Raw genomic sequence first — 72,089 nt, forward strand, 5'->3', positions numbered from 1 at the left:
CAAATGTATGCATATTACCTTATAGATATGTGATTATAGCGCAAGAGTCTGAATTACATTATGCCCTTGGGTCATATGTGAACAGATTTAGCAGCGTGCCAAAACACGTACAATGCTCTTTTGAACTTTCATGTTTGTGTTTTAAATGCAAAATAAACACATGTTATAACAACTAAAATGAGTTGCTCTACTTTCTGTACCACTGTAATGAGGGTCAATTGAAATCCAGATAAATACATCATGAAGGTAAATCATGTTTGAGAGGAAATGGAGAGAATAAGGGAGAGTGTGTGTGTGCGTGTGTGTCCCTCATCTCATCAGAGATCTGATAGCTTTCTGATCCCCACATTTCCTCCTGCAACCATCTCCCCCCCCCCCCACACACACACTGCACAGGATGTAACAGCCATAACAATGCTAGACTGATTCATTCATCAGTTATAATCACATATTCATTCTCTACGGATATCTTTCTTAGAGAGAGAAAGAAGATAAGGGAAGGAGCAACATCGCAATGCTATGCCAAACATAAACTCCATCTGCTCGAATTGAAATAAAAAAACACGACAAATAACAAGACATGTAATCCCTTCTTAACACTTTTTATAATGCCATCTTAATTGCTTGTTATTTGCATCCCTCCCTCATTACCAATACACTTAAGACCCCCAACTGTTCCAATGGCACTATAAGCCAAAAGTGTATATATTGGTCATTCTAGGTTAGTCACTGTGTGGTCAATGAACTACCCATGAAAAAGAAATTGGATCTCCTGCCTCAAAAGTTTGATTAAGCGCAGTCAGGTATTTTCCTAGTTATTTTTTTATATAAAGATCAAAACACTCCACAATGGTTCAAGCAGACTGACCATGTAAAGGACATATAGCAGGGGTGTGCAAACTTTTTGGCTCGGGGGCCACTATGAGTTTTAAATTTGACAGACGGGCCGGGCCAGTAGCAGATCGGTAAAACAATATTTAGCTGTCCACTCCTCATTATACACTCGGCACTCAATGTTGACTTTTCTTTTTTGTGGTCCACTCATTGTTACAGATGCAGGTTCAAAGGTGAATTATTGCGTCATTGTTTGCGTCATGATGTAACCGTTTACGTGCCTTCTTATGACCCACACAACGTTTTACGTCGCTGATTTTCTCCGCAACACCGCTCACAACGGTTAGTTTTTAATTATACGAAGCCAGATTAAATTAAAGAACTACTTCTCCAACCTTGTACCTTTCTCCAGAGTGCCGTGGTGTATTGTGTATTAATGTGGTTCAGCTGCATTACTGCCTGCTGCAATGCTGCTCGTCTACCGGAGTTTATTCTCCCGTTAACTCGCGGCTGCGGCCGCTGTAAAGTTTTCATTGTCTGACTGTCACACAGCTGATAAATATTCCCCATCCCCATAAGTGAATGTGTTTTAGTCTGAAAGCTGTTTGGCATCACAACGCTGTTATGAAAGTTTCTCTGGCATTCTACAGGTGATGTTAGCTAATCAGACTATCTTGGCTACTTGTTGCTATCATATTGTGGCATAAGACATTTTCTACACGCATATTTTACCGGCGTAGTTTTCGTTATGATTTTACTTGTGATGGCCACATGTAGCCCATGTAGGCTATTGATTCCATCCGATAGTTGCAATAATACAAAACAAAAGGAAAACGTCTGCCTCTTCCCAATGGTCAATAACAGTGAACGGATGGTTATTAAAGTAAGGTAAAATAAACAGAATCAAACTAAGCCTGGATAGTGTTGCCTGACTTTATATAAGTGTTTTTTATAAGTGTGTGGTCGTGTTCTTGTCACTTTGCTCAGCGCTGCTTGTTACAACTTGTATTCGCCGACCTTGCCGGGCTGCCGATTGGGGCCAGCTGAGAGAATAGACCAGACTCCAGCAAAGTTAAATTGTGTCTAGAGTGCGCCATCTAGTGGGATCAACTGAAATGCCGGGTATTGCAGGAAAAAAGCTAAATGAATGCGGTCTTAACTATAATTTGGACAATGTTGTACCAATATTCGGCGGGCCGGATTCAAAAGCCCAACGGGCCGTATATGGCCCGCGGGCCTTAGTTTGCCCATGCGTGACATATAGGGACAAACATAGATCTGAGCAACAGTTCATTAAGAATGAAAGAAATCATCGGTCAAGGAAACTGGAAGCATCCAAAAGTTTGTCAATTAAAATTTGGAACATGTTCCATTGTCAAGTGCACAAGTGTGCCTATACAATGCTGGAAATATTAAAAGGTGCCCTACTGTGCTAATAGGAATAGGAAAGTGCATCAACTGGCAGCATATAATTGCCTCGAAGAGGACATTCATTTATTCACACAGTAGCCGCTGTGGAGATCTCCTTCCAATCATAGATATCACAAAAATGTAGGACAGCATGTCATGCTAATTTCCAGGTTCATATGAGTATATTGTGCTTCAGCTGTGACATGTCTCCATGCTTTAATGTTCAAAAAGCTCTTTTTTCTCTTACTGCCTGTGCTGCAGCACCTCTTTTCACCCTCTGTCTGAAACCAGAACCCAGTCTGTTCTGATTGGTTAGCTGGTCGGTTCTGTTGTGATTGGTCACCCGCTAAGAGATGTTCCGTCCCTTAGCAGATCACATACAATAGAGGTTTCTCAATACTCACATTTCCCCTCCTCGACTCCTCGGTCCTCCTGTAGTGACCCGGAAATGAATTTCAGCGCGCTATTTTGAAGGACATCTCATTTCTCTAAATGCACTTTGATGACCGAGCATCGAGCATCGAGGAGGCTCTCAGGAGGAGCTCTAACCGAGGAGACACTGATGCGTCCTCCACGGCTCCTCCACGGATGCATTTCCGGGAACGGTGGAGTACAAAAGAGGCGTGACACACCGCTGGAATCATTTAAAAACCATGGCGGGAGCAAAGCGCACATGTAAGTGTTGATAATGAAGAACTGCTTTCCTTATTGATATTTCACCTGATATTCGTTATGTTTGTATCCACATTTTAACAACACCCAATCCTGGTATAAGCATGCCATGATGTTTAAAAGTGCAAACGTTTATTTATTGTAAAGAGTATTAAATCAACACAAACTTTGTTTAGCATTCAGCACTATCATTTGGTTTGGGCTATGTTGTTATCCATCCATCCATCCATCTTCTCCCGCTTATCTGTGGTCGTGTCGCGGAGGTAGCAGTTGGGGTATCCCAAGGCGCTTCCAGGTCAGCGAAGAGATATGATCCCTCCACCTGGTCCTAGGTCCTAACCCTAACCCTAACCCTAACCCTAACCCACCCCTTGGTCTCTTCCCAGCTGGACATGCCTGGAACAACTCCGTAGGGAGGCGCCCAGGTGGCATCCTAACTAGGTGCCCGAACCACCTCCACTGGCTCCTTTCGACGCGAAGGAGGAGCGGTTCAACTCCGAGTCACTCCCGGATGACCGAACTTCTCACCTTATCCCTAAGGGAGACACCAGCCACCCACAAAAAAAAACCCATCTCGGCCGCTTGTACCCGCGATCTCATTCTTTGGGTCATGACCCATCCTTGATGACCATAGGTGAGGGTAGGAACGAAAATGGCGCGGTAGACAGAGAGCTTTGCCTTCTGGCTCAGCTACCTTTTCGTCACAACGGTGCGGTAAAGCGAGTGCAGTACCGCTCCCGCTGCTCCGATTCTCCGACCCATCTCACGCTCCATTGTTCCCTCACTCGAGAACAAGACCCCGAGATACTTGAACTCCTTCACTTGGGGTAAGGACTCATTCCCTACTTGGAGTGGACATCGGTTTCCTGCTGAGAACCATGGCCTCAGATTTGGAGGTGCTGATCCTCATCCCAACCGCTTCACTGCTGAAGGTCGCAGACCGATGAAGCCATCAGAACCACATCATCTGCAAAAAGCAGTGGTGCAATCCTTAGTCCACCGAACTGCAGACCCCCTCCCCCACGACTATGCCTCGAAATCCGATCCATGTATATTACAAACAGGATTGGTGACAAAGCGCAGCCTTGGCGGAGGCCAACCCTCACCTGAAATGGGTCCGACTTACTGCCGAGGACCCGGACAAAGCTCTCGCTTTGGGAGTACAGAGATTGGATGGCCCTGAGTAGCGACCCCCTCACCCCATACTCCCGCATCACCTCCCACAGTGACTCCCTGGGAACCCGGTCATACGCCTTCTCCAAGTCTACAAAACATATGTAGACTGGAAGAGCGTACTCCCAGGCCCCCTCCAGGATCCTTGCGAGAGTAAAAAGCTGATCCGTCATTCCACGACCAAGACAGAAACCGCATTGTTCCTCCTCAATCTGAGGTTCGACAATCGGCCTGACCCTCCTTTCGAGTACCTTAGAGTAAACTTTCCCGGGGAGGCTGAGTAGTGTGATGCCTCTGTAATTGGCACACACCCTCTGATACCCCTTTTTAAAAAGGGGAACCACCACCCCGGTCTGGCACTCCTTCGGTACTGTTTCCGACTTCCACGCAACGTTGATGAGACGTGTCAACCATGACAGTCCCTCAACACCCAGAGCCTTCAGCATTTCTGGGCGGATCTCATCCAACCCCGGGGCTTTGCCACTGCGAAGTTGTTTGACGACCTCAGTGACCTCCCCCCGGGAGATTGATGTCGATCCCCCGTCATACTCCAGCTCTGCCTCCAACATAGAGGGCGGAGTTGTCAGGTTTAGGAGTTCCTCAAAGTGCTCCTTCCAACGCCCTAACACTCAATCAGTTGAGGTCAACAACGTCCCATCCTTACTGTACACAGCTTGGATGGTTCCCTGCTTCCCCCTCCTGAGGTGTCGGACAGTTTTCCAGAACAACTTCGGTGCCGCCCGAAAGTCCTTTTCCATGTCTTCTCCGGACTTCTCCCACACCCGCTGCTTTGCCTCGGCCACGGCTGAGGCTGCTGCCCTTCGGGCCTGTCGGTGCCCTGCAACTGCCTCGGGAGTCCCCCGGGATAACAAATCCCTGAAGGCCTCCTTCTTCAGTCGGACGGCTTCCCTGACCACCGGTGTCCACCAGGAGGTTCGAGGGTTACCGCCCCTTGCGGCACCTAGGACCTTGAGACCACAGCTCCCCGCCGCGGCTTCGGCAATAGAGGCTTTGAACACCGACCACTCTGGTTCAATGTCCCCAACCTCCACAGGAATGCCCGAAAAGCTCCACCGGAGGTGTGAGTTGAAGGCCTCCTGAACTTGGGCCTCCTCCAGACGTTCCCAGTTCACCCGAACTACACGTTTGAGCTTACCAGGTCTATCAAGAGGCTTCCCCCGCCACTCGACCCAACTCACCACCAGATGGTGATCAGTTGACAACTCCGCCCCTCTCTTTACCCGAGTGTCCAAAACATACGGCCTCAGGTCCGATGATACGATAACGAAATCGATCATGGACCTTCTGCCTAGGGTGCTCTGGTACCATGTACACTTATGAGCATCCTTATATTCGAACATGGTGTTTGTTATGGCCAATCCATAACTAGCACAGAAGTCCAGTAACAAACCACCACTCCGGTTCAGATCAGGGGGGCCGTTCCTCCCAATCACTCCCCTCCAAGTGTCTCCATCATTGCCCACATGTGCATTGAAGTCTCCCAGCAAGATTAAAGAGTCCCCTTCAGGAGCCCCATACGGGACTCTTTCCAGGGTCTCCAAGAAGGCCGTATACTCTGAACTGCTGTTGGGTGCATAAGCACACACAACAGTCAGAGTTTTCCCCCCATAACCCGCAGGCGTAGGGAGGCGACCCTCTCGTCCACTGGGGTAAACTCCAACAACGAAGCACCCAACCAGGGACTTGTGAGTATCCCCACACCCGCCCGGCGCCTCGCACCTTGAGCAACTCCGGAGAAGAATAGAGTCCAACCCCTATCCAGAAGTAAGGTTCCAGAGCCGACGCTGTGCGTAGAGGTGAGCCCAACCAGATCAAACTGGTAACGCTCCACCTCCCGCACAAGCTCCGACTCCTTCCCCCCCAGAGAGGTGACGTTCCACATCCCCAAAGCCAGCTTCTGTCGCCCGGTTCTGGTCCGTCGAGACCCTCTGCCTTCACTGCCACCCTTCTGGCAGCGCACCCGACCCCATCGCTGTTTCCCGTAGGTGGTGGGCCCGCGGGACGGAGAAGCGGAGGTGTTGCCCACGTTGCCTTTTCGGGCTGTGCCCGGCCGGGCTCCGTGGCAAGCCCGGCCACCAAAAGGGGACCCCGGGCTTCCTCCGGGCCGGGTATCCTCACTTCTTTGTTGTTCTTTCATGAGGTCTTGTGTACCAATCTTGGTCTGGCCCCTTCCCTGAGACCAATTTGCCATGGGAAACCCTACCAGGAACACAAGGTTCCAGACAACACAGCCCCCAGATTCATCAGTGCACACAAAACTCTCTACCATGGTAAGGTGCTGGTTCTTCAGAGAGGTATGTTGTTATATACACTTGAATTGCTCATTACAGAGTCTGTAAATCTTCCAAAAATATTTAAGCTACACCTTTTATTTTTCACAGGGACAGATTAACACACTCTGACCCTCATTAAAGTCAGGTCAGAGAATGACCAGCTTTTTACAGGCCGAAGGCACACTGCAAAGAAAGCCTGGGAGTGAGCAACATTTTCCTGGTTGGGAACATATGATCCTTATCATTTACATATTGGTGGTTACCATTTGTAATTTAATATTGTCCGCTGAACCTGTGAGTTTAAATATCAATTGCTTTGTTAGATGACACCTGTTGCTGCAGCAGACCTTATTAATTGCTGACCAGCTTGAAACCTCTCTTGTATCACTCAGGGAAATTCTAAAAGCCCTTGGGCTGTGGGGTTTGGTAACCCCCACACAGATCGGGAAAAAGTGGGACAACTTAAAAAGAAAATACAAGGTAATAATTATGTTGTCATTTTTTCGTTTACTCTTATGTGTCTGTGAAACCATGGTTGTGTCTGCTCAGCATGCTGATGTATAACTTTACTTCTTGTTTGTGTTTTTGTAGGAGTTGAGATGCCCCCCAACTGGGACAGGGACTGACAGGGGAGAGGCCACAGCAGCCATGCATGGCCGTATTTTACGGCCATGCATGAGGCCATCGGTGGGAGGCCATCCATCGACCCTCCCACCCTGATGGACTCGGCCACTGGTGCCGTGGCTTCTGGCTGTGGCTCAACATCCACTGAGGCTGTCCAGAGCCAGGCCACAGTGGAGGATGAGGAGGCCGCCAAGTCTGGCTCGGACAAGCAGGAGGATGTTGAGCCATCCACCTCTGCCGCTCCCCCTTCCCGGAAAAAAAAATGCAAACCACAGCCAGGGCTCGACATTAAGGACTGCCCGATGGCCCGGGTCCATCTAGTATTTAGCTCGGGCCATGAAGCCTCACCTTCTGGTTGCCCGATCGGGCAATCTATTATACCAGTATCATGCAGCTCGCGGATCCAGTAATGAGTGACCCGACAGTAAAACTAAACATATCTATAACTAGTTTAGGTAGTTTGAGAGGTAATTAAAATAGCTACGTGTGATATTCTAACCTGAAGTGTGTGTTTTGTCCGCTCACCGCAGCATGTGATCATGCAGAGCTGCGTGTCGACTCGTCAGCAGCAGCTGATCTCTCTCTCCCGTCAGATTAGACTTCACTCGCGTCTATGTCCATATCGATCAGATCCAGCTAGTTTTAGCTAATGATATGACTACCTGCTTATTAAAAGACACCGTGACCTAAACAATAAGTGTCACTATGCAACTGGGTGAGGCCACAAAGTATAGCGCAGCATTATGCATTTGTTTACATGCCCACCGGAACCCCGAGGCATTAGCAACAGATCAACGCACAATCAACCCATACAGCACATCTCTTTCTCCACATTAAGGTTTACACATTAGAATTGACTACTCTTGTCTGTCACATACTCTTCTTGTCTGTCACATAAGTGGCGCAACTGAAGCGGTATTGCGCTAAAGGGAAATTATTTTGACCGGACATTTTGACCAAAGAGATTTAGATTTGCTTGCTAACGGGAACTCTGACGTCGCCATTGTGTGTGCTTCGCGGATGCACTCGGCTGCTCGGTCAGCTTCTGGATGAGGAGGCATTCCTTCGACCAACTTACAGTCGATAACATTACAAACATTTTTAACAGGGGCCATAATAGTGTAAATAATGTTTGTTTTGGCAGTTATAACTGAATTTAATGTTTTCTACTTTTTTACATCTGGGAAGGCATTTGCCTTCAACAGATGGAAAGTGTCTTGACCAACAACTTAAGTATTTATTATAGCTATGCAGGGCATGCAAGCGAGCAAACACAAACAAGTGAAATGAAGAATACAATTGAAATTGTAATATTGTGGTGGTTCATCTTATAATTCAGTCTAGAGAATGCAATAGACAGCATCTAAGACCTGCAAAAATATAAATGTTCTAGGGGGAGGCCACCCAAACCCTTCGTGCGTCATTTCGTCCGCGCGCATTTTTCAGGGCAATCTCTATTGGGCTCAGGGCCATCTGTAAATTAGCTTAGATGGCCCACAGGGCCATCTCCCAAAATCCTTAATGTCATGCACTGACAGCTGTTGCAGTTCCTGGGGGCGGAGGCGGCCAAGGAGGAGGAACGCTTCAACCGCCAGCAGGCAGACAGCGAGGAAACCTCTAAAAGGTTCCTCGAACTATTTGAGGAATTAGTGCGCAAAGAATAGTTTCCGTTGTTTTCGATTTGTTTTATTGTTTTGTGTGAAGTATACAAATATTTAAGTTTGTAATAAACATTTAAGTTTGTCATTAAATCAAGCATGTAGCCTTCTTTACAGTTCGAAATACAGAACAAAAACCAACAACTGTTTACTGAAAAGATAGGAGATCTTTATCTTATACAAAGCTGAATATACATGTTATATTGTGACGTGACTAAAAAGCCAACGTTTTGAAAGTCATTGTGCAACCCAAGGTATAACTGTCTTTAGTCATACTAAAACTCATAATGACAACTTTAATTTCAGAATTTTAAATCTCCACCTCAAATAATTCTGCGCCTAAACCAACCGTGTGTAAATTATCCAAACGCAATATCAGGGTTGTTATATTAATAAAATACATCAATAGAAATTGAGTCAAGTTACTGCAACTCAAGCCCAATAAGTACAATTACTAACACATGTACCTTCTTTGTTTTTAAGTTCAGTAAAACCAATATTTTATCACTGAAGATGACTCCATTTCAACACTAAACGTAACACTTTCAGACGAAATTCTGTGATGGCCTATCCCATACAATTTGTAATGAAGACATGTGTCTGTAAAGTCATTTGCTCTAAATAAACTTGAGCAAGGTGAAATTGGAAATAAGGCACAAATGAAAGAACAGAGTAATGCATCTGGCCAGTAAATGCATTTTTAACCTGACAACAAAACTAATGGGTAACAAAAAAACTGTCAATAACAAAACATCCTCTTAGCAGTAATCGTGATCGTGCAGCGGGTTGTGGTCAGGAGCCGAGATTTGGTCTGTCTGTCCGGCCCTGTCCACCTCGCACCCCCTTCAAGAATGTCTCCTGCAGTAAGGCAGATGTTGTGTAGGACACAGCAGGCAGTGACCACAGCAGGGACAAAGTTAGGGTTCACCTCCAGGGCCTTCGTCAGGAGGCACCTCCATCGCACCTTCAGTTTCCCGAAAGTGCGCTCGATTATGCTGCGTGCTTTGGCATGGCAGCCGTTGAATCGGCTCTGTACTCTCCCCTGCAGTGGGAAGAGCTTCCTATTCACATAATCCTGGCCACAGGGTCTGGATGGGGCCCTGATTCGTATATTGCACCCACACACGTACGGAATGCCGGACTGTTGGCCAACTGCTGGAAGCCCTGCCCGACATCCTCCAGCTCTGGACCAGCAGGCAGCTTGATAAGCGAATGCCGGAGAACGGCGATGTCCTCCCCTCCCTGGTGGACCAGTCTGTGGACCGTGGAAAGGGGTACCTGAAAGGCCCGGGACACCACACTGTAGGACAAACCGTGTGCCAGCCAGTACAACGTCGTCAAGATAGTCATGTGGTGTCCCCAGGCCTGTCTCCTCTCAGGCCCCAGACACCGCATCAAGGCATCCAAGGAGTTACGGCTGATCCTGTAATCCTTGAGCGCCTACCCATCACCCTCGAAGTACAGCTTCAGCAGGGGGACACCGCTGTTCAAATGTCTGTAGATGGGAGAGTGTGGGTGCTGAACCTACAGGAAGAATAAAATGTACAGACGTCATACCTTTGTCCAGCAAACTAAACTCCTTTATGACGCAATTTAAACTGCACATAAATATTCTCTCATAAGAAATTAAGCCATGGCTAAATCTGGTAGGCTACATATGATGTTCTCAAGTGCTCGTGTTAACTAGTGTGGATGGTCCCTTCTTGAATACATACAACTACATAATAAAAAACACGACTTTCTCTCTGACAAACATGCTTTTTCTTTAACTCCAAGGCCTGTGTCATGATTTTCTTGCTACAAGTAGTTGGTCATTTTTGTATTCAAATCAAACAAGCCAGCTATTTGTCAACCATTTAAAACATTTTTAAACAAACACTCATAAATACCTCAAGATGAAGCAGGATGGCATTGCGCATTCTCGCTTTCCAGCGCTGGGAACGGCGTCTTTCCTCACGGGATTTGGTTTTCTGCAGCTGGTTCCACTGCCATAAGGCAGAGAGTATTGCAGTCTTCGTAGCCTATATGTTAATATCTCCGTCGTGGTTGTGATATAAATCAGAGGTGTGCCTGGACATTATATAGCCTGTCAGGTCCCTCATGATTCGCTAATTGATTAGAAATTCGGTACAGGTGTTTTGTCAAAGAAATGTGAATTGATGACTTATCATGTCATTAAGCCTACTAGTTTAAAAAGGTAAACATACTGTGTATAGTGTATATACAGTCATTGGGTTCTTTAGGCTTTTGTGTGTGAATATGTCAAATGTATATAAGCCTAATGTATATGTCTCCCTTTATTTGTAGGGTAGGCTACCTGTCATACTAATGTTTTAGTGTGGCACAATACAGAAGAGATGCTAGGCCTATGTGTTGAAAATATTCCTACATTCTTGTCATACTATGCCTTGTTGCAAATTTAATTACACGTACATATGTGGGGGAACAATGTTCAGCTGATCTAACAGAGATTATAAAATACAGCGCTATGACAAAACACTCGACAGCTAATGCAGCTGTTGCCACGTCATAATTAACGGAGGACATCTCTTTCTCCACATTAAGTGTTAGACATTAGAATTGACTATTCTTGTCTGTCACATACTCTTCTTGTCTGTCACATAAGTGGCGCAACTGAAGCGGTATTGTGCTAAAGGGAAATTATTGTGACCGAAGAGATTTAGTTTTGCCGGCCAACGGGAACTCTGACGTCGCCATTTTGTATGCTTCGCGGATGTGCTCGGCTCCTCTCGACTGCTGCTCGGGTCTGCTCAGTCAGTTTCCGGATGAGGAGGCATTCGTTCGACCAACTTACAGTAGATAACATTACAAACATTTTTAACAGGGGCTATAATAGTGTAAATAATGTTTGTTTTGGCAGTTACAACTGAATGTAATGTGTTCTACTTTTTTACATCTGATGAAGGCATTTGCCTTCATTTGCCTTCATCAGATGGAAAGTGTCTTGACCAACAACTTAAGTATTTCTTATAGCTATGCAGGGTATGCAAGCGAGCAAACACAAACAAGAACAAACAAACAAGTGAAATGAAGAATAAATTGAAATTGTACAATATAATATTGTGCTGGTTCATCTTATAATTCAGTCTAGAGAATGCACCAGACAGCATCTAAGACTTGCAAAAATCTGAATGCTCTAGGGGGAGGCCCCCCAAACCCTTCGTGGCATTTCGTCCGCACGCATTTTTCAGGGCAATCTCTATTGGGCTCAGGGCCATCTGTAAATTAGCTTAGATGGCCCACAGGGCCATCTCCTAAAATCCTTAATGTCATGCACTGTATTCATTGCTATCAGGACGTTAAGAGCATTCCATGGAATATAACAAAAAGTGTTTTCTGAAATAAATTACATGCCCCATTGAATTATGACTGAAGATCGTCAGCTGTCTTCCTTTCCCTTGTTGTTCCTCGATACGTAAAGGCTGCAGCACCGTTGATAACTTCTCTCTACATATCAAACATACCGGTAAACCAGCATCGTTTGCTGTGAAAGCATATAACTCTGTCCACGCAGAATTAAATCCTGTGTTCCTCCGGTACTTTTCTTTGATTTATCCATCGTTCGCTCATCGAGCCGGGGGTCAGGTTCTATTTCGTATATGACTTCGCCCTCTAAGGCTATTGGGTAATCCCCCAGCGCCCCAGCGCGGCACTGAAACACTGGTAGTCCACGCCCACCCGCAAGGGGGGCCCACCCTCGGTCCTCCTTCCGGTAAAAATAGGAAGGCGGCCCGGCAATCTGCTCCCTCTTTTCTTCAGCAACCAGCAGCAGTACTGAAGCACAGGACAATTAAGTCATGAGCAACAACTGTGTCCGTGATTGTCCCTCATGTAAGACGGGGTATATCATGAGCTATGACCTACACGCGATATGCGAATCCTGCCTGGGGCCAGAGCATGCGTACGCGGCTCTCAGCCAGCAGGTCGCTTGTTCGCATTGTGCCCGTCTCCCGTCAGCCGACAGGAAGCGAAGAGCGGACGCTCTAGCTGCTGTGGCTGAGGAGGACGATTGGCCCGTCCAGGAGCATAGGGACGACAGCTTGTCTCTGGAGCCGAGTGCTGGGCAGGAGTCGGACGACTCCTACCCCGTCTCCCTCCATGGCTCGCCATGCGGCTCTCCCCTCCCCCGGATGGGGGAGACGGGGTCGGAGCGAGGTACGGGTGTGGCGGCCGAGCACGCGGTCCCCTTCTCCGTTGCCACGGCGCTGCCGGCGTTGGGGGATATCATGCTGGAGCTGCCGGAGATCATCGGCAAGGCGGCAGCCTGCAGAGGTCTCCTCGTTCCCCCAGGACGGGAAAGGGTGGCTCTGGATGACATGGCCGGAGTTTTTTCCCGGGTTCAGACGGGCAGGAGTGACACGATCTGGCCGCGCTTCCCAGCCATTAGGAGGTACCAGGAGGGGGCTGCGGCGAACCCGAGGACCCTGAGGGCTCCGGTGACCACCTCTGTTCCCTTCACTAAGGTGGAGGGATTCACTGAGGAGGGTTTCCCAACCACCCCCGCTCTGGAGCCGAGCTTGACGGCGTTTTTTGGGGTTAGGCAGGCCAACTTGATCGCCGGACGGCGCCCTACGTTGGCCTCCCCCAAGGACCAGTATGTCGCCCGCCAGGCTGACCGGGCGTACCAATGTGTGGTTCAGGCGTCTGCGGCGGCAAATAACATTGCGTTGCTGGCCAACTCGGTGGTTACGCTGGTGGAGCGGTCCATCACCGTGGCTCCAGAGGAGGCGGAGGAGATTGGCAAGGCGGCCAGCACGGCACTCACGCTGTGCGCATCCGTGGCTGTCTCCCAGGCGAGGATCGCAGCGTGGATGACGCAGATCCAGCGCCACCTCTGGCTGCAACAGGCGGCTGTTACAGAGCCGGCCAGGAAGGTCTTGCTGGTGTTCGGACCCCAGTTTTTAGCCATGGTAGAGTCTATGAAGGCGGCAGCGGAGCAGGCAGATGATATCCGCCAGCACGTTTGCTGGCTCAAGCCGGCGGCGAAGCCTCAGCGGCACCAGCGGCAGCAGCAGCAGCAGCGGCCAACCCGGCCAGGCAAAGAGACGCTCACAGCAACCGCAGCCGAGGCGTCAGACTCGTCCATCGGCGGCGGCAGGGGCACCGTCCCGCGCCTCCGCCCCCCCACCAGTGGAGAGAGGGGGTCAAAGGGGAGTGAGGTTTTGCTATGTTCCAGGTACGGTGATGCGCCATTACGCATGGCCTGGCCCTCCCACGGCGCCGGGCATGAGTAGGGCTAAGACAGTGTTTCCCACATATAATTATACATTATTGTCACTAAAAGCATTGTAGTTACATTACAATAAAATATAAAAAATTATTGATTGTCACAGTTGCTCCGATCAGATCGGTCTCCTCCATTTTGTAGATTATTTACGACTTTTTAATCCACATAAACACATCGGCAAACTCCGGCTTACTTTGTGCATGTGTTTTAAACAGTTTAAACCCTTTGTGAACTGTTTCCACTTGCACCGTCCTTTAATTTCTTCATACTGCGGGAATCCAAATTAATTAATCCTGAGTCCAATAACCATCAAAGTCACTCCAATAGTGCTCCTTAAAGACCCAGTGAAGTGCATGTTTTTGCACCAAAATGAAATGGCAGTTTCATTCCTTACATATCATTGTGCCTGTTCATGGCTAAAATAAATTTTAATAATTCATAATTAATTAATTATTAATTTTGCCGTCTGAGCCTAACGGAAGTTGCAGACGATAGTGGCTGTGACGTCACAAGATGTACCCAGTTGCGATTGTAAACATGGCGGAGACTTTGGAAAGTGATACTAGTGTGAGAGAAATGATTGATTTGGACAGCTTTTCGGACAGGATAGATGAGGAAAGTGATCAATCTGGTGCACTTTGAGGGCAACATTAAGAGATTTATGGATACAGCTCTCAACACTCATATGAAACATATATTTCAATAATCAAAAAACATTGGAAGGATTTCTTAACCTATTTTATACAAATAATATTACATAAATGGAAATATTTGTTTACATAGATGACCAAACCCACTGAGATAACTTAGGCTACAGTTTACCTCCCTGAGCTGACGTTATCTCTCTCAGTCCCACAGGAGAGCACTCTCCCTCTCCTTATTGTTGAAACAGCTAATCTCCGTTAGCTCCGAGCTAGCACCAGATGCTAACGACAACCCTGTAACTCTCTCAGTCTCTCTTTCTCTCTCTCTCGAATCGACCAGTGGCCTTTATTTATCATGATCAATCAAAGAATCTACGAAACAATGACACCAGCCAGGCTCACCTTCATCTTTTGGGAACAGAAACATCGCCACTTCGGCAGACTTGACATGACTACAGCCAGCGTCAATGCATCTTTTCCCCTGTGTTTTTCATCCCTCTTTCTTCACTGTCGCCTCCATTGTCAGGTTTTCTCGATTGGCAATCACTTCCAGTCGACTCCGACACACTTTTCAGGAAATTACAAGCTCAAAAACGTTGAGAAATTCGACTTTGAAAAAGAGAAAAAATGAACGGTGGTGAATGTAAACAGTGCGGCGGCGTCCATCTAGTGAAGTCACGCAGTAGATCGCAAGCCACGCCCACGAAGGCGAAGGTCGACTGCAGATTTCCCCAGCAAATTCAAAACTCGTCAAATTCGTTGCTATTCCAACATCTTTTGATATGGGTTCCAATGGACAATTTTGGTCATTACTATACGTATTAGCATAACAGATCATGCACAGGTGCACACTTCACAGGGTCTTTAATTACGCTTTCATCCTCCTTTAACAAAATACTTCACATTCATCCAGTTTGTGACAGTAGTTGTAGCATTTTTGAGACTTTTAAACTTGAATTACCGCTGTTGTGCCCCCCCACCCCCTTGTGTGTGTGTGTGTGTGGGGGGGGGGGGAGCTCTTGGGAAAAAGGTTGGGAACCCCTGGGCTAAGAGACCAGTTCCAGGGGGAGTTTAGGCTCCACAGTGTACAAGGATAGCATCGGGGTGCCCAGGGGAGTGCTAGATGTTGTAGTTGCATTCCATGTACCCGCACCCTAACGTACCGATTGATCACGAAGGTTTTTTCTAGAGAACATATTATTTTCATACCTTAAAAGGTATGAAAGGAGGGAGGGTACATTTATCATAAGGAAACAGTTAGAACAAGACAACCCACCCCCATATACAGAGATGGATGTAAATGATGAGATTGTTTAAAATGATATGGATGTTCAATGATGAGATTGTTCAAAGAATGTCCAAGTGATGTGATACTTCTAAAGGTCCAAATTATGTGACATTTGAAATGATGAAGAAACAGCTACAATGCTAAAATGGTGTATTTTCTATTACCATGCACTATTCCATGATGGTGTATTTGTTATTACCTTATGCTATTCCAAGATGGTGTATTCTTTACTATTTTTGTGCTATTCTAAAATAGTTTGTTTCTTTTATACTTTGTAAAAACAAGTGCCTTGACACTGTATGAGTATGAGAACGATTTATGTGAAAGGAGGGAGTAAGAAATGTTCTGATACTAAGCTAATTGCTGCTATTTTGTAGAGTGATATTGAATGTTAACACTAGAAGTTATGCACAAAGAAAAAACTTTTATGTTGAAGACCAAGCCAAGTATTTTTTATATTTTTGATAACGGATATTGAACCATGAGTTATGTACTATGCAAGGTTCAGATGAAGAACTCATTGATTTCAGGATTATTTACATTTTTATTTACAACCTTTTTAAGCCCAAGATCACCGACCTCGGCCGAGGTGAAAGGCGAGATCTACCTATTGCAGAATTGAGTAAAAAAGACAGCCCAGACAATGCTTCCAATTTGAGGCCTTTTATATAGGCTAATTGCATCTGAATTACTGTTACAATGAAGGCTCCATAATCAGCTCACGGCATATAGGCAGGGGTAAAGTGCTATTGGGGAGCGGACCTCACCTCACCTCACCTCCTCAAGGGGGGTCCGGGGGGATGCTCCCCCGGGAAGATATATTTTTAAATATTGAAGTTGAAAGCATCAATCTGGTGCACTTTGAGAGCAACATGAAGAGATCTATGGATTCATCTCTCAGCACCCATATGAGACAGAACTGTAAACAGATTTTCTTTTTCTTTATGGATATTTACAAATCACATTAAACTGTATTCTTGTTTTACTGCCATATAGTATTTCATACCTGTTTTTCATTTATTCTCTTATTGTTTGTATAACTATAATGATCATATGAAGGTGTGCCGCGGAAATAATCTTTTGAATAATTTGTGACAAAACTGTTCTAAACACTCAGAGTCCTTTAGCTCACCTGAGCCCCTCAGTCTGACAGGAGAGGACTCTCCTCCAGCTTGTTGTGGAAACAGCTACTTATGTCCGTTAGTGCAGCTAGCTAACCAGATGCTAACATCACGGTCCCCGCTAGCACCGGTCACTCTCTCTCCCTCGCTCCCTCTCTCCCTCACTCCCTCTCTATCACACTAAATGCGCTATCACCACACACACAGAGCCGAGCTTGAATGACACAAGCACACGTGTATTTCCATGCAACTCTCTGATTGGTCTGGTGTGTTGCCTCTGTTGCGTTCACTGAACATGGGAAATTACAGTCCTGCCGTCGTCTCTTCAATCAATCAATGTTTATTTATATAGCCCAGTATCACAAATGTTACATTTGTCTCAGTGGACTTCACAGTTTGTACAGAATATCAGTATGACAATACGACACCCTCTGTCCTTAGACCCTCATATCGTATAGGGAAAAACTTCCAGAGAAAACCCACAGTTTAAAGGGAAAAATGGGCGAAACCTCAGGGAGAGCAACAGAGGAGGGATCCCTCTCCCAGGACGGACAGACGTGCAATAGATGCCGTGTGTAAATTGAAAAGATAATACATTTGCAACATAGGTAGTCCAAATGTTTGGAAATGCATGTGTGTTTAATAGGAAGATGAATCCACGAGGATATCCATCCAGGACTTATGATCCAGGACCACAGCCACGACTCAAGATCCAGGACTCGCGATCCATGACACAGGACCGCAGGATCATCCATGACTCCGGATCCCGGCGTATATAGACACCAAAAAGAAAGAAATTTGGGGAAGTTGGGTTAATCGGAACATGAGAGTACACAGGTATAGACAGAGAGAAGGAAGAAGTAAGATGTCCCCCGACAAACTAAGCCTATTTCAGCAAAACTAGGGGCTGAATCTAATCAGCCCTAACTATAAGCTTTATCAAAAAGGAAGGTCTTAAGCGCACTCTTAAAAACGGATAGGGTGTCTGCCGCCCGAACACAAACTGGAAGCTGATTCCACAAAAGTGGAGCTTGATAAGAAAATGCTCTGACAGTCTCTTGTGTCATGATGAGGTTCACGTAAAGCACGGTTAATGTATTATATTATTGAGGTGTCTCAAATATACGTCAATCAAGTGGCACCTGCTAACGGGGTGGTGGATGATAGGTTTACATCTAAAAACGTATTTTTCAAACATTATTATTTTAATTTAATTTTTCTTTCTTTTGTTACTTTTTTTTTAACGGTCCGCGATCTACCCGCACCACACTCGCGATCGACTGGTTGGCGACCACTGCCCTAAAGGGTCTGTAAGGAGGGATTGTTAGAAATTAAAATCAATATTTAATGATATAAGAGATAGGTCAAACATACAGTAATTTTATAACAGTTTTATTGTGAAAATATTTCCGGTTAACATTTGCCTGTGGTTAAAGTTTATTTTGAAAAGCTATTCCGGAAGTGATACCCGAAATACCAACAGTAGGCTTGACTTCCGGCTTTAACAAAAACGCTATTACAGCCGTTAAAATGCATTAAATAAAAAGTCATGAACGAGAATGTGAGGAGAAAAGGCGAGTTTAATGATGTATTGAATGTACAATGTCTGAATCCTCTGTTATGCGCAATAACTGTTTCTTGTTAAGCGACCTTGGGTTGATGAAAGGCGCTATATAAATTAAAGTTGTTATTATTATTATTAGTAGTAGCTGTTACGTGCTCCCCTCCGTGTTGTCTTCTCTGTCTCCCTGCTGTGCAGGTGCACCTGGTCTGCCCCTGGCTCCGCCTCTCCAAAGGTGTTTCCAATTCCACTTCACCCGTTATAAGGACAAACCGCAGGAGAAGGAAGCCGCCTATCGCTATGCCGGAAGACTCTGTCTGTGGACATTCTTGCTGCTGTTTCGGATCTGTAGACCTCTTTTGTTGTGTGTTAATATGTGGATTCTGGAGGACCTTAGTATATTTTTTCGCGGCTTTATTTTACCATTAGTCTTTTTTTTAGATCTTTGGGCAGGGGAGGGAAGCTCTGGGTCCAACAGCCCGTGGTGTGGCTGGCTCAGGCCCCCTTCTTCTTTTTTTTGTTTTTGCCAGTCCTCCAGACCTCGTTCTTTGGCCGGTTGGCCCATGTGAGTAACGGCTGTGCTTGTAAATAAACAGTCGCCGTTAAATACTGAATGTTTTGTGTATTTTCTTTTATGTTGCGGGTCTCCCCACGAGCCACTACCATGGAGTAGGGGGCGGGTCGTAACAGTAGCCAATAGCCTAAATCTGCATTCACATGATATCCGGTGAAGGTGCATTTTCTACAGATATAAATAGTTTTGGAGGCTTGCACTCACATTATATTTGCACTAACCACTTTGAAGAACAATCAATCAGATGCTACAGCCACGCAGTGAGCAAAGAGCGCATCGTGTAAATGCAGCTTCATAAAAATAGCGAAAATTAATAAATTGTTAAATTGTTGTTAAAAAATAAAAAAAAAGAATAAAATTGAAGTTTCTGTCAAATAAAGTGGCCTGCGGTAATTCGCACCTGTCCAAGAACTTGTTTGGCCTTAGCAGTTTGTTTCACAATGTGGCGGCGGGTGTGGTTAGAGCGCCGGCTGCTGGAGTGATGGGAGTGGCTCGGTTGGAGACCAGAGAGCTGATCAGAATCAGGTAATCAGTCAAACAATAAAAGCATGTGGTAACCTGGTTCTGGTGTGTTTTGCAGTAGGCTGGGTCCTGGCAGAACATCTGGACCACGGACGCATGAGTAAGTCTCCGCGGTGTGTCTCTAGCAGGGCAGGAATTTCACGAGGGCCACGAGGGCCATGGCCCTCCCACTTTGGCCTTGTGCCCTTAAAAATGATATCTGCCATAAGGCCACAGTGGCCTTGATGCCCTCTCTGACTAAGTTTTGTGGTTTAGCAGTCTGCCTCTTTTCTGACACGGCTTCAACACCAGCATATTTTGAAGGAGGAAAAAAAAATCAGCGTTGCGCTTGATTTGAGCCTGGAATGCACCGCTCGGACGGTCTATGATGACAGTTGACATCAGTCTAGGACCTATCTCCGCCCACCCCCTCACGCGTCCGTGTGCGTAGGACGGTCTAGGACCTAGCTAGCTGATTCTCCGCTCAAGAAAAGGCTGAGGTGAGGTAAGGTTTTGTGATGATCCTGTTTGCCGTTAAGTTCTTCATTTGTCCAGCTTTAAGTGTAATTTTATGGATAACATTACTATTTCTTGCTCGTATGGTAATGCATAATTATAATATTTTGAAGTGTTTTTGTTACTACTTGGATAAGTTATGTTGCAGTTGTGTTCTTTTTTTATTATTATCTAGTGCTAGGCAGTTAGCGCTGTGTTGTTAGCTGTCAAAGACCTCTGTGCAGACTTATTTGACCACCGGCGATCGCAGACGGAAGTTCAAAGTTTGCTGCTCGTTTATATCGCCCAATTTTCAAAACGGTAATGAAGAGAATGCAGGGCGATTGGCGTTTAAGCCTGCACACTTCAACAATTGAAGATCTACTCCTCATCAAATCCCAGGGTTGTGCTCCTGCTGAATATCAAAGTGATGAAGCTGTGGCAAGATGCTGGGCAGCTGGCATCAACAAAAGGAGACCCAATATTCATCCCTATGGTCAAAGGAACCCCAAAAGTCCAAATCTCCCTGACTCGTCATCATCTCCATCTTCAAGTGACTCAGAATAAGGACGCACCTTGACGTAGGCCCACTACCACAGTCTCACAGTGAGCCAAACATGTCTGTGCTATAAGAATCCTTTGTAGTTTTAATAAATAATTTGTTTAATTGCAATTTGGTGTCCATTGAATGCTTAATAAATATATATAAAAGTATTGTAAATGCATATACAATCGTAGTCACTTCATATCGTATGTTAAATCATTGTTTTAATTTATGGCCTTGGTGCCCTGGCTTTTGGCCGTTGTGCCCTTAAAAAATTGACAACTCAAAAGGCCAAGTGGCCTTGCCCCTAAAATGACGAAATTCCAGGCCTGGTGTCTAGAGATCTTTAGACTGGAATAGCGGGGCCCAGTCCGTGAACTCGCCTTGCAGGTGCACATGCCAGGATAGAGGACATCAGACTCCAGAGAAAACTTGCTCGAGTCCAAGTCGGACCGTCAATGTACAAGTCGAGTCAGAGTCATCGTGGGGGGGAAAATTCACGAGTCAGAGTCCAAGTCATCGTGCGCGAGAATTCACGAGTCCAAGTCCGAGTCGCGGCAATCAGCGCGTGAGTCCGAGTCGAGTCACGAGTCCCGAAAATCGACACCCGAGTCCAGGACTCGAGTACTCCATCTCTGCGGCAGTGTGACACTAGCAGAAAACGTGTAGGTAATGTGTGAGGTGTTCTGGGAGGATGCAATGATTCAATTAAATAAAACCTTCTGAAAAGGCGTATTGCTGGAAATTGCAAATGTAATATTTGGTGTAACAGTTTTCAATCATGTGTCAGTGTGACCCGAGGGTTGGCAAAGTTCTCAGTCCAATCAATCAAACTGAAATATGGATCCTACTGCGTATATAATATGTTTACTCTATAAACCAATTACACTTTTCAGTTAGAATGTTTATCTCAGGTTATCTGAAATACCAAAAGCCTCTGATATCCTGATCCTTTGCTCACCTGACATCAACCCAATCCGTGAACATTGTTTCAACCAAAAGGTCCCCTGCCTCTTTTTCACTGGATGGTTTAATGTAACATACTCTTTGAACAAGGAGTTCTTCATTTCATATCTTTTTGTGCCTAATAACCCCGCAGAGTAGTTTGGATTCTCATCTGATCACAGAGTGATGTCAAGTAAAAACTGTTGTGGTACAGCTTTACTGTGAAAATTGCTGAATTATTTCATAGAAGAACAAAAGGAAGAAGATATGTGTTAGCTTTGCTTTTAAAAAATGTCAGGTTTGTGCAGAATGTCAATTGTTGATTACTAGTAAATATTCTCTGACCAATCTGTGGTCTTGTTAGAAATTAAAATCAATGTTTTGATGGTATAATGTAGCTTAAACCAGCGCCGTATAGATAGAAGAGTTACGACAGCGGAAGTCCATAAACGGTTATCGTCACGTGGTTCATGCAGACGAGGATCGTTCCCCGGAAGTTCATGGCAGGCAATGTGAATGCATTGATAACAGGAGATATAACTACGATTTGTTGGTAATTATTAGTGAATAAAGGTTTTGATTTGCAATATTTATACAACAAATCGATATGTGTATGTATTTACATCAATATGTTTTAAAAAATAAAATAGAATTTGCTAATATTAATTGATAATATTAGGATTAGTGTGAACAACTAGTTTACATGTTAGGCTAACAGTGCCTTGGTTAAAGAGCCTATTGCTGTTTATTTATAGCTTTGAATTCTTTAAAACCAATATTATCTTCTTAAACTTGTATGGTAGTCAGGAGCATCACTTTCTAATGTTTATTGATATATTTAGAGGGAGGGGATCTAAAGGAATGCTTCAAAATTCAGATTAGATTAATTTCTACCATTTTCTTAAATTCATGGTAGTTTCAGTAATCCCATGGTAATTGAGGACACAAGTTATCGAAATGACTAATGTCATCTTTATGGCAGGAGACCGACAGGTGACTATCAAAGGACTAGCAGCAGCAGCAGCATGATGATGATGTTAAATGTGTTGTTTTAGGAACATCCATTGCAAATACATGGAATTCAATAAATATTGAATAGCATATCATACGGTTTGTCTGTGCCTTTTCCTCCGTGTTGTCCTGGTTTGCTGTGCTGCCTCCTAGTCGCCACCATGGTTTGCTGTGCTGCCTGGGGATGCTCAAATCGCTCCGAGAAAGGAGTACGAATGTACGGCTTCCCCACTGACACAGAGCGGAGGAAAAAATGGCTGGCTCAAGTCAGCAGGAGCAATTTCACGACCAACAGCAAAAAAATATGTGAGGATATTATATACAAACACTGCATTTGCACTTTTTCACAAAACGAAAACCACACCATTGGGAAAGCTTAATTTTTTGTTTAATACAAAAAAACAGGGAAAGGCTTGAAAAACACAGAGTTGAGACTCAGGGTGCAGGGTGAGGGTCTCAATGCAGGTATTCAGGCTCCATTGAATCCCCCTCTGGTTCTTGTGCTGAAAGAGGGAGTAACAGACAGGAGAAAGGGTTATACACACCTATATAGCACACCTATTGGATGGGAAATTGCCTTGGGGAGATAAGGTGTGGTCTTTGTTCCCAACTGAAGTTATGGAACTTTATTATTTGTGAGTTTAACAAAGTATGACCAATGGCATCAGTAACATATGTGATATGAATTTCTATAAAGTTGTCTCACATTCTTGGTCATATTTTATATACAGTATGTAATGAGTAATAACATGTCCAGTAAGTATAAAGTGCACTAATACTGTGTATTCAACCACTATGGAATATGTATGTGGGCAGACAAAACTGAGTTGTTCTGAAGTAACCTCAAGTCACTCCGCAGGCACATTTTGATGCAGACCAGTTTGTCAAGACAAAAAAGGGCAAGACTAGGCTGAGAGCAGAGGCTATACCCACCATCTTCTTGCATCGCCCTGTGGTCAAAAAGAGAAGGGCCCCTGCACCACGATTCACCCCGGGACCTGTATCTACAAAGCCCATAGCTCATGATCACTGCTATAGTGTGAAAGGTGACACAGGTATAATAAGTATGAACTCTTAGTAACAAAAGTCATATTTCTTATTTTGAAGTGGTATAATATTTTAAATGTTCGAAAATCTACAGTGCCATGTCTTCTACTTACATTAGTCTCAAAGATTGAGGGAAGAAGGGATGAGGAGACTGAGAGAAAGGAAAGTGAGGGTGAAGAAAGAGAGGACATGGCTAGTGAGGAGAGACAGGGAGGGCGGACACCACCCACTCAGCCAGCAGCCAGTCGGCATACGAGGAAACCAGCAGCCAGTCAGCATACGAGGGAACCAGCAGCCAGTCAGCATACGAGGGAACCAGCAGCCAGTCAGCATACGAGGGAACCAGCAGCCAGTCAAACACATCTATTAAAAAAATTAAAGAGAAAATTAAAGAGCCAAGAAGGAATCACCAAAAAAGCAAAGGCTGCACTAAGAAAAATCAGGAAGGAAAAGGCAGCTCTCAAGAAAACAATGAAAATTAGTGACAAGAAATATAAGAAAAACGTTTTCAAAAGACCAACTTAAGATGTTAGGCAGACTCACCACAAAGGGGATGAAATGGAGCAATGATACAATTAAGAAGGCTTTAAAAATTCGCTTTGCGTGCGGACCAACGGGTTACAAAACTCTGCAGGAATTGCAGATTCCCTTTCCAGGAATAAGGACACTGCAAAGAAGGATGCAATGTGTTAAGTTTGAGCCTGGTGTGTAACAGCTAACACCACTGCCCCTCCACCCGTAACATCACTGCCCCTCCACCTGCCAACATCACTGCCCTCCACCTGCCAGCACCCAGCCAGAGGAGCGCAAACAACAAAAACAAGCAAGGTGTCCCGTCATGTACCTGGAAGTTTGGGCTGGCAAAATGGAGTAAGAGAGGGACTTGAAAAACCTTGGTGGCTCTCTACTCATGTTGTTACAGTTGTCTTGGTTGCAGCTCTCAAGTTTTTTTTTGTTGCCATTTCCACATCTTTAGAAAATATGAAATAAATGAAGTGAAATCAACCTCTTCTCTGGAGAACACACTTTGATTTCTCTGTCTTGTGAGTTTGCAGTCTTGCAGTTTTGCTCCTCCACCTGTAACATCACTGCCCCTCCACCTGCCATACAGTAGGTTACTAACAAGATTACTTATATAATACAGTGATAGAATACATGTTTAGTATGCTTACTTATATAAAACAGTAGTATTAAACTTACCTTGTGTTTTCACTCTCACTTAAGTCCCTCTCCCTTTGCCATCAATCCAAAATCAGCTGAGCTGCAACATTATACAGACAGGTAATAATCAACATAATCACAAGGACACAATATGGCTCTGCTAAAAACACTCACTCTTACATGCACCAAAGTTATATCTAATATTTAACTCCCTCCACCCCCGCATACAATCCCTTTTAGAAGCCCCTCGTCTCTAATTCAACAACGTTGGAAGAAATGACATTAAGAGAACGGAATTTACAATTAAAAGGCTGTTCAACGTGTGTTGCTAACTTGATCCGGAATCCTAGCTTTATCTGTTATCTGTAAACGTTCCCTAAATCTACTAATTTAGGGATAATCCACTGACATACTTTAATACACATGTTCATTTGAATCAGATGTACTGATAATATCCGCAATATAAATCTTTAAACTTCTTATTACCTTTAAAAGTCCGTCACGAACGGTCTATTATGCTGCAACTCTACAGCTCTGCTAGCCTTGGCGCTAACTTCCGGGGAACGATTGAGAGGCTCCACGATCCGCCATTGCTGTAAAAAAGTGGTCCATTGGAGTGAACGGAGATGACGTAACTCTCAGTCTATACGGCGCTGGCTTAAACATACCGTCAGTTTAAACGCTCTTTTATACTGAAAAACCAGAAATTCTTGTGCACAAGCAGTTAAGCTTTTATTCTGAAAATCCTTCATCTACGGTTAGCATTTAGCATGTGGCTAATATACGATTTCCTAAAGAGGTGAATTGAGTAGCGAAATGACGTGGTGTGGTGAAAACCGAAACCTACTGATTTAACACTACAACTATAGATGTCGAGATACTACCATGCTGAATATTAAATGAAAGTACAGTTTATTTGAATACACTATTGTTTACAGACGAGAGTAGCATGTGACAACATCCGGAATGACCGGAAACGTAACCAGCCGTGAAGCATTTTCTGTATGTTTTAGAGTATTGATTACAGCGTTTAGAATGTGTTACATGAAAAGTGATGAAAGAGAATATGAGGAGAAAAGGCGTGTTAAGCATATGTTAAAGGTGAAAAGTACCAATCCTCTGTTTAAATGCAACAACGGACATTAGAGGCGAGGCGAGCCGGCTGGCGGGGAGGAGCCAGCAGAGGATATATAACGGCACCGAACGGGGGATTCGTCCTTCTCTTCTTGCTCAGGAGAGCCAGATCACAGCTGTTTTCTGCCGGAACAATATTCTGTCTGTAACACTACCGCGCCTTTTTTAATTAAAGTATCCCATTTGAATCTTTTCAGAGACTCCATTTAGTCTCATTTTAAAGCTTCTCTCTTGGACGCAAGAATAAAGAACATATTTAACATTTGGGGACCCGGACGTGATCTCGAACCACCGGGAGAGCAGTTGCAGTTTTCAAAGGAGCTTGAACAATGCTGGCAGACATACACTCGGGCCCATACAGAAAGGTAAAGAAGTACCTGTTTATTCAAAATCTCCAATAGATTACATAGTGAACAATAGGAGTGTGTGTCTGTCTGGTAAGTTGGACTCCTGAGAAAGACTGCCTAAATTTAAGTTAAAACAAGCCTAAATTGATAAACATTGGTATCCTACCACACGTGGCGTTGCTTTGTCACAGGCAGGGTGAGTTCAATTTATTTTGTTCTATTTAACCCTGCATGCTGGATGCTATTCGTTTGTCTGTTATTACATGTTGGCTAGAGGCCAATCACTTCTATAAGTGTCTTTTGTTGCGTTTTAAGTTAACGTGAATGGTTTTAGGCCATTAAGCAGTCGGGACTGCTTGAGGCAAAGACACAGCCAAAGTTTGAAGCTAAGGTTATTGGAGTGAGTGTTTTGTGTTAACAACAGTGTGAGGCTGTTTTAAAAAAGTCATTTTTCAAGGAAAAGGCCTGAGGAGTTTGAAGCTTTCAGTGGTTACTTTATTTCTGTTTTCAAAAAGACATTGCGTTGTGGATTACGGCAGGAAGTGCGACATTCGTGCGTTAGATAGACGATATTCTTCTGATTGTTTTTGGATAGCGTCCCATCTTGTCCCATAAATAGCGTGTTTAAACAGAAGAGATGACCATACTGGCTCTTAAAGTCAAAACATTTACGTACATGGGTAGAGGGCTATGACATAAGGGTATAAGGCCCATTTATCATTGTAAACTAAATAGAAATGTTATTTTAAACTACAGTGATGTGTGTTGAATTTACTAGACAAAATATCACCCCACCATTATTTCAACTCCAGGTGTTTTCTTAAATCCTTTTGTTCTTCAGGTCAAGGGTTGGAAAACCAGTTGCCATCTTGTCTTGACCTCATGTTCACAGTGAACCACACGGCAGTCGCCATTTCATGAAATGCTAATTGAAGTACTCTGTTTGCTTTAACACACTGAGGCTAGGCATTCCATCTTCTAAAGAACATCATACTTCTTGTTAGAGTTAGAACTATTGGAAGTACTTCTGCTGGTAAATGTGTATTGGCGGTTTTGTGAATATTCTTGTTTGCAAATGTGTTTTGGTGGTTATGTGCTGTGTTTAACCATAGTGTAATGTTCTTCCTATTTTAAAGATATTTTCACAGGAAAATAAGTTTCACCTTGTTAAAAAAAAGTCAGTTTTGCAACAGCTATTCCCCAGTTGATTAAGCTGGAAATTAAAATAGCGCACTCTGGTGGTAGTACAGAATTATGACACCAATAGAGGAAACACCATAACATTGTGAAGTATAATTTAAAGTGTTATAAATAAACACATGCTTGATCGCCAAGATAGAATTGCAAGTGGTTTCTAATTATAAGAGAAAAAACTTTACATAATACTTTTTCAAACACCAATTTATTGAAGCTAACACAAGTAGTGACATTAGCATAATTTCATACATTTCGGTATGCACTGTACACAGGAGATTTGGATTTGAACCATATTCATATTTCAAAGTCAAAACCATACACGGTACAACTTTATTTTAACATTTCATATTTTAATTTTGCATTTTTTTATATATTAATTTACTTTATTAATATTTTATCTAAAACTTAAAAAAAAAAAAAACCTATAATAAAAAAAAATAATCTATAAAATCTATAAAACCTTGAGCAATTAAAAAAAAAAAAAAAAGATTTAAAGTTCAGACGAACAGCAACGAAGTTGCTAGTCAGAAGATTAGTGCTTCATCTTTGATAAGTTAATAAATAATTAGAGAAAATGTCACCAAAACAAACTAAGTTGAGACTAGACGCAGGGCCAGGCTCAAAAGCAGATATCAAGGGAAGGATACAAATCAGATCAGATGCTATAACAGTTCCAAATCTTAGACAAAAGACATGGAACCACATGGAGAAACTGTTGGAACAATGGCAAACGAGAGGACTGTATCCAGCTGAGGATCAACCAGTACCAACGAAAGCCCATAGAAAAGCAGTAATTGACCATGAAAATTGAAAATACCTGCGAGAACAACAAGCAACGATCAAAGCCGGACAACCCCCTTGGTATGGACCTGCTAAAAGCGCTATAAACAGAGCTGAAAAAAGAAAATCTAGAGTTACAAGTCTGGTACTCCATCTAAAATATGTCAGCCAAGAATCAACAAACAGCATGTATCTGGCTCAAGGAGCAGAGCTCACAGCAAAGGAAGATAAGAAAGAAAAGACAGAAGAAGCTCCAGTAATCCAACCTTCAAAGCTCCTTCCAAGCCTGATAGATGCGCCTCCTCCCTACATGACAGAAGAATACAGTTTCTTTCAACCCCCAATACAAGCTCCAACTCTAGGTGTTTTAGGAGGAGTATTGGAGTTGGACGGTCTCCCCACAGCTACACGTGTCAAAGACTTGGAGTATGAGGTAAGACTCCTATCTGGTGAGCTCAACAGAAGATTGGAAGAACTAGGCAGAAGAATGGAAGAGGAGCTCAACAGAAAGATGGAAGAACTCAGCAAACGTATGGAAGCACAACTCAAGAGAAGAGAAGGCGAAGGTTCTCCAGACACCACAACCGTAACTGAAGCTGGAAGACTCAATAACTGCTCAACACTCACGCTACCGGTGATAGCGGCTGGAGAAGGAGGATTGAAATACCAATCATGGACTCACAGAGACATGGAAGCATTAGCGGCAAAACTACCTCCACTTACACAAGGAGGTCAGAAGTGGGTGAATGATCTGGAGAAATACACTGTCCAAGACCACCTGTGCTTGGGAGACATGAGGGCACTGCTTGGACGGATAGAAGGAAGACTAGAGGCAAGAGCAGTGGATTCCAAGGCCAAATGCACCAACTCTCCAGATTACATTTTCTTCAACAAAGTCAGGTCGAGGTATTGGGCTGCCATTCGTCAAATCTACCCAACAACACAGAGTTTACAGGCCCTCAACAGCCTGAGAAAAGAACCGGGGGAAGACATGTATGCCTTCCTGAAGAGATGTGAAGGGGTGTGGGAGGACTGCACTGGAGAACGACATGACGTTTCACCGTCTGTCGTAATGCTGTGGAAGAACGCGGTCATTAACTCCCTTCCCCAATCAGTGCAGGCAAGCCTGGGAGATGTGGTGGCATTAAACGCTATACCCGTTGAAGAATGGAGACAACATCTCATTTACCACGATATGAAATACCAAGCAACCCAGAGGGAAAAAGATGAAGAAATTAAAACATTACAACTAAGACTCTTGAAGATACAAATGGCTGAGAAAGATACCGAAGCTAATAAAAACAAGAAAGCGGCAAGGCAAATGGCAGCTACATCAGAGAAGGCAGGGCAGATTCCTCCAACAATTCAAGCTCAGGAAGAACCAGAGAATGCAGGGCAGACATCTCAAACAGTTGAATCTCAGATAGTGCCAGAGAATCAGATGGAGAACCAACAACCAGGAGGTTTCCGAGGAGGCACAGGCAGAGGAAAAGTTCTCCGGTTTGAGGGATGCTACATATGCAATCAGCTGGGCCATTGGGCTAGAGATTGTCCACAACAACAAATGAAATACCCACCACATGCACCAAACAACGGCCCACCATGCAGTTTCCATGATGACGACGGAGTAAGGGGGTCCCAGAGATGTCAAAGACGTAAAGGATTTCCAAACATGAACTATCAACCACAACAATGAGGAAGCTTAGAGGACCAGACCATCAGGTGATGCATCTTCAGCACTAGAGTATTTTGAAATCCAGCTACATAGAGCCACATATGTCACCACAGGAGGGAGAGGTTGAATGTTATTTAAAAGATAGTGAGTAGAATATTGCATTTACACAGAGCATCCACAGATTAGAAGTAGCAGAGTAGAACATTTAGCAGACTATTTTTGTAATTATGAGAAGGAAAATACATTACGAGTGATGTTGTTCCCCCACACAGAAAACTATTGTGTCCACACAACTAGTGAGGTCAAGAAGACGGGCTTCCACCCAAAATATGCAAGGGGCGGCGATATACCTGACGTGAAGCTGTCCAGACCTGAAAACAGAAACTCGATTCTGCTGTGGTGAAGTCTGGCTACAAAGGGAGGTGTCCGATAGGTTCGCTTGTCTCAAACCAGTGAAGAAGTAAACAAGAACCCAGCTGAACTAGAGAGTGACTGTTAGCGGGAGAACAGTGATGAAGCGACAGAGACTGGCCCAACATTTTCCAGCCAGTACATAGATAGACCCCGTCAGAAGACCGGGGCTGTGTTTAAAAGGGAACTTCATTTATTGTTAGCCAGAAGTGCAGTTTTTAATCAAACAATTATGTGATTTATGGAGTCAGATTACCTTTTTCTCATAAACACAATTTTATAATCGGTCTGAAGTATCTGTTTTAAGGCGTGAGCTGCAGATTAAATAACATAACACTGATTGAGAGCTTGGATGAAGAAGTTGTAGGGGTTTTTACACCAGTTTCAAGAATCAGTCTTTATTTATTTATTCTTGAGTAACTATACTGATTTATAGTGTAAGGCAATATCTCATTTGAGTGAGGGGCACCAGCCCTTCATGCAGGTCACCCTCTGTGAGAATAGTTCATATTTTCCCTCCAGTTTGGAGGAAGATTATTTTATCATATGTTAGTTCAACAGTGTCAACCAATCCTCTAATCCTATAATTATTGAGACGCATTAGCGACACCAGGGGTATTGTTTTTCGCAGCAACGATGATGCATAATACCATGACAAAAGCCATTATTGAAACAACTAAACTATTAGAAGTGCTAATTGCTGATTTTCTTTTTTGTGAATATGCATTTATACCATCAGAAAACCATAAATCATACGATATTTTTGTACCCCTTGTGGGTACACGGAAAAGTTATATTTATTTAATGCAACGTTATGGGTTTTACATGTCCTGTTCATAATACGGTAATCATTGCAATATTAATTGAGCATTTTATGCTCAAAGGAGGGAGTGTCATGATTATACAGATATGTTGATTTCAGTGACGTTGTAGTTAATAAATAATAAAATGTAGTCGACAATAGGTCTCATAACAACAAGAGGTATGCCGAAGCTTGGGCCTTCTCCAAGGAGGGAGTGGTCCAGTTTTAGATATTAGAAAAATAGAAGTGGATGAATATGTCAGAACTCTGAGTAATATTATGCAAGTTTTGTTTACACAGCAGGCTAGGAAAACTACAGAGATACCAGACGAGACACCAGAAGAGACTCCTGTTCGGCCAGGTGAATGGGTGAGGGTGAAAGTTCACAAAAGACAGTGGGCTCATCCCCGGTGGACGGAAGCGTGAAAAGTTGTAACAAACTTCACACGCGCTCCGGTTTAAAGGTAAAGAAAAAGGAGCAAATTGACACCACCTCACACATTGTCACCCTTCACTGGCAACTTCCAGAACATTATTGGAAGTTAGGACTGATTTGGGAGAGCTGGAACAAAACAATAAATAGAAATAAGATAAAGATAGAAACAGCTCAAGAGACAAATTGTCTATAGATTTTTATAGATTGTACATTAATGTGAAAACCTATTTTTTGTTTTACATCTGAAAAAGAGTCCAATTTTTAATGTTATTTTTGTACTCATTATTTAAATTCTGTAACGGACACAACCAGGGGATAAAATAGAGATGATGACAAGAACAAAGCCAAACCAATTGTGGGGTCCTCTAGGGATAAGAGTCAGAATAGCATTGCTGATTGTGCTCAGTACACTTGGCACCTTTCTGGTTGGATGGGGAGTACAATATTATGTAAAATATGGAACCATTAGTTCACTCATAGAGAATGCCCACATCACTAACAAGACTCCAGTTGTGTTTCACAGACTTTCACTTATCCCCAGAGCCAAAAGATCAGCTGAGCAACAAGAGGAGGAGTTAGAAATACTCGTTTCCAAAGGTGAGGCGGTTATAATCAAGATGATTCACCCCCCCTATATGCAGTTCTTGTATCAAATGATGAGATGGGTTTAAGTGATCGGGATATGTAAGTGATGGGGATTAACAGATTAGGGGAATCTCTAAATACACTGGATCCATGTTTTAGTCCGTACCAGAAACACCTCCTGTTAAGCTATGAACAACCGATCGGTGACCTGAGCACAATTATTGAAAATGATTGTTAGACACAGGCTACTAACCCACAAGTACAGCTTTGTATGTACAAACTCTATAAACAAGATTCCCCAGCAGATAGTGGCGACATTGCAGATATGTCCAGTCACAAAAGTTACTACGGTTCTAAATAACAGTGAGATTTAAAGTGATGGAGAAAATATGGAGACGTTCTTTTATAGTGTGTGAAATATGTGGTGCTTGAAACATGTAGGTATTTAAATTTATAGAAGAAAATTGTTTCCTGAAAGAGTTAATTGGAGTAAACATGTTACAGTGGGTGAAAGCAATGTTTAGGGATATGGTAAAATTATTAGTAGACATTAATTGTGTTTAGATGACATTTAACAACTAAGATGGATAGTAACATTAGGAAAATAGAGTGGAAAAGGTTGGATTTATTTTACCTCAGTGTGTTAGAATTAACTATAGATAATGAGTCCCGAGATCTCTCTCTCTCTCTCTCTCCACCTGTCAGAACGCTACGACCCCATCGTCCAAGCAGACAAAAGACCTCACCACGGAAGACTCCTCCTCCTCCTCCTCCTCCTCCTCCTCCTCCTCCTCCATCGAACAGACAGAGAACCAGAGCTGAACCAACAACTCCAACGCTGCATCCAGAACTATCTCCACCTGAGGCACCAAGAACCAAAACCAGGTGACATAAAAAGGCACACTCTCATCGGTCCCCCACAGGACATGAAGTTCCAAGCTGAGCCACAAGATTTGGGCACAAAAGCAGAGTGTGGGACATGAGAGCGGAATACGCCCTCCATGCAACAAGTAGAGACTGTAAAGGAGGAGATGAAAAGCAAAGCAGATGGGACACTGAAAAGAGTTACAGCGGAAGGATCCAAGAGCAGATGGACTGAGGAGAAGTGGACGGAGGAGAGGAAAGGACGGAGGAGTTGGCATGGTCCGGCAGAACTTGAGGGGGTCGTGGCTTGACAACCAGAGGGGGAGAGAAGAAAAACGGGAGTGAGTGAGTTTACACATAAACACACTTATTCACCAACGAGAAATACGTAAAGAAAAAGATGTATTAGCCATGAATTAATCAATTGGTGAATTTATAAAGAAAAAAGAGGAAATTATTAAATAACCCTAAAAACACACTGAGGGTAGAACATATTATTCAATCTTTTCATCATATGAACAAATTATTCTTTAAGAGTTTTTTATTCATGTGTGAATTTGGGCAAGATTTAATTTGTTACAGTATAGACCTACAGTTTAAAGGGATGGTTTTAGTAACCACTCTATAAAAGCAGACAAATCTTTATTTGTATGGAAAATGTTAAAGGTAGAGCTAGTACCAAGCCAAAGATAGTATTCCAATCTAGAGTATTGATTTCTCCATTGTAGCATGGTTATTACCTCAGGAGGGAAGATTAAGGTGGAAATAACATTGGTTTTTCGTCCAAGATGTAGAGTTTAAAAAAGACACTGGGCAAAGAGCGATAGCAAAGTTTAATTTTTTTAAAACTAATGTAGTTGGGAGCAATACATGCAGGGCCTTGATCACTCATTGTGATTGTGCATATTTGTTACAACAAACATCGTTCAGGGAGAAGGGGTCGCTCAACCCACCCTGCAGATGTTTTAAATCTTACTTGCAGCTTCAGAGGGAGCGCACGGCACCAGAGTATGAGTTTTAAAAGACAAGCGCCACCAGCTCCTAAAGTTCATCCATTCACCAGATGACCTGACATTTAGAGATGTTATTTAATGGAGAAACATATCTGCCATAAATGTCAATTCCTGAATTAAACTACAAACCATTAATGAAATGACTTCTGTTTTTAAAATCCTTGTTAAAGGAGGAAGTAATTATCACATGCTCGGGCACCCAAGGTTCCACACACTGTAAAAGGGGTTAGCATAGCTATTTAAGTAGACCATAATTGAAAATAAATTAGTATAATGATTTATTGATATTCCACGAGTTTTCACACCATTTCAGGGACTTTATCACTGCATTAAAACAGACCACCCAAAGTTACTGAGTAGGAACTTTTAAGTGATGAAATTCTACAACTGTTGTAACTGACCAAAATCTTCTCCCAGAAATGACTGTCTAGAATGCCGTACCCCAGAGTAGAACGTACAACGGCCCCTTCTAGAGAACATATTACTTTCATACCTTAAATGGTATGAAAGGAGGGAGGGTAAATTTCTCATGAGGAGACAGTTACAAATGCTAGCAGAACAAGACGACCAACCCCCGTATATACGTAGATGTTGATGACAATGATGAGTTAGTTTAAATGATATGGATGTTCGGAGATGAGATTGATCAATGAATGTCCAGCCGATGTGATTCTTTAAATGATGAAATCATGTGAAGAAGTGAGCAAAATTAAAATGGAGTGAATCCATTTCAATTTACTTCATACTATTCCAAGATAGTATATTTTTATTATTCCAATTAATTTTACACTATTCTAAGATAGTCCATTTTATTTGACTTTATTATTTTATACTATTCTAATATTGAAGAGTTTATCGCCGGCCACTAGAGGGCAGTGTCACTGCTGTCGCTGCCTGGTTATGCCGTGCTCTGACCCGGAAGTGCCGAGCGGCCATTTTAGTTCAAACATTGTTCATGCACTCCGCCTCGAGTTGAGACGTTCGTCCACTCATTCATGTAAGACTGTTTCCACTATTATATTATACCATATATTATACTATATATATATTATACTATTATACTACTATACTCTGTTTCGTGGTATATATTTGTGTTGATTGAATTGCATGGATGTAATACTTTGTCAGCTTATCTTGCTGCATTATTCTGTTTTAGGGTGTCGTCATCCTTGTCAATAAATCACCGAAACTGACATTGAGGAGTGTGTTTCTTCATGACGACACCATGGTCGTTGTTGGATGCCCTGTCCCCGGCTGCGAGTTCAAATCCGATGACTTGTCTGAAGCACTCGTCATTGCTATATTGACGATTCATGGATGTAGCCACCAGCACGCAGCGCCTGTCATGGCCGCGCCAGCCCAGGCCCCAGCCCCTCACGGCCCGAGACTCGATCGGCCCAAAGTTGATGTGGGCGTGTCAATAGAGGAATGGAACGTGTTCATCCGCCGTTGGAATGTATTCCGCGCCGGCTCAGGCATAGGGGACGCACAGGCCCCCTTCCAGCTGTTTCAGTGCGCTGGGCCTGTACTTGGAGACAGCCTGTTGAAAGCCGTCCCCGACGCCGTTTCCGGACCCTTGCCAGACCTGATCACCGTCATGCGTTCCCTAGCTGTCATCCCAGTTGCTACATGCGTCCTGCGCACCGAACTACTTCAGTTACGCCAGGAACGCGACGAGACATTCCGCGCATTCGCTGCCAGAGTGCGGGGTAAAGCAGAGACATGCGCATATAATGCGGTATGCGAGTGTGGTAAGGACGTGGACTATACCGACCACATTATCCGCGATGTGCTGCTCAATGGCATCTATGACTCGGACATACGCCGCGAGACGCTAGGGACAACTGACGTCCTGGTCAAGCCAGTTAATGACGTGATTGCACTCGTCGAGAACAAAGAGATGGCCCGTAACGCTCTCCCGTCGTCCTCCCTATCAGCCATGTCGTCATTCCGGCGCTTGAAGACGACTCCACAGGCGAGCCCCGCCCCGAGCCCCGCGGACGGGGCTAAACGTGCCTCGTGTCCGGAATGTAAGAACGTCTTTAACGTCTTCACGGAGGGGCCTCGCGGGTGGAACCCTAAGCCTCACCAGGTGTGCATCGGCTGCTACAGGGCCCGCCGACAACAGAGGCGTCAACAGCCGTCATCCGACAGTCAACAGGCCGCCATGGGGTCGGAGCTGGTATCCCAGGTCTCGTCGGTGCAAGCTGGAGCCCGCCCTGGCCGACGTCGCGGGAGCCTTCGCCGACGCCGCGCCCCTACGTCGCACGGCTGTGTCGACAGGCCTTCACCTATCATACTCGAGCACCACATCTTCTCCAAGGGCGAATGGAGGCGAGCCAGGCTGAGAGACCACCCCCGGGCGTTAATCACCATCTCGATGGACATGCCAGTCGGGCCGAGGGATGGCACCAGCAACCGGGGCTCGGCCGACGGAGCTCGAATATCCGCCGTCGCAGACACTGGCGCGCAGTCGGACCTTTGGTCTCTGGAGGAGTTCCTGGCCTGCGGTTTCGCGCGGGACGACCTGCGACCCGTCAGCCTCAGCCTGTTGGCCGCCAACCGCTCCCCTATAGCCATCGAGGGAGCGTTCTTCGCTAGGCTCTCGACGACCTGCAGCGGGGGCCGTACTACATCCTGCCGTTCCATGGTATATGTGAGCAGCTCAGTCCGGGCCATGTACCTCTCCTACGAGTCGTTGCTCAACCTCGGCCTCTTGCCCAGTAACTTCCCGTCGGACGACGTTGCAAGGGGGCCCAAGGACAGGCGTAGCCCTGACACGGCTGACACGCCAGTCCAGCCCCTGTCCATCAATGCGACGAGGTCAACCAACGGCGGCTGCGTGGGGCCAAGTGACCCCGGGGACGCCCAATGCTCATGTCCTCAGCGCACGGTCCCCCCGGCGCGCCCCGCAGCACTGCCGTTCCCTTGTACGCCAGAGAACAATGACCGGATGAAAGGTTGGCTACTCGGGAGATATGCCTCGTCGACATTCAATACTTGCCCCCATCGGGCACTACCATGCATGGAGGGGCCGCCTATCGAGATGCACGTGGACCCCGCAGCTATGCCTAAGGCATGCCACACCGCGGCTACGGTGCCTCTACACTGGCAGCGGAGGGTTCACGATGACCTCCTGCGGGACGAAGCCCTTGGGGTCATTGAACGCGTGCCGTACGGCGAGCCGGTGACGTGGTGCCATCGTATGGTAGTCACTCGGAAGCACGACGGTTCCCCCCGCAGGACCGTGGACCTCTCCCCCCTCAACAAGTTCTGCCAACGTGAGACCTTCGCCACTGAGTCCCCGTTCCACCTCGCACGCCGCGTCCCGAAGGGCACCTGGAAGACCGTCACGGACGCCTGGAACGGCTACCACAGTGTTCCCCTGCGTGAGTCGGATCGCCACCTCACTACCTTCATCACGCCCTTCGGCCGTTGGCGCTACACCAGGGCACCACAGGGTTTCCTGTCGTCAGGGGATGGCTACAACCGTCGGTTTGACGCCGTCCTCTCGGACTATGAACGCAAGGAACGTTGTGTGGATGACACCATCCACTATGACACCGACCTGGAGCAACACTGGTGGAGGACCATCGACTTCCTGACGCGTGTCGGCCGATCGGGGATCGTGCTGAATCCGGACAAGCTTCAGTTCGCGGAGAGGTGCGTCGACTTCGCTGGCTTCAGGGTGTCGGAATCTACCATCGAACCGCTCCCAAAATACTTGGACGCCATCCGGGACTTCCCCACCCCAGGCTCCACGACGGACATCAGGAGTTGGTTCGGCCTTGTCAACCAGGTGGCTAACTACGCCCAGTTGCGTGACACGATGGCTCCATTTAAGCCGTTCCTCAGCCCACGCTGTGCGTTCCTATGGTCCCCCGTTCTGGAGGAGGCCTTCCAGACGTCCAAGCAAGCCATAATGGAGGCCATCCGCGAGGGCGTGGAGATCTACGACATGCAGAAGCGGACCTGCCTCCGCCCTGACTGGTCCATGCGTGGCATTGGCTACTTCCTGCTCCAGCAACATTGTCACTGTGCCTCGGGCATACCGGACTGCTGTCCAGGAGGGTGGAGGGTCACCCTCGCGGGCTCGCGTTTCCTGTCCCCTGCGGAGCAGCGCTATGCAGCCGTCGAGGGAGAGGCCCTAGCTGTGGCATGGGGCCTGGAACAGACGCGGTACTTCACGCAGGGGTCCGACAACCTCGTCGTGGTCACCGACCATAAGCCGTTGGTGAAAATCTTTGGCGACCGTACGCTGGATGAGATCACAAACTCGCGTCTGTTTAGACTGAAGCAGCGCACCCTCCCATGGCGCTTCGACATTGTGCATCTGCCTGGCAAGAGCAACTATGCCGCTGATGCCACGTCGAGGCATCCTTCCCCCTCGGGTTCAGCGAACGGCCTCTCATTGGGGCTGCCGAGCGGGCCTGACGCCATGGAGTCAGCACTCATGGCCTCCATCCGCGACGACGCACGGGAGCTCGGAGCCGTCTCTTGGCCCCTCCTCGCACGGGAAACAGCGGCTGATGGATGCCTCGGCCACCTCCTCCAACTCATCGAGCAAGAGGGTGGGATTGACGTTAACGACCCTGCCCTGGCGAGTCTGTCATCGGTCTGTGAGTCCGTCTACGCCCAGGACGTCGTCCTGCTCTATCGGGACCGCGTCGTGGTTCCCCCATCCCTCCGTGGGAGGGTCCTTCGGCATCTCCATGCCGCTCACCAGGGGACCTCAGCTATGGGGCAGCATGCCCGAGCCATAGTTTACTGGCCCGGGATGTCCGGGGACATTCAGGCCACCAGGGACGGGTGTGCAGACTGCAACCGCAATGCTCCGTCACAGGCGGCTACACCCCCCCGGCCGTCCCCACCCCCGTCCACGCCATTCGAGGCGGTGTTTGCTGACTTCTTCGACTATGGGGGCCGTCACTACCTAGTTGTCGGGGATCGGCTCTCGGGCTGGGTAGAGGTCCTGAGCTCTACGGCGGGTACTGCCCTGGTGGGCTCAGCTGGCCTGGTCCAACACCTCCGGTCGTTCTTCGCCACCTTCGGCGTACCGGAGGAGCTCTCGAGCGACGGTGGTCCGGAATTCAAGGCGAGCCACACCGAGGACTTCCTCCGCTTATGGCACGTCGAACACCGTGTGTCTTCCGTTAGCTTTCCGCAGTCGAATGGGAGGGCGGAGGTTGCGGTTAAGACTGCTAAGCGCCTCTTGATGTCCAACACCGGCCCGTCGGGCAGCCTTGATCAGGACCGCTTCCTGCGCGCTATGCTGCAGTTGCGTAACACGCCTGACCCCGACTGCGACCTCTCGCCAGCACAGATCATCTTCGGCCGCCCACTTCGTGGCTCGCTCTCCTTCGTGAACCGCCTCGAGAAGTTCTCGAACCCGCATATCCGCCTGCTATGGCGCGAGGCATGGGCGGCGAAGGAGGACGCCCTTCGGACCCGTATGTCCCGTACCACCGAGTCTCTGGGGGCTCACTCGAGACCGCTCCGCCCATTGGCACTCGGCGAAAGGGTATTCCTCCAGAACCAGCAAGGCCCGAGCCCCCACAAATGGGACAGGTCGGGGATCGTGGTGGAGTCGCCGGGCCACGACCAGTATAGGGTCAGGGAATGTTCCGGTATTTGGACAACATTAACATGGGATCACTCCGGTCAATGTACGTACTTCGTCTCACTGGAATATTAATGGCCAGATTGAATACAAAATCGACCCAAATTATCCGGTCAATGACAGGAGAGTTTTGAAAGTGACAAAACACTGTTCCACACATTTAAAAACACTTAATCAATGTTTACCCAGGATCCATGCACCTTTCCTGGCTTGTAAAATGTGGTGATGCGCCCTGGAGGTAGCGGGTAGGCTCTGTGCGTGGTGCTGAACCCCAGCCTGTCTATGTGGAATACAAAAACAAACAAAGACCTTTAAGGTCACCAGGGTCGTGAGGTTCTGGTTCTGGCGGTGTGCATGGAGGGGTTTAGTCCGAGTGAGGAGTGCTCGAGCGTGGGAGGATGTGTAAGGCAGAGGAGGGGAACAAAAGGTGTGTGCAGGAGCAGGGAGAAAAGAGAAAATAAAAAGACTCAAAGTGTTCCACCTTCCAGCAGCAGCAGCAGCAGCAGCGGGCCCGCGGTGCTGAACACCTGCCTGTCTATGTGGAGTACAAAAACAAACAAAGACAAACACCTTTAAGGTCACCAGGGTCGTGAGGTTCTGGTTCTGGCGGTGTGCATGGAGGGGTTTGACCTGGCTCCCCGACACAATGCACATAGTCTGGAGCAGCGGAGCAGCGGCTGGGCCGTGTTCCCCCTTCTGTCCATTTGCCTATCAGTTTGTTAACGAAGTGGACAGAGGCTGTTTTTTGCCCCTAAAAGTGACTTTTAATGGTGTTTTTGGCATTTAAATGATGGGTTTTATATTTCTCCAGGGTCCCCGACACAATGAAACTAGTCTGGAGCTCGCTGGGGTCCCGCAAAATGCTTTAATCACGATTTTGTCCTTTTCCCCATCACTTTGTTAACGAAGTGGACAGAGGCTGTTTTTTGCCCCTAAAAGTGACTTTTAATGGTGTTTTTGGCATTTAAATGATGTGTTTTATCATTATCCAGGGTCCCCGACACAATGAAACTAGTCTGGAGCTCGCTGGGGTCCCGCAAAATGCTTTAATCACGATTTTGTCCTTTTCCCCATCACTTTGTTAACGAAGTGGACAGAGGCTGTTTTTTGCCCCTAAAAGTGACTTTTAATGGTGTTTTTGGCATTTAAATGATGGGTCTTATCATTATCCAGGGTCCCCGACACAATGAAACTAGTCTGGAGCTCGCTGGGGTCCCGCAAAATGCTTTAATCACGATTTTGTCCTTTTCCCCATCACTTTGTTAACGAAGTGGACAGAGGCTGTTTTTTGCCCCTAAAAGTGACTTTTAATGGTGTTTTTTGTATTTAAATGATGTGTTTTATCTTTCTCCAGGGTCCCCGACGCAATGCACATAGTCTGGAGCTCGCTGGGGTCCCGCAAAATGCTTTAATCACGATTTTGTCCTTTTCCCCATCACTTTGTTAACGAAGTGGACAGAGGCTGTTTTTTGCCCCTAAAAGTGACTTTTAATGGTGTTTTTGGCATTTAAATGATGTGTTTTATCATTATCCAGGGTCCCCGACACAATGCACATAGTCTGGAGCTCGCTGGGGTCCCGGAAATGCTTTAATCACGATTTTGTCCTTTTCCCCATCACTTTGTTAACGAAGTGGACAGAGGCTGTTTTGTGCCCCTAAAAGTGACTTTTAATGGTGTTTTTGGCATTTAAATGATGTGTTTTATCATTATCCAGGGTCCCCGACACAATGAAACTAGTCTGGAGCTCGCTGGGGTCCCGCAAAATGCTTTAATCACGATTTTGTACTTTTCCCCATCAGTTTGTTAACGAAGTGGACAGAGGCTGTTTTTTGCCCCTAAAAGTGACTTTTAATGGTGTTTTTTGTATTTAAATGATGGGTCTTATCATTGTGGAGGGTCCCCAAGACAATGCACATAGTCTGGAGCTCGCTGGGGTCCCGCAAATGCTTTAATCACGATTTGGTCCATTTCCCCATCAGTTTGTTAACGAAGTGGACAGAGGCAGTTTTGTGCCCCTAAAAGTGACTTTTAATGGTGTTTTTGGCATTTAAATGATGTGTTTTATCATTATCCAGGGTCCCCGACACAATGAAACTAGTCTGGAGCTCGCTGGGGTCCCGCAAAATGCTTTAATCACGATTTTGTCCTTTTCCCCATCACTTTGTTAACGAAGTGGACAGAGGCTGTTTTTTGCCCCTAAAAGTGACTTTTAATGGTGTTTTTGGCATTTAAATGATGTGTTTTATCATTATCCAGGGTCCCCGACACAATGAAACTAGTCTGGAGCTCGCTGGGGTCCCGCAAATGCTTTAATCAGGCGTTTTAACACTTTTCCCCACGAAAATGATTTTTAATTATTTTTTGGGGGCTATATAAATCAAATTCCGGTTAATGCCGAGCACAATTGTACCTTTTACTATTTTAATGTATTTGCATGATATATCTTTGGGCGATAAAAGCGACATATTTGGATGACTTTGTCAGTTTATGGAGCTTATCCCACAAATCCCGGATGATCCGGGCCAAATTTGGGAGCTCATAGGCAGCCTGCCATAGGCCCCCACCCGTGGAATGAAAAAAAAATGAAAGAAAACGGTCAATTATATGTTAAAATAATCAAAAAATGAACTTTTAAAATTACATGGGAGAGGGGATCTGAAAAATTGGAGAAGGGGAAAAGTGTTCGGCGCTTCGGGACGAAGCGCCGAACACTTTTCCCCTACCCCGTTGCAAGGTACAACGGAGAGGGGAATCCAGACTTCCCCTCCTCCGTTGTAAAAAACCGTTCATGTTTTACAAGCTACCTTCTGCACGAAATCGGAAACCCGGTTTTTGAGAGGACTCAGAAAAAAAACGGCTGTGTAACTTCATGGAGGAATTCATCCGCTGTATGTGCACTTTGGCTCGGATACATTTTGTTGCCTGGAGACCCCCCAGCATGGTTCTTACCAAACTTAAAGTTTTTGAACTGGGCTCTGGAGGAAGGTAAGGGGAGTTGACAGGGGACTCAATCCGCCTCATGAGGCACTATTTTCGGATACATTTCAACACTTTTAGCCCTTTTTGATGGTTCTCCAAAAAATAACTCTGACTTTTTCAGAGTGTGGAGGAAGGTGAGGGGAGTTGACAGGGGACTTTATCCGCCTTATGGGGCACTATTCTCGGATACATTTCAACACTTTTAGCCCTTTTTGATGGTTCTCCAAAAAATAACTCTGACTTTTTCAGAGTGTGGAGGAAGGTGAGGGGAGTTGACAGGGGACTTTATCCGCCTTATGGGGCACTATTCTCGGATACATTTCAACACTTTTAGCCCTTTTTGATGGTTCTCCAAAAAATAACTCTGACTTTTTCAGAGTGTGGAGGAAGGTGAGGGGAGTTGACAGGGGACTTTATCCGCCTTATGGGGCACTATTCCCGGATACATTTCAACACTTTTAGCCCTTTTTGATGGTTCTCCAAAAAATAACTCTGACTTTTTCAGAGTGTGGAGGAAGGTGAGGGGAGTTGACAGGGGACTTTATCCGCCTTATGGGGCACTATTCCCGGATACATTTCAACACTTTTAGCCCTTTTTGATGGTTCTCCAAAAAATAACTCTGACTTTTTCAGAGTGTGGAGGAAGGTGAGGGGAGTTGACAGGGGACTTTACCCGCCTTATGGGGCACTATTCCCGGATACATTTCAACACTTTTAGCCCTTTTTGATGGTTCTCCAAAAAATAACTCTGACTTTTTCAGAGTGTGGAGGAAGGTGAGGGGAGTTGACAGGGGACTTTATCCGCCTTATGGGGCACTATTCCCGGATACATTTCAACACTTTTAGCCCTTTTTGATGGTTCTCCAAAAAATAACTCTGACTTTTTCAGAGTGTGGAGGAAGGTGAGGGGAGTTGACAGGGGACTTTATCCGCCTTATGGGGCACTATTCCCGGATACATTTCAACACTTTTAGCCCTTTTTGATGGTTCTCCAAAAAATAACTCTGACTTTTTCAGAGTGTGGAGGAAGGTGAGGGGAGTTGACAGGGGACTTTACCCGCCTTATGGGGCACTATTCCCGGATACATTTCAACACTTTTAGCCCTTTTTGATGGTTCTCCAAAAAATAACTCTGACTTTTTCAGAGTGTGGAGGAAGGTGAGGGGAGTTGACAGGGGACTTTATCCGCCTTATGGGGCACTATTCCCGGATACATTTCAACACTTTTAGCCCTTTTTGATGGTTCTCCAAAAAATAACTCTGACTTTTTCAGAGTGTGGAGGAAGGTGAGGGGAGTTGACAGGGGACTTTACCCGCCTTATGGGGCACTATTCCCGGATACATTTCAACACTTTTAGCCCTTTTTGATGGTTCTCCAAAAAATAACTCTGACTTTTTCAGAGTGTGGAGGAAGGTGAGGGGAGTTGACAGGGGACTTTACCCGCCTTATGGGGCACTATTCCCGGATACATTTCAACACTTTTAGCCCTTTTTGATGGTTCTCCAAAAAATAACTCTGACTTTTTCAGAGTGTGGAGGAAGGTGAGGGGAGTTGACAGGGGACTTTATCCGCCTTATGGGGCACTATTCCCGGATACATTTCAACACTTTTAGCCCTTTTTGATGGTTCTCCAAAAAATAACTCTGACTTTTTCAGAGTGTGGAGGAAGGTGAGGGGAGTTGACAGGGGACTTTACCCGCCTTATGGGGCACTATTCCCGGATACATTTCAACACTTTTAGCCCTTTTTGATGGTTCTCCAAAAAATAACTCTGACTTTTTCAGAGTGTGGAGGAAGGTGAGGGGAGTTGACAGGGGACTTTACCCGCCTTATGGGGCACTATTCCCGGATACATTTCAACACTTTTAGCCCTTTTTGATGGTTCTCCAAAAAATAACTCTGACTTTTTCAGAGTGTGGAGGAAGGTGAGGGGAGTTGACAGGGGACTTTACCCGCCTTATGGGGCACTATTCCCGGATACATTTCAACACTTTTAGCCCTTTTTGATGGTTCTCCAAAAAATAACTCTGACTTTTTCAGAGTGTGGAGGAAGGTGAGGGGAGTTGACAGGGGACTTTACCCGCCTTATGGGGCACTATTCCCGGATACATTTCAACACTTTTAGCCCTTTTTGATGGTTCTCCAAAAAATAACTCTGACTTTTTCAGAGTGTGGAGGAAGGTGAGGGGAGTTGACAGGGGACTTTACCCGCCTTATGGGGCACTATTCCCGGATACATTTCAACACTTTTAGCCCTTTTTGATGGTTCTCCAAAAAATAACTCTGACTTTTTCAGAGTGTGGAGGAAGGTGAGGGGAGTTGACAGGGGACTTTACCCGCCTTATGGGGCACTATTCCCGGATACATTTCAACACTTTTAGCCCTTTTTGATGGTTCTCCAAAAAATAACTCTGACTTTTTCAGAGTGTGGAGGAAGGTGAGGGGAGTTGACAGGGGACTTTACCCGCCTTATGGGGCACTATTCCCTGATACATTTCAACACTTTTAGCCCTTTTTGATGGTTCTCCAAAAAATAACTCTGACTTTTTCAGAGTGTGGAGGAAGGTGAGGGGAGTTGACAGGGGACTTTACCCGCCTTATGGGGCACTATTCCCGGATACATTTCAACACTTTTAGCCCTTTTTGATGGTTCTCCAAAAAATAACTCTGACTTTTTCAGAGTGTGGAGGAAGGTGAGGGGAGTTGACAGGGGACTTTACCCGCCTTATGGGGCACTATTCCCGGATACATTTCAACACTTTTAGCCCTTTTTGATGGTTCTCCAAAAAATAACTCTGACTTTTTCAGAGTGTGGAGGAAGGTGAGGGGAGTTGACAGGGGACTTTACCCGCCTTATGGGGCACTATTCCCGGATACATTTCAACACTTTTAGCCCTTTTTGATGGTTCTCCAAAAAATAACTCTGACTTTTTCAGAGTGTGGAGGAAGGTGAGGGGAGTTGACAGGGGACTTTACCCGCCTTATGGGGCACTATTCCCGGATACATTTCAACACTTTTAGCCCTTTTTGATGGTTCTCCAAAAAATAACTCTGACTTTTTCAGAGTGTGGAGGAAGGTGAGGGGAGTTGACAGGGGACTTTACCCGCCTTATGGGGCACTATTCCCGGATACATTTCAACACTTTTAGCCCTTTTTGATGGTTCTCCAAAAAATAACTCTGACTTTTTCAGAGTGTGGAGGAAGGTGAGGGGAGTTGACAGGGGACTTTACCCGCCTTATGGGGCACTATTCCCGGATACATTTCAACACTTTTAGCCCTTTTTGATGGTTCTCCAAAAAATAACTCTGACTTTTTCAGAGTGTGGAGGAAGGTGAGGGGAGTTGACAGGGGACTTTACCCGCCTTATGGGGCACTATTCCCGGATACATTTCAACACTTTTAGCCCTTTTTGATGGTTCTCCAAAAAATAACTCTGACTTTTTCAGAGTGTGGAGGAAGGTGAGGGGAGTTGACAGGGGACTTTACCCGCCTTATGGGGCACTATTCCCGGATACATTTCAACACTTTTAGCCCTTTTTGATGGTTCTCCAAAAAATAACTCTGACTTTTTCAGAGTGTGGAGGAAGGTGAGGGGAGTTGACAGGGGACTTTACCCGCCTTATGGGGCACTATTCCCGGATACATTTCAACACTTTTAGCCCTTTTTGATGGTTCTCCAAAAAATAACTCTGACTTTTTCAGAGTGTGGAGGAAGGTGAGGGGAGTTGACAGGGGACTTTACCCGCCTTATGGGGCACTATTCCCGGATACATTTCAACACTTTTAGCCCTTTTTGATGGTTCTCCAAAAAATAACTCTGACTTTTTCAGAGTGTGGAGGAAGGTGAGGGGAGTTGACAGGGGACTTTACCCGCCTTATGGGGCACTATTCCCGGATACATTTCAACACTTTTAGCCCTTTTTGATGGTTCTCCAAAAAATAACTCTGACTTTTTCAGAGTGTGGAGGAAGGTGAGGGGAGTTGACAGGGGACTTTACCCGCCTTATGGGGCACTATTCCCGGATACATTTCAACACTTTTAGCCCTTTTTGATGGTTCTCCAAAAAATAACTCTGACTTTTTCAGAGTGTGGAGGAAGGTGAGGGGAGTTGACAGGGGACTTTACCCGCCTTATGGGGCACTATTCCCGGATACATTTCAACACTTTTAGCCCTTTTTGATGGTTCTCCAAAAAATAACTCTGACTTTTTCAGAGTGTGGAGGAAGGTGAGGGGAGTTGACAGGGGACTTTACCCGCCTTATGGGGCACTATTCCCGGATACATTTCAACACTTTTAGCCCTTTTTGATGGTTCTCCAAAAAATAACTCTGACTTTTTCAGAGTGTGGAGGAAGGTGAGGGGAGTTGACAGGGGACTTTACCCGCCTTATGGGGCACTATTCCCGGATACATTTCAACACTTTTAGCCCTTTTTGATGGTTCTCCAAAAAATAACTCTGACTTTTTCAGAGTGTGGAGGAAGGTGAGGGGAGTTGACAGGGGACTTTATCCGCCTTATGGGGCACTATTCCCGGATACATTTCAACACTTTTAGCCCTTTTTGATGGTTCTCCAAAAAATAACTCTGACTTTTTCAGAGTGTGGAGGAAGGTGAGGGGAGTTGACAGGGGACTTTACCCGCCTTATGGGGCACTATTCTCGGATACATTTTTTCATTTTCACCCATTTTTGATGGTTCTCCAAAAAGACAAGTTAGTCTTTTTTCTTCCCCCTTCCTCTTCTGATTTCTCACTGATCGAATGGCAAACGCGACCCGCCATCGGAGGGCCTCCGCCGGCCCGGCCTCGTGCCGGTGCTCTGGCGGTCGGTTCCTCCGAACTGCGGGTTCGACTCTGATGGCCGGGAGGGACGGGGGAAACGTCGGGGGGGTCTGCTGGAGGCTCCTGCTGGAGTCTTGCGTTCACTGGGACCTGGCTCGAAAAACTCGAAACCCTGACTCCAGTGCGGTGTTGCGGCCATGCGCCTCCGGGTACCAGACTCCCCTGCCTCCTCCGTGTTGCGTGGGCTGCGTGGGGGTAACCCTGCGTGTCCGTTACCCTGCGTGTCTCTTACCTCCCAGGCCGACCGATATGAAGCGTTTCCAAGACGAACCGTCTGACTCAGGGGTCCCACCACAGGTTCCGTAGCGGGGTGGAAGTTCCACCTCCCCTCTTTGCCGCGGAATGCAAAACAAACACCTGTTTCTCTCATCCTCCACTGTGGCATAGCGGCCTTAGTCGGCTGCGGCATTCAGCAATTGGCCTTGCTCCGGGCACAGGACCCTACTTCATCAAACTACCTATTTGATCCTGCGTAACAACCACATATATGCTTGTCTGCAAAGACATTGATCGAATGGCAAACGTGACCCGCCATCGGAAGGCCTCCGCCGGCCCGGCTTCGTGCCGGTGCTCTGGCGGTCGGTTCTTCCAAACTGCGGGTTTGACTCTGCTCCTGGGAGCACATATGCTTGTCTGCAAAGAGGGACATGCCTGGTCCCGCCCAGGTGTTCTTCTACGGCTAGTGTCCAGCCAGCTGCGGTATCATCAACTTTGACCCGCCATCGGAGGGCCTCCTCCCCGGGTCCAGCTTCCGGTGCTAGGCGGTCGGTTCCTCCAAACTGTGTGATTGACTCTGCTCCTGGGAGCACATATGCTTGTCTGCAAAGAGGGACATGCCTGGTCCCGCCCAGGTGTTCTTCTACGGCTAGTGTCCAGCCAGCTGCGGTATCATCAACTTTGACCCGCCATCGGAGGGCCTCCTCCCCGGGTCCAGCTTCCGGTGCTAGGCGGTCGGTTCCTCCAAACTGTGTGATTGACTCTGCTCCTGGGAGCACATATGCTTGTCTGCAAAGAGGGACATGCCTGGTCCCGCCCAGGTGTTCTTCTACGGCTAGTGTCCAGCCAGCTGCGGTATCATCAACTTTGACCCGCCATCGGAGGGCCTCCTCCCCGGGTCCAGCTTCCGGTGCTTGGCGGTCGGTTCATCCAAACTACGGGTAATCCTGGAGCGGACATAAACAAAGAATGATATTTTACAGGACATGATGGATATGTGTTTTTTCCAGGCTTTTTGGAAATAAACCAAATGTGATTTTGCAGTGCATGATATAGCTCATTTTACCCATGTGATGTTGTGCAGTACATTACTGAGCTCATTTAACGATATTGGTCTACCAGGTGAAGTGGGATGCTGCCATTTCCCAACTGGTCTCCGGAGGAATATAAGGAGAGTTGACAGGGGACTCTGCCCAGTGCTCATGAACCAAATGAGGGGTGTGTTAGAGGGGAAAGGCTCTGGCTGTTTCTGCAGCCTCTGCATCTACCTTCTCTCCCCACCCCGATACCAGCGCGTGCCTGCTGTAAAAGGCAGGTGCACGGGCTCTCACTTCCACTAACTCTGAGCCTGGCTCCCGAGCAGCACGTTCTCCCCGGCAGTCCGCCAGCAGATGAAAAACACCCACCTCTCCGCCTCTTCCGAGGGACGAGGGAACCGCGCGGGGGGGTCTGCTGGAGGTTCCTGCCGGGTGCTCCGTACTGCGTTTCACCGGGACCTGGCTCGAAAAACTCGGAACTCTGACTCCAGTGCGGTGTGGCGGTCTCGCCCTGGCCGTCCACCGTGCGCCTCCGGGTACCTGACTCCCCTGCCTCCTCCGGGGGCAGGTGCGAGGGGTTCAATGCCTCCTCCCCCCGCTGCGGCGAAAGCCGGAGCGGGACGGAGCACCCGGAGGTACTGTTACCCCCACGTTTTGTACCCAAAACTGTCTTGTGAGTTCGTGGCAGAACCATGAAACAAAAAACAATCAATGTATCGGACCCATCGCCAGTCGCGTTGGTGCGGAGGTGGGACCATTTTAACCAGGTGGTAACCCAAGTCCTCCCCTTGGTCCGTGTTCCCTGCATTGAAGCATCGGACCCATGGTTGCAATCAGCAGTTGGCTAACGCATATAAACGGAGAAACAGAAAACCATTTAAATATAATTCATTGTGTGTGTTTTTGGAAGGATGTTGACCGAATGCCCGGTGTGCAGCCTCCGCTATCTGGCTTTGAATAAGCACCTTAAGCACAAACATGCAGTGCGGAACCTGGATGAAAGAGGCATCATTCTTAAAATGGCCAGTGGTAGAATAAATGTTCGGACCAAACCCTGTCCCATCACAGGGTGTTCGTATGCTGGGAGGAAACTACACCGTCATGTAACTCGTGACCACCCTGAGTTCTCCCGAGATGAGGCACATCAGGTCATGGCAAGGCTGAAGCATAGTGTGGCCCTGCAGTTGCTCCATGACCTCCGAGAGACTAATCCCATCATTGGAATGGCTACATCATTGGATATAGACAATGAGGAGGAATACCCGGTGCACCCTCCACCCTTCTCCCCACATACCGAGTGTGACGAAGAGGACTGCATGCAGGTGAGGCTGGACAATGTGGCATTGAGGGCTCAGAAGGATGCCCTCATAGATGAGGTGAAGACCCTGCGCTCCAGGCTAAAACAGGGTCTAAAACCCAGGAAGCAGAATGCCACTGCTGCTCTGCTTGAGGAAGACGAAGAATGTATACGATTTAAGGGCGTAGCAATCCCAAGTACCCCCGACATGAACTCAGTAGCCTCCGGCAGCAATACCCCTCTCAAGACCCCGGTGAAGACTGTCATGCGGTCCATAGAAGCCTCTGCGAGTGAGACCCCCCTCAAGTCTGTGATGCGGTCCCCAGAAGCCTCCGGAAGCAAGACCCCGGTGAAGACTGTCATGCGGTCCGACAAAGCCTCCGGTAGTGAGACCCCGGTGAACACTGTCATGCGGTCCCCAGAAGCCTCCGGAAGCAAGACCCCGGTGAAGACTGTCATGCGGTCCAACAAAGCCTCCGGTAGAGAGACCCCTCTCAAGTCTGTGATGCGGTCCCCAGAAGCCTCCGGAAGCAAGACCCCAGTGAAGACTGTCATGTGGTCCCCAGAAGCCTCCGGTAGTGAGACCCCAGTGAAGACTGTCATGCGGTCCATAGAAGCCTCTGCGAGTGAGATCCCTCTCAAGTCTGTGATGCGGTCCCCAGAAGCCTCCGGAAGCAAGACCCCGATGCAGACTGTCATGCGGTCCGTAGAAGCCTCCTGTAGTGAGACCCCTGTATGCCAGAAGACCCGTGCGTCTGTCTCCAATAAGCTGAAAGCTAATCTGGCTAAGGACTGGCCCTCTTCCCAAAATCAATGGTGCACTGGGAAGGGACTGCGGAATACCATGCGTGAAATCACGTTGCCTAAAAGCATGGAGACGTACATTCAGACATACAGAGGTCATTGTGAGGGTCTTGCACCGACAGTAAAACGGAAAGAGAATTGTATGTCCAATGTCAGCCGGATAAAGAACTTCATAGTATTCATGGCCCATGGTTTTGACCGGCTGTCAGACTGGCTGTTTCTAAAAGACACAAAGAGGGTCCGTGGCTGGAGCAAGTATATTTCAGAGTCGGGCCGGACAGTCACAACATCGCTGTTGTTCCTGAAGACTGTGAACCATTTCCTGAGGTACTTGTCTGCATCAAAGCTCCGGGGGTGCAGGCTCACCCAGTCTGATATGACCAACATCATCAGAGAGGTGAAAGCCAACATTAACGATTTGAAAAAGTCTGTCACTCTCCACCAGTTTAAGGTGAAGAGGGACAAGCTGGATCGTCTGCCGAGCCAGGCGGAGCTTCTCGCCGCCATGGCGGCCGCTGAGAAGCGCATCCCTGATCTCCTTGACCTGATGGCTAGCAATCCGACCACAATCACCCAGTACCTGCTATATGGCTATCTAACCCTCCATTGGAGCCTCCTGTATGGCCACCGTCCGGGTGTGTATGCAAACATGACCAACACGGAGGTCTTTGAGGCGGACAGAAGGGGCACTGCTGAGGGCTACATCATCCACGTGCAGGATCACAAGACTGCCAAGACATTTGGTGAAGCACAGCTGGTGCTTACAATAAAGGAGTTTAGCTGGGTCATGCGGTGGATGGGGATAAAAGAGGGCTTGTCGGGTCCTCAGAATGAATTTTTCCTTTTCACATCGGGGAAGCAGGCTTCCAAGAACCTGAACGCTCACTTGAAGAGGGCTTGGGCTGATGCTGGGCTAGAAACAGCCGTCACCTTCACCATCTTGCGCACTGCCCTGGCTGACAATATCAAGCATCACCAAGATCCAGAAAGCAGGTCGATTCTGGCTAGGTTTATGTGCCACGACGTAAGCACTGCAGACCGGTTCTACGCGAATACGCCTGGAATAAAGGAGGCATTGAAGATCCGCTCCATGTTCAGGGCGGCGGCAGCAGCTGCAGCAGCATCATCATCAGAAGGAGGTCTACCACCGTCAGCTACCTCCGAAGAGGATTCAGGGGCGGAGAGCAGCGATACCTCTTCTTCAGGACCGATTGGTACTCCTGATGAGGGGAAAGGGGCCGTGGACTCAACCTTTTTTCCCCGGTGCACTGTACAAGTTAGACGGCTAATATGGCCCCAAGGCCCCTGTTAATCATGTTGTTATTATGTTTATTTTGTATACTGTTTTTGTAAAAGTGGTGTGATAATTAAATAAAAAATAAAAAAAAAACATTAGTATAACCTTGAAGGTTCCCAGGGGCAAATACAGTGCCTGTCATTTTGCAGGATATAATTTAACATGTAACCTCTCCTGGAAATGGACATACTCTGTGCATTTCCAGGAGAGGTTCCATGTTAAATTATATCCTGCAATATCCTCCAAAGAAGGGGTGGTAGTGTCATGAATAAGGCCGAATATGTATGCCGATGTGCGGACGGTAAAGCACCGCAAAATCCACCCCTTTAGGGTAACCAGGGGCATGAAGTTCTGTAGGGTGTGAACATCTGGGTTTAGTCCGAGTGAGGAGTGCTCGAGCGTGGGAGGATGTGTAAGGCAGAGGAGGGTAACAAAAGGTGTGTGCAGGAGCAGGGAGAAAAGAGAAAATAAAAAGACACAAAGTGTTCCACCTTCCAGCAGCAGCAGCAGCGGGCCCGCTCTGTCCGTGGTGCTGAACACCTGCCTGTCTATGTGGAGTACAAAAACAAACAAAGACAAACACCTTTAAGGTCACCAGGGGCGTGAGGTTCTGGTTCTGGCGGTGTGCATGGAGGGGTTTAGTCCGAGTGAGGAGTGCTCGAGCGTGGGAGGATGTGTAAGGCAGAGGAGGGGAACAAAAAAAAACGAATACAAATAAGTTAAAGTGTGAACCTCCAGCAGGGCAGGTGCTGCTGCTGCTGCTGCTGCTGCTGCTGCTGTGAAGGAGGACGAATATTGATGCTTGTGTTCGGACGGTAAAGCACCGCAAAATCCACCCCCCCTTAAAGGTGACCAGGGGCATGAGATTCTGCAGGGTGTGAACATCTGGGTTTAGTCCGTGGGGGAGTGCTTAAGTCCGGGGGCCCGGGGTCTCACGGTGCACGAGGTTATGGAAGTGCAGCAGGGCAGGTGCTGCTGCTGCTGCTGCTGCTGCTGCTGCTGCTGCTGCTGTGAAGGAGGACGAATATTGATGCTTGTGTTCGGACGGTAAAGCACCGCAAAATCCACCCCCCCTTAAAGGTGACCAGGGGCATGAGATTCTGCAGGGTGTGAACATCTGGGTTTAGTCCGTGGGGGAGTGCTTAAGTCCGGGGGCCCGGGGTCTCACGGTGCACAAGGTTATGGAAGTGCCACTGTTGCCGGAGGTCCTTAGTCCGTCCTTTGGGGCTCTGTCAGGGGCTACAGAGAGGTGGTTTTCCCGGTCCCTCTCCTGGAGGTATGAAATAACCTGAGCTCCATGTGAGGGAGCCGTGCTGGAGCTGCTTAGTCCGTCCTTTGGTGGTCTTTGAGGGGCTAATGAGAGGTGTTTTCCCCGGTCTATTTGATGGAAGTCTGACACGAGCAGAGTGTGCATGCTTTGAAACTAATCCACCCACACTTAGCATGCTATTTTAGGGTATAAATCGTACCTTGTCACCATGTACTGTGCTCCCTGGGACGACGCGCCCTCCTGTGGGGACACATGAGAACTGCACTCAAATCACTTTGTGCTTTTTAAACAGTTTAACATATTTTTTTCCACATTTAAAAAACGCTTTCTGCCCTGGAAATCATTTCTAATCATTATTACCGTTATGGAGGGGCTGCAGGAACACTTTCCCCGCCTTGCAAACATTTATTCCTGGTTCAAATAATCAATTTGTTCCGCCTGCTTTGCGTCAGCACCTCTGCGGCTGTCGGATTAACACAGATGAATGCACTTTTAACACTCACGCAGCCAGAATTCCTGCTCTTTTCCTGGGTTACAAAGTGAGGTGACGCAGCCTGTCCTCTGAGTCTCCCCGCCTCTCATAGACTTATTTCTGGGTAAAAAAAGCCATGTGCTCCGCCCCCTGGATCTCTGCATGTGTGTGTGTGCCTGTGAGTCTGTGGCTACTGTCCACATGCCCGCATTAGGAGGCACTATTTTCGGATACATTTTCTCATTTTCACCACTTTTCATGTTTTTATTATGTATATTGTTATATTATTATTATTATTATTATTGTATATATGTATACTGTGTATACTGTTTTTGTAAAAATCATGTGATTATTAAATAAATAATAAAACATGAATATAACCTTGAAGTTTCCCAGGGGCAAATACAGTGCCAGGTGTCAGACTATTTAAACAATGTTTACCCAGGATTCCGACACCTTCCCTGGCTTGTAAAATGCGGTGATGCGCCCTGGAGGTATCAGAGTATTTTAAACAACCTTTCCCCGCCTTTCAAACACTTTTTCCTGGCTTATAGCCTGTCATTTTGCAGGATATAATTTAACATGGAACCTCTCCCAGGGGCAAATACAGTGCCAGGTGTCAGACTATTTAAACAATGTTTACCCAGGATTCCGACACCTTCCCTGGCTTGTAAAATGCGGTGATGCGCCCTGGAGGTATCAGAGTATTTTAAACAACTTTTCCCCGCCTTTCAAACACTTTTTCCTGGCTTATAGCCTGTCATTTTGCAGGATATAATTTAACATGGAACCTCTCCTGGAAATGGACATACTCTGCGCATTTCCAGGAGAGGTTCCATGTTAAATTATATCCTGCAAAATGACAGGCAACAACTCTCTTCCAGACGTTTAAAAACACTTTTCCGACTATTTTAAACAACTTTTCCCCGCCTTTCAAACACTTTTTCCTGGCTTATAGCCTGTCATTTTGCAGGATATAATTTAACATGGAACCTCTCCTGGAAATGGACATATTCTGTGCATTTCCAGGAGAGGTTACATGTTAAATGATATCCTGCAAAATGACAGGCTACAACTCTCTTCCAGACGTTTAAAAACACTTTCCCCGACCATTTAAACATTATTTATGGCTTGTAAAGTGCGGTGATGAGCCCTGACAGTATCAGACTATTTAAAGGGTTACCAGGAGCATGAGAATATCCTCCACAGAAGGGGTGGTGGTGCCGTGAATAAGGCCGAATATGGATACCGATGTGCCGACGGTAAAGCACCGCAAAATCCACCCCCTTTAGGTTAACCAGGGGCATGGAGTTCTGTAGGGTGTGAACATCTGGGTTTAGTCCGTGGGGGAGTGCTTAAGTCCGGGAGTCCGGGGACTCACGGTGTGCAAGGTTATGGAGGTGCCCATGTCAGGGACACATGCTGGAGGTCTGTGGTCCGTCCTTTGGGGGTCTTGGAGGGGCCACAGAGAGGAGATTTCCCCGGTCTCTGTCCTGGATGAGTGAAATAAACAGAGTCTCCATGTCAGGGACACATGCTGGAGGTCTCTCTCCCGAGAGTGGACGTCCATTGCCTGTAAATTGGTCTAACATTAGGTCTGTCACTTTGGCTAACCGCACCACTGTCTGTCGTCTCCCGCAAGTGGACATCCATTGTCACTTTGGCTAACCGCACCACTGTCTGTCGTCTCCCGCAAGTGGACATCCATTGCACCTAAATAGGGTCAGGGTTGACGGTTCGGGACGTCTGACACTGCGCAACCGGCGGTTCCTCCGTGCCTACACGCCGGCCACACCCTGCGCCCGCGAGCAGTCGGCTGCGCCGTCGCCGCCGCCCGCTGCCCTGGGTCATCAGCCCCCACCTATCCACCCGGGCTGGGCGACGCCCCAGGGGATTGCTCAGCGGCCGGCTGTCGGGCCCCGCGACTCGGCTATTGGCGCTTCCCCACCGACGCCTGCTGATGGGGCGTCCTCTGACCTCGCTGTTCCTACGGGTGCCTTCCTGGGTGCACCGCTCCCGGTGCCGCAGTCGCCGCCGACGCTGCCCCAGCCGACTCGGCCGGGCCGCTTGAGGAGGCCGCCTGCACGTTACGAGCCCGAGTCTGGCAGCTGGATACGGGATGTAGACCGTTAACCTATTCCGGCCCATAGCTTTCCGGTCTGGGGGGGATGAAGAGTTTATCGCCGGCCACTAGAGGGCAGTGTCACTGCTGTCGCTGCCTGGTTATGCCGTGCTCTGACCCGGAAGTGCCGAGCGGCCATTTTAGTTCAAACATTGTTCATGCACTCCGCCTCGAGTTGAGACGTTCGTCCACTCATTCATGTAAGACTGTTTCCACTATTATATTATACCATATATTATACTATATATATATTATACTATTATACTACTATACTCTGTTTCGTGGTATATATTTGTGTTGATTGAATTGCATGGATGTAATACTTTGTCAGCTTATCTTGCTGCATTACTCTGTTTTAGGGTGTCGTCATCCTTGTCAATAAATCACCGAAACTGACATTGAGGAGTGTGTTTCTTCAAATATGGTAGATTTCATGTTGTATAAATCATTGCTATTCTAAAATGGTTTGTTTCTTTTCACTTTGTAAAAACAAGTGCCTTAACACTGAGCGTGGTATGAGAACGGTTTCTGTGAAAGGAGGGAGGAAGAAATGTTCTGATACCAAGCCATTGCTGCTATTTTGAAGAATGATATTGAATGCAAACACTAGAAGTTATACACAAGGGAAAACTTTTATGTTTGAGCACAGGCAAATAATTTATTTTGTATTTTTGTAAAGTTAAGCCTATTGAACCATTCCATTTTGATTGCATGTTTGTTAATATGAGATATGTACTATGCGAAGTTCAGATGAAGAACTCATTGATTTCAGTATTATAAACACCTTTTAGGTGTGTAAGGAGGGACTGTTAGAAATTAAAATCAATGTTTTGATGGTATAATGTAGCTTAAACATACCGTCAGTTTAAACGCTCTTTTATACTGAAAAACCAGAAATTCTTGTGCACAAGCAGTTAAGCTTTTATTCTGAAAATCCTTCATCTACGGTTAGCATTTAGCATGTGGCTAATATACGATTTCCTAAAGAGGTGAATTGAGTAGCGAAAGGACGTGGTGTGGTGAAAACCGAAACCTACTGATTTAACACTACAACTATAGATGTCGAGATACTACCATGCTGAATATTAAATGAAAGTACAGTTTATTTGAATACACTATTGTTTACAGACGAGAGTAGCATGTGACAACATCCGGAATGACCGGAAACGTAACCAGCCGTGAAGCATTTTCTGTATGTTTTAGACTTTAGAGTATTGATTACAGCGTTTAGAATGTGTTACATGAAAAGTGATGAAAGAGAATATGAGGAGAAAAGGCGTGTTAAGCATATGTTAAAGGTGAAAAGTACCAATCCTCTGTTTAAATGCAACAACGGACATTAGAGGCGAGGCGAGCCGGCTGGCGGGGAGGAGCCAGCAGAGGATATAACGGCACCGAACGGGGGATTCGTCCTTCTCTTCTTGCTCAGGAGAGCCAGATCACAGCTGTTTTCTGCCGGAACAATATTCTGTCTGTAACACTACCGCGCCTTTTTTAATCAAAGTATCCCATTTGAATCTTCTCAGAGACTCCATTTAGTCTCATTTTAAAGCTTCTCTCCTGGACGCGAGAATAAAGAACATATTTAACAGTCTCCAAAGTTTTAACTTCATCATCATTTATTTTCACTAAGGACAGCAACAACATAATGTCCTTTTTAACTTCACTTTGCTCATCAAGTCTTTACCACAACAATTCTGACATCACTTTGCTATTACTTATTTAAAAGAATTAAACAAGAGCAATGAAATTCCCAATAAAACATCACTTACTCGCAAACATTTTTTCCGCTTTCCTTCTTCCATCATGAGTCCGGGTTGTACATAACTCTCTGATTAGCGATAAGGACGATATATGCACCAGGCTGTTCCTGATCAAATCTATCAGAATAGTCAAAACATCTTTCTTTGTTGGTCACTATTGGTTATTTTCATGAAAAGGCGAATGGTGCATCACTTAATATATTGCAGCTGCAAGGAATTATGGGATAGCTTTTTCTCCTTTCCTTTTGGGAAGGAGGGGCCGGTGTATCCTAAACTAAGGCAGATTATAAAGGAAGGATTGAAGCTCCTTTCCTATCATACCAATAATTCAAACAGCTTTTATCATGGCTGCCACTTAGGTACTGTGTGGGTCATTTAACTTCATTAGGAACCTTTCTAAGCTCAAAAGACTATTCAATTGCAACCCTAGACTCAGCAAAGCCACAATTGATGAGTAAAGGTCAAAGCAAACATTTGGATTTCAAACTATAACTGGAAAGAGTCTACCATTTGTGCTGTTTGTGCTCCCGTTGTCTTCCTAATTTAAACTTTCCTTATTTCCATCTTCCCTTTTATGTTCCACCCATCTCATGGTGGCAGATGTAATTGGCATCAATTTAGAGTGCCGTGCATCGACGTGCTCATCTTTTCATCAAAGAGCGTGTCATAACGAACAAGTCGAAAGCAGGCAGTGACTAGCAGTGTTGGGCAAGTTACTTCCAAAATGTAATACATTACATATTACTTATTACTGTCTTTTTTAAGTAATAAGTTACATTACAATATTACTGTCTCTGAAATGTAATGAGTTACACTTCTTTTGTATTACTTTTTAGTTACTTTCATCAAAATAATGGCTAGGTATTTTAAATGCTAAAATGTAGTTTAGTGCAGCAACTGTGTAGGGTAGGCCCTTAAGGCTACTAACAATTTTTATTACAAGGCTTAGTTGAATACTCGATTCTGATTGGTCAATTCCTTTGCAAAGGAGGATCAAGAAAGAGAAAGTAAAAGAGGGTAAAAGACTGAACGCTGGAAGTCAGATAAATGAACAGAAGAAGACAGACAAGAAGTAAACTAACAGGAACACGGTACGGGCTCTGCAGTGTTTAAGGACTTGTTAGTGGATCAGGAACTTTGAACAGAGTTGGACAGTGCTGCCGTAAAGTTATTGTTGTCGCAGTTCCAGCCGTTGGTACGCCGTGGAACGGAGTTTTTAGTTTTCTTAGCAGAAGAAATACGATAATTTTAAGTCAATAAAATCATTTCAATTAATATTGGGAGTCAATTCCTTAGTTTGTTTAGTATCAGGCCATGTAATAAGCGGGATAATGTGCAGCGACTTGGTCATTATGGGGAAAAGAACACCCTTCAGGCTCAACAAGATCAGCCTGACTGATTACGTAAACACCAGGCTTACTAATCTACTGGCACAATTTTTCTCTGGTGTCTGAATGTCTCGTGATGTTAGTGAATTCTTAAAAAACAAAACACCATTTCATTTTGGGTTAAAATTTGTTTTAACTGCGTGACTGATAATTGTAACGGGTAGTTGTGATATATTTATTTTAATGTCACCTTATTCGTGTGTGTTAAATTTGAAGGGACAAAGTACATTTTCCCTCTTTTAAATATAGCGCAATAGTCTTTTCTTCCACTTTTATGTGTAATCAAAAGGGTGGTTTTTTGGCTATCTGTGGTTGAGAATAATACAAATGACCTTTGACATCTGCTTTGCAGTTCCCAGAATATCAGGAGACCGTTAGGGTCTCTCTGTTAATTATCAATAGTCCTTGCAATTAACAGGGGAATTCCCAGATATATTTTCAGATAATGTAGTTAAAGTCTTGTTAAAGTTAATGATTCGTTTCCTGTAGACCCATAAAGAGGCCTTGGGAATTAGGCCACACAGTTTGCTTTTTTTTCTATTGCCATGTGTGTGCGTGAAAGATGCTTTAGGGCTGTTGCAGCAGCTAGAATGGGATTGCTGCTCAAATTATAACTATGTGTGTTTTATTTGATTTCTTTGTTTATTCTTTCATGTGTGGGTACTAAATGGCTACAAACATTGTGGAGAAATTAGCTTAAACATGTTTTATTACTCTATATGAAATGGAAGCAGCTTTTATGACAGGGACGAGAGAGCTGGGGGAGGAGACATTCTTCTTAAGATCTTCAGCATGTCAATTATCAGGGAAATCTACTTGTTTTAAATAGATGTGTGTGGTTAATTACTTTGTATTAATAATAACCAGTGTTGGGACTAACGCGTTACTGTAACGCCGTTATTTTTGTCAGTAACTAGTACTCTAACGCGTTATTTTTTTAATTCAGTAACTCAGTTACCGTTACTACATGGTGCGTTACTCCGTTATTTTTTTTATATAGTCACGGCTCCCAGACGTTGGTGAGCGGCGCCAACAGCGAGGCGAACAGAGATGAGAACTGTACTTAAGTACAGTCAGTGGCGGCACCAGGGTATGGCTGGGGTAGGCTACAGCCATACCAAGAAATGGCTTAGCCCTACCTTAGCCCGACCATGAAAAAGTATGTTAAAGTAAGCATGTTGTTAACACGGATTGCGAAAATCTACCGGTCGTGTCCACAACACACAAACTGATCCTGCTGTAACAACAAGTGCACGTTAGTGACGCAATATGGTTGATACCATTCGGGCTTATGCTAGAGGGGTGCAAGGAATAGTCTAAGTAGTGGGGGAGTTTTATACACTAGGTGTGGAAATTATTTCACGTTATAATATCAGCGCGGTCGCGGTCAGATCAAAATGCCTCCGAATGCAATTTGAATAGACCTACAGCCAATCAGAGCAACGAAACGTTGGGTCTGCTCAGAGTCATAGAGATATAAGATTTCTCTCTAGGGATCTGGGTCTGCTGAGTCATGCATTACTGATATGTTACGTTCACAGTGAAAAGTCCCCAAACTCGCGCCGAGTAAATTGCAGACAGACAGCAGAACTTCTAGGATTAATTGTGATATAGTGTGTATGTCATTAAATTACAAATACTGACTTGAGAACCACCACTGTATGGGTTAGCCCTACCATAGATTACCCAACAAAAATAATCTGGCGCCGCCACTGGCTGGGACTAAGCTAGTAGCCTAGCTAAAACCACAGACCCAGACTCATCCGACGCCACTCCAGCAAGAGTGACTCTGCTAAGCAACAGCGGCTGGATTTTAACCGAGGGACTGCTAGCCAGGGAAAAGTTGACAAAGCCATTGCCAGGTATTTTGTAGAACACATGCAGGATATTTCTACTATTTCTATTGCTATTTCTTGATCAACAGAATGTATTATTCTCCAATGCAATAACAGTACTGAAATGAAGGCTATAAGGGCATTAATGGGAGCCCTTTTTTTAAGTAACTAATGCGTTATTGTGAACAGTAACGCATTAGTCAGTATTGTATTAATCAGTAAAGTAACTGAGTTACTTTTGAAATGAAGTAACTAGTAATGGTAACTAGTTACTGGTTTTCAGTAACTAGCACAACACTGATAATAACAGTATGTGTAAAGGAAGCTGGAAATATGCAATGCGAAACCTTTTATTTGAAGTAAAGATGTGAACAATAGCTCAAATGGCTGGAAAGGCTGCAGGACAAATGAGTGTGTTCTCTATACTGGGCCTGTGTGAAGTTTGACTATTTGAAAAGCATCTCTAATACTGCTTAAGAGCATAGGTAATGTGTTCCTCGTTATTATTGATATGAAGGTAATTTACATGTGTTACGTATATTTAGCCAACTACAACAACTATATCTTAAAACATATTTTTTACTTGTGTGTGGAACCTGAGGGGGAAGATGGCCACAGAGACAAAGAGCCATAAAGGGGAATATGTGTGTGTGCTGGCTGCAAGATGTGAAATAAGATAAGGAAACTTGGCTTCATGCTGGCCAAGGTGGTAAGACCTCTCCCAGCGAGAGGACCAGAGCAGGGGCACCCGAAGGGGGGCCCCTTTTGAATTGTTTTGTGATGTATTGTATGTTCCACCATCAAAGCAGATTATTGTTTGACCCTTATCCTGGTGCTTTGTCTTTTCCTTCTTGTAAAACAAACTCATAGAGGAACGCGCGGAGCAGAGGTTCTGTCTCAACAATTTGGTGAATCCCGACGTGATGACGTCATGAGGTGGCGACATGAGGACGTGCCGACGTGGTGACTCATGAGTAGGTTTTTTTTAGAGGGAAATCAGCACCGAGCGGACGAATGGTCCGGAGAAAAGACCTAGAATAATCTTTGACAACTAAAACGAGGATCCTACAATTGAAAGGTGAGCAGACGAGCCCGTTTCTATCGAAGGTCTGTAATTGGCTAAACTAAATTTTAGAGTTGTCAGAGACATATTCCGGTGTCATAGTTGTTGAGGTGGAATATACAATACATATTTTAGATAGGTAGGAAAGTTATATAAAATAAAAGTGAATCAACGAGGTGTGGTGTGTAAGAAGACGGTGAAAGGCCCCGTACTTTTTTCAAAAGTACGCTGCATTTAAAATGTTATTGTGGTTGTAATTTTACTGTTGCCTATGTTATAGGATTGTGATGACCCGGACATCTCCAACAGCTCCATCGGGATCCTTACAGTCATCCCTGAAGACAGCCTGGCTTCACCTGACTCACTCCACCTTGCACCGTCATCAATCGCCATCATATTGGAAGGGAAAATGGTGATGGACGGCATCAATACTCTCCCAGATGCCATGTGCCTACTTTTTGGACTCATCTACGCCCTAAATTTGCAATACCCTCAACAACTAAAGAACAGTTTTGAATTTATTCAAAGGGTGATGCTCTCACTTGGCCATAAGTCCCTTAAACCAAAACTGCAATCACTCAAAAATGCCCTGATGCATTGAGTCAGAGCACCTCCCACTGGGACCTTTTCTCTTTTGGAAAAGACATTTTTCTTTGTTATTATTCTTTTTCAAAGGCCGCGTTGCAGTACACACAGAGTTTAAAACAGTTTGTTTTTGTATAAATGTGTACATTTTTCTTATGGAAGCACAGAAGTCAGCCTCAAAAATGCCCTGATGCATTGAGTCAGAGCACCTACCACTGGGACCTTTACTCTTTTGGAAAATACATTTTTCTTTGTTATTATTATTATTCTTTTTCAAAGGCCGCGTTGCAGTACACGCAGAGTATGTTTGTATAAATGTGTAAATGTTTCTGATGGAAGTACAGAAGTCAGCCTCTCCAAATATGTTTGTTAACAAAACAAATAAAATGTGATTATCATTACCATTTAAATGTCTTGTTTGTTACAACAGCTTAACATTTTAAGTTCAGCTTACTTGAAAATGTTGAGGCAATCGGTTTCCTGATATTACCCTAGTAAAATGAACTGCTTTGACAAGTAAGGTTCACTTTTTATTATGAGTTGTGCTAATTTAACATAACTCAGATCTTTTAGTTGTCTAAACTAACTTTTTATAGTCATCGTAATGAATGATCTTGAGTTGGGTCTACTCAAGTTTACTGTAATGACATAAGTTGCCTGAACTCAGTACTTTTAAGTTGAAACAACTTAAAATTAATGATTAACTTTACTTGGAAATGTTGAGGCAATCGGTTTCCTGAACTTTGTTAAGTAAAGTCAACTTATTACGATTTACAGTGCATGAGTAGGTTTTTTTTAGAGGGAAATCAGCACCGAGCGGACGAATGGTCCGGAGAAAAGACCTAGAATAATCTTTGACAACTAAAACGAGGATCCTACAATTGAAAGGTGAGCAGACGAGCCCGTTTCTATCGAAGGTCTGTAATTGGCTAAACTAAATTTTAGAGTTGTCAGAGACATATTCCGGTGTCATAGTTGTTGAGGTGGAATATACAATACATATTTTAGATAGGTAGGAAAGTTATATAAAATAAAAGTGAATCAACGAGGTGTGGTGTGTAAGAAGACGGTGAAAGGCCCCGTACTTTTTTCAAAAGTAGACGGCTAAGACTCGTTGGGGATGTTCAGTGGCTGTTTTCAGACGCCATCCGGAACTAATCAGAATAACAATTCTTAGGTTCATAGGAATCAAAGTTAAGTTATATCTAAAAATCCAAGAGGAGAAAACGCAAACTTCGAAAAGCCATTTGAAACTAATGAATCTCGCTATCTCTTGTTCTGTTGGATTTAAACTCCCATTCTGTTGAAAGAAATATCGCATCTTAAAAGCTGGACAGACAGTGAGGAGGATATATTTATGTACTAGGTGAATAAATAGAATATATTATTGAACATGAAACAGCCTTATTCAGATAAATAGATACGGAGTCATAATAGAGGGAGAATTTTAACGAGAGGAGCGTGAGTTAAGAGCTTACGAGAACAGCGGGTTCAAGCAGAAACATTGAATAAAAGGATAGCAGAAGTGTTAATTGTTGAAAGAAGCCCCCCTTCTCCTAAAAAGGCTGAGCGCTGCAGCGGGGGAGAGAGGGGGGTGTCAGTATTTGTCTGTGAGAATCCCCCCCCCCTTTTTCCTCTCGAGAGCAGCAGCAGCCCGGAGTGTGTCTGCTTGCTTTTTTCTCTAATGCCTGAAGTTGGAAGGAAATACATTGAAAATTAACAGATCAATGTGTGATTTGAAGTGGTAGATGTATTGAAATAAATAATGTTGGAGATCGGAGGATGTTTAAAACCAACCTCGTCTCCGCGTGTCGTTTGGTAAGCTGGGTAAATTCGTAAAAAAGGAAGGGATTAAGAAACACCAGAATGCAAGTTAAACAATAATCTTGTTTTCATGATAAAAAGTAACAATACAAATACAAAGGAAGTACTTCCTGCTCTTCCTCCAATCTTACGGATCTGGTCAGTTTGAAGAAAAGAAGAGACTGGTCTAAAGAAAACATAGGCTTATATCCAAAAACCCCAGGAGGAGCTATGCGGCGGGAATTCCCCTGTTGATTGCAAGGACTATTGATAATTAACAGAGAGACCCTAGGGGCCTCTTCTTGGTATCTGCTAGGCACATTCTATATATGAGGTGACATTAAAATGAATATACCAGATTGAACTTTCCTGCCATAACACGTTACTTTAATCCTTCAAATAATTCAAATAATACTTCAATAAGAAACAATGATTTGCTGCTATTTAAACATAGTATTTGAGAACTGATTGATACCGTTGCATTGCGTTGTGAATTTCATGGTATTTGTCATTAACTAAGGATTGTACTTAATTATACTTCAAGGAAAAATTATATTACATACAGTGACCTTAGGGGAAAGTGAAAAGAGGTTTACTGAGTATATGAAGTACATTAAAGTTAAGGCTTTATTCAAATTAAATATAATAGGTGGATTTTTCCACCTAGAAAAAGACATAGAAAGAGGAGAATTTGTTAGACATGAAATAACGAACTCACTGGAAGAAATATATAGTGTAATGTTATTTAGGAGTTGTTTTTATCATATACAGTTACTCTCAGTTGATGGTTGTTTAAAGTAGATAGGAAACTGAAAACGTAAACGATTCACCACAATGGTGTTTTTAAGTTTATGATGAAGGAGTAGAAAGTAAAAAGAAGGTTTTTGTAAATTTTTCACAGGGAATCTGTTAATGTTTAAGCATGACAGAGGTCCTGCACAAGGTTTTGCTCCAGCCATCTCACACAGTTACACAAAGGGGTGATTTATGAGAAACTTGTGGACAGGAGCCGGCAGCTGCAGGGCGCAGAGAGGAAGAGAGAGAGAAAAGTCAGATGGTTTGAAGAAGTATAGAGAGAGTACAGGTTATATAGAGTTAACTAATATTCTGGAAAAGGTCATATTGTTTTGTGAGTAACATAAAATAAGAATATATTTACTAGATATAAGAACAACGGGCTTATCTAGGTTAACAGAAAATTGCTACTAACAAGTTTCAGATGCAACTATCCTATCTTTGTTCTAAAGAGAACATACGTTGCATTTATAATTAATATTAAGAAAGTTCACAATTGATACCATTAAAGACCGTTTGGTATTAATAGGCCGTGTCTGTCATGGACATCCGTGCTTAAATTGAATAAAAGTGTTGAGATGTTCTCAAAAATGGGAGTTTTCACAATGCTTTTTAGTTTTTATTGAAACAATTAAGTAATAAGGACAGAAAAATGTTCCGTGATGATTTATTTAGGTTTCAGCTTTAGTAATAATGAAGATTATATTTTGTAATAATTCCTTTAAGTGTTCCAAAAATATATATTCATTAACTGTAGTCAGATTACTTGTTTTAAATATATAGCGCTGAATACAGTTAGTTTCGTATTCTGTTACAAATCTAACCATGCTTGTAACACACAACTTAGATAAACAATTTGAAAAAGAATAGAATAAGCAAGTAGATAAAAGATGAATCTATAGTGGTTAAGAAGGGTGTCTTTGTTTTGCCTATTAACTTAGAACTGAAGTAATGAAGAATAGGAAGACTGTTACCATTAATGGGTTTAACATTCACATGTTTCAGCATTCCTGACCAGATAGACACTCAGCTGTTTTATTTTGTCACCCGCTGGGGGAGAGATTTACATTGAGTTTTTTTCTAGTAGCTGATTTGCTGTGATTACAGCAGCATTGGATAGTTGTGCGCCACCTTTGGGTTGTACTCTGAATCAGTGTGTTGGTGAAATGTTGCTCATTGCAAACAGAAGAACTGTGCAAAGAACGCATCTCTGAGGAGGTATTGACAGTTTGCTTGTGCCTCGTTGTCAAGGCAACAGTGGTGTAAAGAGGTACTGCAGTTGTTGGGGGATTCTGCTGTACAGAGGACAACGTGTGTCTGCTGATTGTATCACATTGATCCAGAGGTCCCTTCCCCCTCAGGACATCCCAATGCCAGAGAGAGTTTCCTTGGAGCCCACTGACCAGGGCCGGTTCTAGCTTTTTGGGGACCCTGACACTGACTACAGCTGAAGAGGACAATGAATCATTGACTGTTCTCAATATGACAAGATCTTGAGACAGGCTGGTCTCAGTCTGTTCAGACTCTGAAGAAATCATGCAATGATTTTACAGCATAACTGTGCAAGAGTTTATCAGAAGGTGGTGTAGAACGATATGCTTAGTGTTTAGGAAGGGAGGCTGATTGTTTAATGATGGTCTGGAATACTGAAAAATATTAAAGTTTAATATCCTTGTTTGGCAAACAAGACATCTGATTATTATGTCACATATGATAATCTTGACATAGTAACTAGCTATGGGAAAAACATTTGGTTGTTATACCATTGTTGTCATGAATTAAAAATAAATAGGGAAATAGTATCTGGTTAAAGATGAATGGATTTCATATCCTAGAGAGGATTAGTTATATTGTGAATACTTCACAAGGTATTTACTAATGTATTTTGAAGAACACATAACAAGAACACAAGTCCAGTTTTGTTTTGTTTTTAGATTAAATTGTCCATTACCAAAACTGTTCAGCTTAGGTCTAGCTTTAGACTTTAATCGTAAAAGAGTATTTAGGCTTATTTTTGTATATCTGACTTTTTTTTTTTATCAATATGTTGGCTATTCACTAGATAGAGAGATGGCATTACTCTCCATTTGTTAAGAACATTTCTGAAGATTAAATATTTATTTCATTTCTAATATTCCTATTTAAGACATAATTTTAGAGTAACAAGGCTGATGCTGAAATTGGAAAATGTGGTAGTGGTTTGCATGATGTAAACAAAAAAGGTTTTGTTTGTTCAACCTCCAGTTAGATCTGAAACAGTAATAATGATTGATTTGGCCAAAGCTTAGTTTAACATCCTGATGTAACATTATGAGGTATGTTCACTTCTAAGGGTAAACAAATTGATAAAATGGATTATTGTTATTATTATTGATTAATTTGGAAGATTAATTCAAAAGGCCGTTATCTGCAGGTTTACTTAAGAATGCCTTGCATGAACATTTGTCAGGTATTGTGTTTCCTAGGGGCGGTATATTAATAAAGTGTATTGATAATTTGTTTGTCAAGCATCTGAAGAAAATGGTGCTGCGAACACGAGAAAAACGTTGTTGCATTGGTTGACATCAACACAATGATGTCACTAGTACAACTCCAGCTAGTAGAATATTAAAGTCTCTGCAGAGCACGACACATGGCCAAAAAGACTGAGACCAAATTACCTTTGATCCTGACTGACAGTGTGAGTGTGAATGTATGTCTGCATGTGATCAGTGCAACTGCATGACTCTAAAACAATGACTAACCAAGCATGTTTTTAGACTAACACATTATTCTGGAGCTCCAAGGGAAACGAGAGGCTTCCTAAAAAATGTTGACATGTTTCTAATATTGATTGAGTTATAACAGGTAACACAGATGCAGAATCAGTGGCCGAGGGACTACTGTGAGAGGTGTAATTCCAAAATGAGAATACCAGAGAAGGTGAACTGTGATAACGAAACAATTTTGTAATATTTCAAAAGGTATTAAAGGAACTGAGGTTTGAAATGTAGAAAGAACATATTACAGTTAAGTTAAAACATAGTAATGTAATGAGATAGAATTTAATTTAGACAACATCTTGTAACTAGCCTGGTAAAGAAGTAAAAGCCATAGACTGTTTAGATCATTATTGGGATGTACATTTAATTTAAATTCATAATAGAAAGACATTTGATGACAGTATGTTGGATTTCTGTATTCATTTTTCAGCTTGATAATATCCAAGCACTGACAAGTAGAAGCAGTATCACCAGGAAATTATTCACTTTGTCAGTATCATGAAATTAGTTGTTTTTGAATCCATAACATTAGTGTGTTTCTTTATCAGAAACATTAGCAGTTCATATTATATTTAGATTTTAAATAGGATTTCATTTAAAAATAACAGAGATGCTTGTCAGAAATTCAGAGCTATTGAAATATGTTATTTAGTTCACCTTAAGATGTTGGAGTTTATTTTGTTGACACAGGCCAAGTATTAAGATTCTGAAGCTGCCCTGGCAGATAGGAGCTCTGCAACTAATTTAGAAAACCTGTTCACAGACAGCTGTTGTTTTAAGACACCCCACCAACAGGCTCCAAGCAGCCTACCAGTGGTGGGTCAAACACCTGAGGGCCCAGGAGCCCTGAGCGTATACTTGAGGGGTGGGTATCAGATTTCTCCACACAGGTTGCTGACGCCAAAGGGGGACGAGGAGCAGGAGGCCGACACAGCGGAGTTCTTCTGGCTGAAGGTCGTCAGGCCTACGTGGCTCAACTCCGGCCCCCACTGAGTGACCCAGAGGACATCTCATGCCGTCCGCCGGGGAGCAAAGGGGGACATCTGGTACTACTGGAGCCAGTGTGCGGCGGGGAAATCACCTGGAAGGACCTAGACACATCAGGACGGACCTGGCTATCGTCAGAGGACATCCCTACAGCAGACGACTCGAAAGCTGTCATCAGCGGACTGGAGGAGAAGGACCTCGTGGACATCCTTACAGCAGACGAATCGGAAGCGGCTGTCAGCAGGCTGGGGGACGAGGACGCCGGACTTCTCGAGGCAGCAGAGGAGTCTACTTCTCTCTGATCAGATTCATCAGTTCCACCATGGAAGGGAAAACCGCATCTCCCCCTCCCTATCAGCTACCCTTGTTGGCGTATTCCTTTGAGGGGGAGGGGGGGCCCGGATGGTTCAACACACAAGGACACTGCTTTCTGGCACTCAGGTTCGCACTCTGATAGTTCCTTCACTGACATGAAAAGTTGTGTTCTGTTCCCAAAGGTTTAAGGTTGGGGGACAGACACAGTAGCAAAGAAAGACAGTAGTTATGTTTCAAATGTCTTATGTGAGTTGGTCTCGTGGGGCGAGACCAAAAGGGGGATTTGTGATATATTTATTTTAATGTCACCTCACATATTTGTGTGTGTTAAATTTGAAGGGACAAAGTACATTTTTCCTCTTTTAAATATAGCGCAATAGTCTTTTCTTCCAATTTTATGTGTAATCAAAAGGGTGGTTTTTTGGCTATCTGTGGTTGAGAATAATACAAATGACCTTTGACATCTGCTTTGCAGTTCCCAGAATATCAGGAGAGTGTTAGGGTCTCTCTGTTGATTATCAATAGTCCTTGCAATTAACAGGGGAATTCCCAGATACATTTTCAGATAATGTAGTTAAAGTCTTGTTAAAGTTAATGATTCATTTCCTGTAGACCCCAAAAGAGGCATTGAGAATTGAGTCAAACAGTTACCGAGGCCATAGTCCTTTGTTCTCATTTTTAAGTGTATTCATTCCAGAGAGCTGAGTTTGTGGTGAAGGGAAGTTCAGGGAAGCCATTAAGCCACAAGAACAATTAACTTATGTTGGTTGACTGATTCGGTGACTGTCATGGGACGATGGCGGTTGGATATTTACAAATATGGCTTTCATAAAGAAAAACATGTGACTGTTGTGTGATAAGATACATGATAGGATGTGTGTGTGTTGAAGATGTTTAGGGGGAATGAGTATGTGTCCTGTCAAAGAGTCCTCTGTCATGACTCCAAATCATTGATTGGGGGATCTGCCTAAGGGCAGAGGGACAGAAACACACACACACACACACGCGCACAGAAGCAACAGATGGAATCAACAACTGCGGACTCACTACCTGGGGTCCCGCCCAGAAGTGAAACCGACCAATGGAACACTGCCAACTCACTGGCTAACTCGCTCAGAAGTGAACTCGCCAATAACAAAGAGCTAGGGAAGAGCAAGCGATAAAACTCCTCCCCACCTGTGTATAAATGTTGTGATCATTTTGAAGATCGGCGCTCTTGTTTTTGACTTGCCGTTCCTGAGACGTGTCTCACACGGTGGTAGAACCTGAGCCCGGAGTACTTTGCAGAGTGCTTCTTGATTAGGTGATTGGGTGATGTATTGTATGTTTTTACCATTAAAACAGATTATAGTTTAACCCTTATCCTGGTGCTTTGACTTTTCCTTCTTTTAAAACAAACTCATAGAGGAACGCGCGAAGCAGAGGTTCTGCCCCAACATAGTATATTACCCAAATTTCATTAGTAATGCGTTACATTACTTCGTTAAAGCAAAAGGTTATACATTACTCTAACTCCGTTACTTTTGTAACACGTTAAACCCAACACTGGTAACTAGACAGCACCAAACACATACTTCCTGCACAACAAGAAGTGTCCTTGTGTACTTCCAGCTGGGATTGATACATGAAGTTGTGTCTATGATTGGGACGCATCATAACCACTAAATCCCAAGGGAGTCAACTAAACATGTATTCCTCTGGAAACTAAATAATTCTACTCAATATGGATAAATATAAACTTAAGCATTAACAACAGGGATATGTGTGCATATTGGAGAAGGAACACGTAACATGAAATACTGTATGTGCTAAACCCAAGCAGTAAAAAGGATATTGACAATACAAACACATTGTCTTGTGTTTTTATAGATCATAGAGCCAACGACTGGGTTGAATTATTAATCTCAGGCATCTGGGAGGATCTATTTGTTGAAAGGAGCCTCCTGAGGCTCTTTGGGCATGTTATGAAGAGGCCTCCCTGCGGAGATATTCTGGAAACATTTGATTGGGGGAATATATTGTTGCAGACCCAGAACATATCGGAGGGATTTTATTTCACATATGGGAATGCCTTTGGAACCCTCTGGAATGCCTTTTTTGATGTAACTTTTTTTCAATAAAATATTAAAGTCTCCCAGTCTGTGACTTTTCCTGAAAGTGTGTTTTGTAGCCCCCTCTGTTGTTAAAAATTGTCAATATGAAGTCAGATTGAAAACATTGCCAAAGAAATTGCCATTTATACCTATATCCGCCAGCGGGTAATATTTACCTCATAGAAAATGCAGCGTAAACATGACGTGTTGCTATAGCAATGCCTTTTGTCTACTGCGGTTCCTTATAGATAGAGAGAGAGAGAGAAAGAGAGATGAATATAGAGAGAGATAGACTTATAGATAGTGTAACATCTTGGAGAATACAAGATCTTGGATGACTGAGCTCACGTTGAGGGTGTGCATGTGTGTATGTTACGTGCCATTTGAATAAAGATGGACACTCGGAATGAGAGAAGTAGTCCGCAGCGTCTGTTTATGTAGACAATTATATGTCCATAGAACAGAAAATTACAGATGGATCGATAGATAGTTATAGATAGATAGAGAGAGAGCGATTTGTAACTAAACAAAACGTCTAACACCAAGCGTTGAAATCAGCACTGGTAGCGATATTTTATAATTCATGCTATCTGCACAAACTATATCACATGAAAAGCTGAGGGTCAACAGATTATATCGGTATAAGTATCATCCCTGTACAATCAAAACTCACTGTTCTGTATGATAAATAA

The 72,089-nt window shown here is 44.8% G+C and overlaps 1 protein-coding gene and 1 long non-coding RNA gene across 5 annotated transcripts; one reads left to right on the forward strand and one right to left on the reverse strand.

The window, feature by feature from the left end:
- Positions 1-22,968: 22,968 nt before the first annotated feature.
- Positions 22,969-27,838, reverse strand: LOC307046626. 4 transcript variants are annotated; one of them, XR_013810157.1, is made up of 5 exons: positions 25,292-27,838; positions 24,845-24,905; positions 24,651-24,744; positions 24,188-24,311; positions 22,969-24,007 (listed from the first exon to the last, which is right to left on the reverse strand). It is a non-coding gene; the product is annotated as an uncharacterized lncRNA (long non-coding RNA). The 4 variants fall into 4 exon arrangements; XR_013810158.1 differs by having other exon boundaries at positions 24,489-24,744; XR_013810159.1 differs by having other exon boundaries at positions 24,651-24,762.
- Positions 27,839-31,410: 3,572 nt separating this feature from the next.
- Positions 31,411-56,019, forward strand: LOC307046419 (uncharacterized protein; the record flags this gene model as incomplete). The annotated part of the gene is made up of 3 exons (XM_079692813.1): positions 31,411-31,615; positions 35,206-37,244; positions 55,608-56,019. The coding sequence occupies exons 1-3, from the start codon at positions 31,517-31,519 to the stop codon at positions 56,017-56,019; spliced, it is 2,550 nt and encodes an 849-aa protein (XP_079548939.1). The 5' UTR covers positions 31,411-31,516.
- Between the last annotated feature and the right edge of the window lie 16,070 nt (positions 56,020-72,089).

Source organism: Notothenia rossii (assembly GCF_949606895.1).
Source record: "Notothenia rossii genome assembly, chromosome: 7".
NCBI lineage: Eukaryota > Metazoa > Chordata > Actinopteri > Perciformes > Nototheniidae > Notothenia > Notothenia rossii.